At 35.4% G+C, this 72089-nt stretch overlaps 4 protein-coding genes across 4 annotated transcripts; 3 read left to right on the forward strand and 1 right to left on the reverse strand.

Moving 5' to 3' along the window:
- Nucleotides 1-20948: 20948 nt before the first annotated feature.
- On the reverse strand, nt 20949-21887 carry LOC141425457 (olfactory receptor 2B6-like). The gene has a single exon (XM_074081716.1). It carries the CDS (start codon nt 21885-21887, stop codon nt 20949-20951), a length of 939 nt encoding a protein of 312 aa, XP_073937817.1.
- A 13088-nt stretch (nt 21888-34975) lies between these two features.
- Nucleotides 34976-35902, forward strand: LOC141425458 (olfactory receptor 2W1-like). The gene has a single exon (XM_074081717.1). It carries the CDS (start codon nt 34976-34978, stop codon nt 35900-35902), a length of 927 nt encoding a protein of 308 aa, XP_073937818.1.
- Nucleotides 35903-54802: 18900 nt separating this feature from the next.
- LOC141425459 (putative olfactory receptor 2B3) lies at nt 54803-55744 on the forward strand. The gene has a single exon (XM_074081718.1). It carries the CDS (start codon nt 54803-54805, stop codon nt 55742-55744), a length of 942 nt encoding a protein of 313 aa, XP_073937819.1.
- A 10037-nt stretch (nt 55745-65781) lies between these two features.
- Nucleotides 65782-66720, forward strand: LOC141425460 (olfactory receptor 2B6-like). Its single transcript, XM_074081719.1, has one exon. The coding sequence runs from the start codon at nt 65782-65784 to the stop codon at nt 66718-66720; it is 939 nt and encodes a 312-aa protein (XP_073937820.1).
- The last annotated feature ends 5369 nt before the right edge of the window (nt 66721-72089 follow it).

Consider the following 72089-nt stretch of genomic DNA (forward strand, 5'->3'; position numbering starts at 1 on the left):
GAAAGTTTATAGCCATGAGTGCATATATTAAAAAGATTGAAAGATCCCAAATCAATGACCTAATGATACATCTCAAACTCCTAGAAAAACAAGAACAAGCAAATCCCAAAACAAATAGAAGGAGAGAAATAATAAAAATAAGAGCTGAAATCAACAAAATAGAAACCAAAAAAACCATACAAAGAATTAATGAAACAAAAAGTTGGTTCTTTGAAAAAATAAACAAGATTGATAGACCCCTGGCAAACCTGACTAAAATGAGGAGAGAAAAAACCCAAATTAGTAGAATTAGGAATGCAAAAGGGGAGATAACAACAAACACCATGGAAGTCCAGGAAATCATCAGAGACTACTTTGAGAACCTATATTCAAATAAATTTGAAAATTTGAAAGAAATGGACAGATTTCTAGATACATATGATCATCTAAAACTGAACCAAGAGGAAATTAATCACCTGAATAGACCTATAACACAAAATAAAATTGAAGCAGCAATCGAGTCTCCCCAAAAAGAAAAGTCCAGGACCTGATGGATTCTCTGCTGAATTCTATCAGACCTTTAAAGAACTGATACCAACCCTCCTTAAACTGTTCCATGAAATAGAAAGGGAAGGAAAACTGCCAAACACATTTTATGAAGCCAGTATTACATTTATCCCAAAACCAGGCAAAGACACCTCCAAAAAGGAGAATAGGCCAATCTCCTTAATGAACATTGATGCAAAAATACTCAACAAAATAATGGCAAACCAAATTCAGCAACACATCAAAAAGATTATTCACCACGACCAAGTAGGCTTCATCCCAGGGATGCAGGGGTGGTTCAACATATGAAAATCATTAAACACAACAAACCACATTAACAGAAGCAAAGACAAAAACCACTTGATCATCTCAATAGATGCAGAAAAAGCCTTTGATAAGATCCAACATCATTTCATGATAAAAGCTCTAAGAAAACTAGGAATAGAAGGAAAGTTCCTCAACATTATAAAAGCTATATATGACAAACCTACAGCCAGCATTATACTTAACGGAGAAAAACTGAAACCATTCCCTCTAAAATCAGGAACCAGACAAGGATGCCCACTATCTCTGCTCCTATTCAACATAGTACTGGAATTCCTAGCCAGAGCAATTAGGCAAGAAGAAGGAATAAAAGGAATACAAATAGGTAAAGAAACTGTCAAAATATCCCTATTTGCAGATGACATGATCCTATACCTTGAAGACCCCAAAAACTCTACTCAGAAGCTTCTAGACATCATCAATAGCTATAGCAAGGTAACAGGATATAAGATCAACATAGAAAAATCATTAGCATTTCTATACACTATCAATGAGAAAACGGAAAAAGAATGTATGAAAATAATTCCATTTACAATAGCCTCAAAAAAAATCAAATACCTAGGTGTAAACCTAACAAAAGATGTGAAAGACCTCTACAAGGAAAACTATACACTTCTGAGGAAAGAAATTGAGGAATACTATAGAAAGTGGAGAGATCTCCCATGCTCATGGATTGGTAGAATCGCCATAGTAAAAATGTCAATACTTCCAAAAGTAATCTACATGTTTAATGCAATTCCTATCAAAATTTCAATGACATTCATTAAAGAGATTGAAAAATCTACTGTTAAATTTATATGGAAACACAAGAGGCCATGAATAGCCAAGGCAATACTCAGTCAAAAGAACAATGCTGGAGGTATCACGATACCTGACTTCAAACTCTATTACAAAGCAAAAACAATAAAAACAGCATGGTACTGGCACAAAAACAGACATGAAGACCAGTGGAACAGAATAGAGGACCCAGATATGAAGCCACACAACTATAACCAACTTGTCTTTGACAAAGGATCTAAAAATATGAGATGGAGAAGTAGCAGCCTCTTCAACAAAAACTGCTGGGAAAACTGGTTAGCAGTCTGAAAAAAACTGAAACTAGATCCATGTATATCACCCTATACCAAGATTAACTCAAAATGGATCAAGGATCTTAATATCAGACCACAAACTCTTAAGTTGATACAGGAAAGAGTAGGAAATACTCTGGAGTTAGTAGGTATAGGTAAGAACTTTCTCAATGAAACCCCAGCAGCACAGCAACTAAGAGATAGCATAGATAAATGGGACCTCATAAAACTAAAAAGCTTCTGTTCATCAAAAGAAATGGTCTCTAAACTGAAGAGAACACCCACAGAGTGGGAGAAAATATTTGCCAACTGTACATCAGACAAAGGACTGATAACCAGAATATACAGGGAACTTAAAAAACTAAATTCTCCCAAAACTAATGAACCAATAAAGAAATGGGCACGTGAACTAAACAGAACTTTCTCAAAGAAGAAATTCAAATGGCCAAAAAACACATGAAAAAAATGCTCACCATCTCTAGCAATAAAGGAAATGCAAATTAAAACCATGCTAAGATTCCACCTCACCCTTGTTAGAATAGCCATCATCAGCAACACCACCAACAAAAGGTGTTGGCGAGGATGCGGGGAAAAAGGAACCCTCTTACACTATTGGTGGGAATGTAGACTAGTACAACCACTCTGGAAAAAAATTTGGAGGCTACTTATAAAGCTAGACATCGATCTACCATTTGATCCAGCAATACCACTCTTGGGGATATACCCAAAAGACTGTGACACAGGTTACTCCAGAGGCACCTGCACGCCCTTGTTTATTGCGGCACTATTCACAATAACCAAGTTATGGAAACAGCCAAGATGCCCCACCACTGACAAAAGGATTAAGAAAATGTGGTATCTATACACAATGGAATTGTATGCAGCCATGAAGAAGAACGAAATGTTATCATTCGCTGGTAAATGGATGGAATTGGAGAACATCATTCTGAGTGAGGTTAGCCTGGCTCAAAAGACCAAAAATTGTATGTTCTCCCTCATATGTGGACATTAGATCAAGGGCAAACACAACAAGATGATTGGACTATGAGCACATGATAAAAGCAAGAGCGCACAAGGGAGGGGTGAGGATAGGTAAGACACCTAAAAAACTAGCTAGCATTTTTTGCCCTTAACGCAGAGAAGCTAAAGCAGATACCTTAAAAGCAACTGAGGCCAATAGGAAAAGGGGAACAGGTACTAGAGAAAAGGTTAGATCAAAAAGAATTAACCTAGAAGGTAACACCCACGCACAGGAAATCAATGTGAGTCAATGCCCTGTATAGCTATCCTTATCTCAACCAGCAAAAACCCTTGTTCCTTCCTGTTATTGCTTATATTCTCTCTACAACAAAACTAGAAATAAGGGCAAAATAGTTTCTGCTCGGTATTGAGGGTGGGGGGAGAGGGAGGGGGTGGAGTGGGTGGTAAGGGAGGGGGTGGGGGCAGGGGGGAGAAATGAACCAAGCCTTGTATGCACATATGAATAATAAAAGAAAAAGGAAAAAAAAAAGAAAGTACATGAGAAAATTGCTAATATATGCTTTTGTGACTCTTAATTAAAGATTGAAGTGGTTAGACAGAATGATTTATTATTCCTTAATTTGCTGCATTTTTATGTTAGCTTATGTGGGAACAGAAATAACTTTCATGTATTATCTCTGAAGTAGCTTCTATTAAAGCAGCTAAACAATTTTATTTTTTTCTCTACTTATATATTTTTTGGTAAATGTTTCCAAAATTATTATATAAAAGTATCTTGGTAAGTGAAAAAAAAATAAAGAAAGAATGGTTATGATAAAGATGAAAGATACATGTCTTCAAGGGTATGGAGAAAAGAGAACTCGAACAGTGTTAGTAAATGTCTACATTTTTACATCCAGTATGGAAAACTATATGGAGATTCCTTCAAAAACTAAAGCTAGTATTATCATAAGACCCCACTGTCCCATTCCTGGGTATATAGCTAAAGGATATGAAATGATATGTATACTCCATATATTGAAATGATATCTATACTCCAATGTTTATTGCAGCACAAACATTGTTAAGATATAGAATCAACTTAATTGCTCTTCATGGGTGAATGAAGAAAGAAAATATTGTGTAAAAACACAACAGTATACTACTCAGCATTTTAAAAGAGGGAAAGTATGTCATTTGGGGGAAAATGTATGAAACTGGAGATTATTATGCAAAGCAAAATAAACCAGATACATAAAAATAAATACTGTATGATCTCACTTGAATGTTTAACATTCTGAAAGCTAAACTCACAGGAGCAGAGTGTAAATTAGTGATTAATCAGAGATGAAAGTTGAGGAGAGGATGAATGAGGATGGGTAGATATTAGTCAAAGGGTGTAAAGCTTCATCTAGGAAGAATAAGTCCTATTAATTTACACATAGCATTATCACTATAGTTCATAATAATGTGTTCTATATTTCAAAATTGTTCAAAGAGCAGATTTTAAATATTCTCACCACAAAGTATGATTAGTATAAAATGGTAGCTGTATGAATTGGGTTGTTATCACTCTGCAGTGTATACATATATTGATATCATGCCATACCTATTGACATATATGATAATTATCAACTAAAATAGAAAGGTCACACTAAATGATACTCAGAAGAAAAATGGGAAAAGGATATAATATTGTATCATTCATATTTGTACCTAATGCAAACTGCATGTGCTGAATTGCAAAAGTATTAGTCTGTTACACCAATATGACCATTTTAGAGTGGAATCAAGAATAAATCTGCAATTAATAAATGACCATTGACTTCAGCTAGGTCACGGATTTGAAATTTACATTTGGGCAAATATTTTCCAGAAAGCATTATTAGCTTGTTCAGTTTTCAGATCTTTTTACAGATATAACATAAAAACAAACAACAAATTTAGTAGAAGCTTCATGTTAAATACAGAGATAGTTATATCCATTATATTCAAGGGAGTTTGTTAGATGATAGAGCCAGTCTTTAATAATAAATATATAGAAGGGAATACATATCACGTTTTCCTTTCCCATCCACAAAATCTTTAATTGCCTCAAATGAGATTTTTGTGAAAGTACTTTGTGAACCAACAGTTATGTAAAAATTTAATGACCTTTTCTGACACTTCTTACAGAGAAAGAGAGTACACTGTCATTCAATAGGCATTACTACTTTTAAAATATAAACTTATAATAATACATATTATTTATACCAGGAATTGTGCTTGTGCAATTGCCATATATTAGTAAGAAAGTAATTAATGTTAATAACATATTCATTAATTTTTAAATATATTCTAACAGAGCTATTAATGTTTGTGGACAACCTGTGAAAGTTAATTAACAGTCATACTAAACTGTAAGATGGGACCTTTCTCTAAGGACCACTTAGTAAACTCAGATTCAGTCATTAATGTGAACTGTCTCCTTCAAATAGTTTCTAGAGAGTGAAAACTAGATGATTTGCTGCCAGTAAGAATTTGCAATCCGAGATAATGAATCCACTGAGAATAGCAGGAGGTGAACTCCCCTTGGTGTGGTTAACTCACTGCTCGCTCAATGAAGGATACTGACATAAGCAAAAGGATTTTTGGAAGCAAATTTAAAGTCATTTGTCTGACAAAGCATTTCAATACTTCTTAGTCAACCTGAACATTTCCTCCTACTCACGATCCTAATACTGACAACAGGTTACAGATGCACAAATTACATTACACCTGAAACTTACAGGTGTTTTTTATAGGTACTTTCATTTCATTGTGGAGAACTCTCCCAGGGAAGAGGATTATGGACATCATGACTTAGAAGTGTCTGCAGAAACCACCATTGACCAACTTTATATTTTCTGCGTTAATCACTATTAAAGAATACATTGTATAACACACCAAAGCATTGTTTATAACTTTACCCTAAGGTGTTATAACACAGTAAATGAGTGGATATCTTTACTATCTCCAAGACAAATGCTACAAATTATTTTATATAAACTCTTCATAAATCAAATTCTCTTTGATAAAAACCTACTCTCATTTTGCAATTGCAGTCTATTTCTTCTAATATGTAATATCTTCTAGCATGCAATTATATTTCAGTTTTTTCTAGACACCTTTTAATTTGTATAAAAACTTACCTTTTGATTTTTCTTCAACCAAATTAATCTGTAATTATGTTTCTATTATTTGCTCAGAGAATAAAAATGAAAATTAGCATTAAATAAAAGGATATATGTCTAGGAAAATGACTGGCAATATAAAGATTACATGTTTTGTTGATCAATATTTACTTTTTAGAAATTTACAGATACAGTTGCACATATTTATGGTGTACAACATGATGTTTTGAAGTAAATATACATTTTAAACAAATGCACTATCTCACATAATTTCTACAGTGAGAACACTTAACATTCACTTAGCATTTTTCAAGAGTAAATGTACTGTCACTGAGAAGGGCATGGTGGTACGTACCTGTAATTTCAGCACCTCAGGAGGTGGAGATCAGGAGAATCACAGTTTGAGGTCAGCCTGGGAAAAAAGTTGGCAAGACCCAATCTCACAAATGAGCCAGGCATCAAGTGCATCTCTGTAATAGTGGTTACATGGAAAGCCACAGTTAAGAGGATCAAGGTCTGAGGCCACCTTAGGCAGAAAGCACAAAACCCTATCTGAAAAACAAAAAAAAAACTAAACCAAAAATGGGCTGGAGGGTGGTTCAAGTGGTAGAGCCCCTGCCCTATAATACTGAAGCCCTGAGTTCAAACCTGAGCACTTCCACATAAATAAATAAATAAATAAAACAATCACTAACTATAGTCAGAATGCTCTTCCATAAATCTCTTGGACTTGTTCCACCTATTCCACTGAATTCTTTGACAAACACTTCTACAACACCACTGATCCCTAACCATCTCAACCTCTGGTAACACAATTCTACTCTCTGTTTTCTCCTTTGTGTGACTTTTTAAAGTATCCACATATAAGTAAAATCATGTACTATTTGTATTTCTGTGCTTGGCTTGTTTTACATAACATGTCCTCCAGATTCATTAGTGGTGTCACAAATTAGGTTTTGTTTATTTTTAAGGTTGAACAGTATTCCACTGTGTGTATGTGCCTCATTTTCTTTATCACATGGTAAGTTGTGGTAACTTACCATGATTTCCTCTCTTGGCTATATATTTGCATCTTCTTTGATATGCTGATTTCACTTCCTTTGGATAAATGTCTAATAGTGAGATTGTTAGATTGTATGGTAATTATTCTTAGTATTTTGAGGAACCTTCCAAATGTTTCCTGTAACAGCTGTCCTAATTTACATTGCCACCAGCAATGGGCAAGTGTTTCCTTTTCTCCATATTCTTGCCAGCAAGTTGTCATCCTTGTGTTTTGATCATAGGGATTCTAAGAGGAGTGAGGGAATTTCTCATTATGGTTTTGAATAGTATTTTCCTCATTATTAGCAATGTGGAGCAGTTTTGATATGTTGGCTATTTGTATTATGGTTTTTTATGTTTTTTTATTTTTATTTTATTCACATGTGCATACAATGGATGGGTCATTTCTCCCACCTTCCCTCTACCACGTTCCTTAACCCCCACCCCTTCTTCCCACCTTACCCCCCCTTAACCCTTGCTACCCAGCAGAAACTATTCTGCCCTTATCTCTAATTTTGTTGAAGAGAGAGTGTAAGCAATAATAGGAAGGACCAAGGGTTTTTGCTAGTTGAGATAAGGATAGCTATACAGGGAGTTGACTCACATTGATTTCCTGTACGTGTGTGTTACCTTCTAAGTTAATTCTTCTCGAACTAACCTTTTCTCTAGTTCCTGGTCCCCTTCTCCTATTGGCCTCAGTTGCCTTAAAATATCTGCTTTAGTTTCTCTGCATTGAGGGCAACAAATGCTATCTAGTTTTTTGGGAGTCTTTTACCTATCCTCGTAACTTCCCTGTGTGCTCTTGCTTTATCATGTGATCAAAGTCCATTTCTTCAAGATTTTCAAATTTATTTGAATATAGTTTCTTGAAGTAGTCTCTGACGATTTCCTGGACTTCCTTGGTGTTTGTTGTTATCTCCCCTTTTGAATTCCTGATTCTACTGATTTGGGTTTTTTCTCTCCTCATTTTAGTCAGGTTTGCCAGGGGTCTGTTGATCTTGTTTATTTTTTCAAAGAAACAACTTTTTGTTTCATTAATTCTTTGTATGTTTTTTTTTTTTCGTTTCTATTTCACTGATTTCAGCTCTTATTTTTATTATTTCTCTCCTTCTATTTGTTTTGGGATTTGCTTGTTCTTGTTTTTCTAGGAGTCTCAGATGTATCATTAGGTCATTGAGTTGGGATCTTTCAATCTTTTTAATATATGCACTCATGGCTATAAACTTTTCTCTCAGGACTGCCTTTGCTGTGTCCCATAGGTTCCAGTAGGTTGTGTTTTCATTTTTATTGACTTCCAGGAACTTTTTAATTTCCTTTTTTATTTCATCAATGACCCATTGTTCATTAAGCAATGAGTTACTCAGTTTCCAGCTTTTTGCTTGTTTTTTATCTTTATTTTTGTTGTTGAGTTCTAGTTTTATTGCATTGTCATCAGATAGAATGCACAGTATAATTTCTATTTTCTTATATTTGCTGAAGCTCGCTTTGTGCCCTAGGATATGATCTACTTTGGAGAAGGTTCTGTGGGCTGCTGAGAAGAAAGTGTATTGTGCAGAAGTTGGATGAAATGTTCTGTAGTCAACTAGGCCCATTTGACTATGGTATATTTTAGATCTAGGATTTCTTTATTGATTTTTTGTTTGGATAACCTATGTATTGATGATAATGGGGTGTTAAATTCTCCCATGACCACTGTGGTGGAGTTAACATATACTTTTAGTTTCTTCAGGGTATGTTTGATGAAATTGGGTGCATTGACTGGGTGCATATAGGTTGATAATTGTTATTTCCTTTTGGTCTATTTCCCCTTTTATTAGTATGGAATGTCCTTCTTTATCTCATTTGATCAATGTAGGTTTGAAGTTTACTTTGTCTGAGATGAGTATTGCTTACTCCTGCCTGTTTTCGGGGGTCATTGGCTTGGTAAATCTTCTTCCAGCCTTTCATCCTAAGCCTATACTTATTTCTGTCAGTGAGATGGGTCTCCTGTAAGCAACAAATTGTTGGATCTTCCTTTTTAATCCAGTTCATCAAATGGGGCCTTTTGATGGGGGAATTAAGTCCATTAACATTAAGTGTTAGTCCTGATAGGTATGTGGCAATTCCTGTCATTTAGTTGTCTTCGTTGTTTGAAGGTTTGATTGTGTGTACCTAAATCAAGGTTACTCTCTACTTTCTTGCTTTTTCTTTTCCTGTAGTTTAGTGCTGCCTGCCCTTTCATGGTTATGTTGGGTTTCACTTTCTGCGTGCAGAATCTTTTGTAGTTGTGGCTTTGTGGTCACATATGTTTTAGTTTCTGCTTATCATGAAAGACTTTTTTTGCTCCATCTATTTTGAATGATAGTTTTGCTGGGTAGAGTACCCTAGGGTTGAAGTTATTTTCATTCAGGACCCAGAAGATCTCACCCCAAGCTCTTCTTGCTTTTAATGTTTCTGTTGAGAAGTCCACTGTGATTTTGATGGGTTTATCTTTGTATGTTATTTGTTTTTTCTCTCTTACAGCCTTCAATAGTCTTTCTTGAGTCTCTGTATTTGTTGTTTTAATGATAATATGCCATGAGGTAGTTCTATTTTGGTCTGGTCTGTTTGGTGTTTTGGAGTCATCTGTATGGGCATAGATTTCTCTAGATTTGGGAAATTTTCTGTAATTATTTTGTTGAATATATTACTCATTCCCTTTGTTTTCACCTCTTCTTTTTCAAATCTGATTTTCTCTGTTCATTACTGAAGCCTCAGTGCCTTCCCTGTCTTCTACCTTACTGGGCACCTGGCCTCTGGCTCCCACTCAATTTCCCAGAGTTGCTAGGGATGGGTGGGTGGCATTAGTTTGCTATCTTTAAATTTAAATTTAAATTAGTTTGCTATCTTTTAAATTTTATATGATTGACGGTCAAAGATTTTCTGATTCTGTTTCATTTATATCTAAAATTCAAAAGAACATAAACTTCTTAGAACTTTATAATTGAGGCAGGAATAAGGCACTGTAAACTCTCAAGACTGTGTCTTTTATAGGCCATTCTGGTCCTCTGAGATCTCATCCCCTGACTCAGAATGTTTCTGATCTCCTTCACTGCATTTGTGACATTGTCCATTGTATCAGCAGTGACTAGGACATTAAGGAGCTTGTCTTCCCCTAGGAACATCTGTCCACATACGCACCAAATGTTTCCTCCTTTCATAGAACAGATCATGATCTTGGCATTGCACTCCTCTTTACTTCTCAGGATATCCCCTCAGCCCAATTAGCAGAAATGATAAATTGATTTCTAGGCACTCATCTTGGAGGATCTTTACTTCATCACTCACATGTGTTACTGAAGGTTTATAATTTGCTGATGGCTTAAAATTGGGGTTGAGGAACACCATCTCCATGACAAGATTGTGCAGCTCTGCTTTAAGTTTTTTGTGTAGAACTCTCAAGTGTTAAGCTACTTCCCCTTAATGTTGTAGGTGGACTCAGGAGAAGTCCTCAGGTTTAGGGAGGATGTTTAGGTCACCTGTGTACAGTTGACACAAGTCTGCTCTTTTAACTGTAGAGACACTACATAAGCACTTTCTAGTTCCTGAGTCTTGGAATCATTGTCTTATGTTCATTTCACTGAGTCCTGGTTTTAGCACCTCCTCTTCTGCTTCTTACTTGGGAAGTTCAGCTGCCTGGTGTTTACTCTGTGTGCCATTGTGCCTTTGAGGACCCACATCAACACTACTCTTCTGCAGAGATGGCTTCTCTTTCATGAACCTTCTGGGAAGAAGGGATCTGACTATGCTGGTAGAAGAGCATGGGTAGTCCATCCTCTCAAGCTGTATGTGGCCAGCAACAGTGCAAATATTGAAAGTGAAAGGATGGAAAATGACATTCTATGTAAATGGAATCCCAAAGAGATGAACAGAAGCTACACATATATCAGATAAAATGAACATTAGTCCAAAAGTGATGAGACAAATTAATTTTTATTATATAAAGATAAAGGAATCAACTCAGCAAGAGAATATAACAACCATAAATTATGCATCCAATATCAGAACACCTAAATTTATAAGGCAAATATTTAGAAACTTAAAGGGACAGAAAGACTGCAATACAATAGTAAGAGGGGATTTCAACCCCACTTTCAATAACAGATCATCCAAACAAAATATCAATATGAAAATGTTAGGTATACAACTATACTCTATAACAAATGGACCTAGCATTGTGTCTGCATTCTCTTTAGAAGCTTGCCTTTATTTTCTACCAGGAGCCACTGCTAGCCCCAATGAGCTTTGTGGTTTGTGGGATGTCTAGAGACCACCAGGTAGAAAGTGGGGGAAGCAAATGGAACACTGAGATCTGCACAGGATGGGGAGAACTGTGGACACTGGCACTCTGCTGGTCAGTGCTTTCACATAACACTGGTAGTAAACCACCCTCCACAGGGAGTAGGCTGGGGAGATTGAGCTATTCATCAGACTTGGGTCCAGAGTGCTCAGTCTGGCCAGAAGGAGACTACACATGGCAGGGAGGTGGTTCTAGTGGTTGATCAATCTGCTATCCATGCTTTCAGTGTCTGGAGTGATCCTCAGATGGTTATAGAGGATATGGCCACTCAGGACCACCTTGCTCTCCACAGCCCAATCTACCTGCTGTTAAACTTCTCAGCAAATCTGTATCCAGCTCTTCTCCTCTCCCCAGTTGCCTCTCATAGCCGTCTACCACCCATGCACTATGACAGGGTATCCCCATGTTCCCTAACCTGCAGTTGTTTTGTGTTCAAGTCCCCAAAATATCTTAGTATAAAACAAGAGGTACCATTTCATGATGGCACATTGCTATAGCACTCTGGGATATGGGGAGCATCAAAGTGTCTTTCTTCTCCAATGCTGGTCTGAAACACAAGTGGTCACTCTCATACCAAGTTCCCACACTGGATTTAAGCTTGTGAAAACTGTCTTATACTGCAGATAAGACTGTCAGTCTGTTGTCACCAAGGCTACATGGGTTACCTTGTGGTTGTGGCTTTGATTTCCTATCTCCCCTGGGGAGCTAAGATTGAAACTGGAGGCTATTTTCTAGTTATCATTGTATAGCCTGTCTGTTTTTCAATGCCTTTCAGCTGCCCTGTCACCTTCGTAGGGATTCCCAAAGGCCACTGGAGTATAGTTTCTCCTTTGTTAACCTTACTCTTTTCATTCACAGAGTTGTAAGGATGAAGCTTTTACCTGTCACCTTACCACAGAATCTCAGTCTAAAGCAGTTCTACATAGAAAGGAAACAATTCTGAGTGAACAGACAATATATAGAATGGGAAAAAACAACCTATGTATCTGATAAACCCAAAATATGTTAGGAACTCAAACAACTCAACAGTAGAAAAACAACCTGTTTTTTAAAAAACAAAAAAGGGTGGGGAGCAAAGCACCTGAATAGACATTTATCAAAAGAAAACAAAAGGCAGGATTCCAAGATGGTGATGAGAGGGTGGATGCAGAAAGTGTGCTTCCTAAAATAAAATCTTGGAGAGACGCTGGAGATACACCTTACAGGAAAAACCACTGAGAAGAGGCAAAACTCTGATTCCTCCACAACCCCAGCCCGTGCATAGCATCCCCACTCCACGTTAAACAGAGAAACAAGGAGGGCTCCTGTGCCACCAGATGCCAGCTCCCAGACCACTTGGAAAGATGCAGATCATAAGGTGAGCTAAGTGGCACATGGTACTCCAAAAGACAGCCCTGGGCCAGATCAGCATAACTCCTTGGACAGACGACCCCCACCCAGAGAAAAAAAGACAAAAAAAACCAAAACTGAGTAAACAATAACAACAACAAAAAAGACATGTAGCAAAGAGGGCAGGGTGCCCTGAGTGCTGAAGAGGGGAGGGGCAATCCCTCACAGAACTGTAAATAAACAAGCTGGCTGGAGAAGGCAGAAGTGGCGGCAACCGCCCAGCAACCTTGGAGCAGGAAAGCTGGTAAAAGTGGCAGTGGGAGGAAAACTCCACAGGAGAGGAGGGAAGGGTCACTTCCCACGTGAACTGTAAATAAGCACACTGGCTGGAGAAGGCATGAGTAGCGCCACCTCCCCCAGTGCGCTTCAAAAGGCAAAAGCTTGTAACAATGGCAGTTGTGCCCAGGAGAATGCTAAGTAAACAAAGCCTGAGGGGATAGGTGAGTGTTAAGCTCACTCCTGAGATCTGCAATCAATAAAGTCTCCAGCAACAGCTGACTGAGAGTAATGGGCAGGTGAGCTGCAGCCTCAGATAGACATTCACAGAACTGTCTCCAGACCCTTTTTTTTTTCCTCTTCCTTTGATGACAGAACAACCAAACTACACCTGCATGCTGAAAAACTTACTGAAACTGTACTGCATTTGAACATGGGACACTTTGTGGTGTTTTGTTTGTTTGTTTGTTTTCCCCTTTGATGAGACGACGACAGAACTACTTCTGAGACACGATCTCCAGGATTGGAGGCTGAGGGACTAACATCAAAATTATTAAGACTGAACTTTAATGCATTTGAACTTGGAGATTTTTTTTAATCCTCTCTCTGTTGCTCTAATGCCTGTTTAGCTTACTGTTGATTAGTACACTATCTCTCTCTGTTTATATATTTGACACTTTTTTTGTTTGTTTGTTTGTTTTGGTTTTTTACTTGCTTGTTTTTGATTTTTCCTTTTTCTTTATCTTATTTGCTTTCCCTCTCCTATCACCCTTCCATTCTAAATAGCACCACTGTTTGTTATTATTACAAGCTAGAAAATACCTAATTGCACACAGTACAGGGACAATAACAACACCAAGGGCAATGATGGGAAGACAGAAAAAACAGGGACACCAGTTTCCCCACAGCAAAAAATTAGTACAGGAACCAGAGGGAAATGAAAAAAACAGATACTGAGATCCAGACTCCAACAAAACGAAGATAAACTATGCCAAAGAATCCAATGAAGCCCACAAGAATAATGTGAAAGAAGAAATCCTCCAAGTAATCAATGTGATAAAAGCAAGAGCACACAAGGGAGGGGTGAGGATAGGTAAGACACCTAAAAAATTAGCTAGCATTTGTTGCCCTTAACGCAGAGAAACTAAAGCAGATACCTTAAAACCAACTGAGCCCAATAGGAAAAGGAGACCAGAAACTAGAGAAAAGGTGAGATCAAAAGAGAATTAACCTAGAAGGTAACACCCACACACAGGAAATCAATGTGAGTCAACTCCCTGTATAGCTATCCTTATCTCAACCAGCAAAAACCCTTGTTCCTTCCTATTATTGCTTATACTCTCTCTTCAACAAAATTAGAAATAAGGGCAAAATAGTTTCTGCTGGGTATTGAGGGGGTTGGGGGAGAGGGAGGGGGCAGAGTGGGTGGTAAGGGAGGGGGTGTGGGCAGGGGGGAGAAGTGACCCAAGCCTGTGTGCACATATGCATAATAAAATTTAAAAAAAGGAGAGTGGCATCTTTAGTAAGTGGAACTGGAGAGAAGGGCCACTCTAGTGTGGCAGAGAGCACAGTGCAGAAATGCAGAATGTGGGCAGCTGCAGAGTGTGGGACTGAGGTGAAAGAAAGAAAGAACATAAATTTCAGAAAACGCTCACTGAGATTCCAGTTATGAACCAACAGAATCTTATTTTTCTAACAAAAAGAGAGTAGAGAGTTTTGAAGAGTGAAACATACAAAGAGAAAGAAATCTTAAGCAAATGGTCTGAAAATAAGTGGGGCAGCAGAGGTAGGGAGCACAGACAATGCCAAGAAAGAACAGGAGACTCAGAAAGCATGATTAACAATTAGCTCTGGATTCAATGCCAAGCAGATCTGCAGTCTAGCCAGCCAGTGGTCCTGGAGTCCACATAGCTCATAGGGATTGGGAAAGTTCCCTTTTCTTCCTGGTTTTCAGTCACAGCATGCTAGCAAGAAGTCATTGTGTAAAGACTCTAAGTTGACTGACTGCTTTAGAGGCCAGAAGTCTCTAAATTGTTTGGTTCCTTGGAACATACAGCTACAGTGTAAAGTCTGAGTCAGAGTTGCAGAGAGCTCCATGTGGAGGGACACTGGTTGGAGTCACAGAGGGAAGTGGGGAGTCCCTTCCCATCTGTGCAGAACTCAGAGGGAGAGAACTGGAGGAAAGATAGAGCCTGCAGAATGTTCCCTTGCTCAGTGAATCCACACAGGGTTTCCCCACCCCAGGTCAGACACTTGAAGGCTCTAGAGAGTTGGACATGTAGGCAGAAAACTTGCAGTTTGCTCATTCAGTTCTGAAAAGAAATTCTAACCAGCTCTCCCCATAAAACATGCCCTCTTGTCTCTAGGGAACTACACAAGGGAAAACAGAGGAAGCCAAAACAGCACACAAACTGCTCTCAGCTAGTAGCATGCTGTGTTTTGTTCAGAAAAAGAAATCAAGTCAGCATTGGTTGAGAGTTTATGCTGCTGCCCATGACAATGGCATCCTTAAAGATTGGCAACCTATCCTCTTTTCTATTTAGATTTTTTTTTTGCTTTTGTTTTATTCTTTCTTCCTTTTTTTCTTTTACTGCTTCTCCTTGACTTTTCACTTTTCTACAGATACTTTTAAAATAGACTGATAAGTTTAAATATTTGCATATAAATTTTATTATATTTTTCACAATTCCTTTTTGCTACTTTCTTTGGTTTTATACATCTTTATATGATTTTTCCACTCAATATCAAATTTCATTGACCTGTTCTATATTTATTTTTCTTGTTTTACTTTTTTTAAAAAACCTATCTTCAAGTTGGCTCTGCTCATAGAATCCACAGAGGTCTGAATCTCCTGAATGCAAACCCAGCTTTCAGTGTTTACTATTTTCATCTTCTCTTTTTTTTCTTTCTAGTCTCCTTCCCCCTATCTTTATTCTCTTTCTGTCATCAGTTAAATGAGATTTGTCTCTCCTTTTTTTTTTCTTTTTCTATTGCCCTTTCTGCATTTCTTCATTTCATTGTTTTTGACTGGTTCTTTGTTGACTGGGTTTTTTTCTCCCTTTAACTTTAGATAGATCTTCTCTATCCCCCTTTTCATCATTTCCCCTTCTATTAACTTATGCCTCTTTTCCTTCTGTTTTTATTTCTCTTTGTATCATGTACTATTCACTAATATTATTCCTCCTATTTTATTTCTATTCCTAGCCTAATTAATTAATATCATCTTAGTCCATGTGGTTTTATCCTTGCTCCTTTACTCCTTTAATGTTATTTGAGCTGTGGTGTTGATTGTTCTTAATTAATCATTACTGTATTTACATAATGGGTGTATTTATCAATTGTGGTTGCTTCTGCAGTTAGTTTTCTTCTCTCTGAATGGTGCTAGGAGTCTGGCCTACTGTCTTCAGCATGTTGGGAAAATGTTTGGCTACTGAGCTATACCCCCAGTTCAGTGGTGAGAAAGTGCAGTTCACACTGCCATTATACAGTCCTGCCTGAACATTGTTAATACTTCAACTAAAAGAGTGTAGGAGATTAAAACCTTGAACTAATGACTTGGTGGCAGATGCACAAATCTAATCCAGAAACACAAAAAACATGAAAACACAAGGCAACACTACTCCTCCAAAAGTCAACAATTCCACAATCAGAAGTGAAGTAGATGAAAGACCAAGGAATTCAAAAGAATGATTATAAAAATAATCAATTAAATGAAAGACAACAAACTTAAAAACTGAGCAAATTCATAGAACACAAATAAACAGCTGAGTGAAATAATGGAGACAATGCAGGATATAAAGGAGGAATTTAATAAAGAAATAGAAATTCCGAAAAAAAATTAAACTAAAATTTTGGAAATGAAAAGCTCAATAAGTCAAATTTAAAAGCCCAGCCAAAAGCCTCACCAATAGATTGGATCAAGTATAAGAGAGACTCTCAGGGCCAAATGACAAGGTAGATGACTTAGAACATATGGACAATAATAAAGGAGAAAAATAAGAAAGTATGAACAGAATATACATGACCTTTGGGACACCATTGGAAGACCAAACCTATGAACCATGGGCATATAAGAAGAGGTGTTCTACTAAGTATAGAAACATATTAAAAGTATAGAAAACATATTCAATAAAACAATAGTAGAAAATTTCCCAAACCCTGGGAAATAAGTTTTCCTCCAAGTACAACAGAATTTGAGAACACCAAACAGAGAGAAAAGAACATTCCAATGTCATATATAGCCAAAACCTGAAATTTACACAAGAAAAAATATTGAAAGTGACAAGAGAGAAGCACCAAGCCAAACACAAAAAGCAAACCTATCAGAATAACAGCTAATTTCTCAACAGAAATGCTAAAAGGCAGGAGGATGTGGAAAGACACACTTCAAGCTCAGGAAAAAAGCTATCAACCTAGATTACTGTATCCTACAAAACTATCCTTTGTAACTGAAGGAGCAAGAAAAATCTTCCATGATAAACAAAAACTAAAGCAATTGATTTACTAACCTAGGACTGGAAACGATACTTAAAATAATCCTAGGCAAAAGAGAACGATACTTGATGGTATTTAAGTTGAACTCAGGGCCTCATGCTTGCTTCGGCAGGCATTCCACCACTTGATCCATACTCCCATCCCTTTGGAGCTTTAGTCATTTTTCAGATGAGTCTCTTGTTTTCCCCCTGGGTCAGCCTTTTACTATGATCCTTCTATCTACACCTCCCACTGGGGTTACAGATATGCTTCACCATATCCAACTTCTTGGTTGAGATGGAGTATCATTAACTTTTTGCCTAGGCTACCCTCAAACCAGAAATTTCCCAATCTCCATCTCTCACATAATTGAGTTTACAGGCTTATGCTACTATACCCAGCCCTTCATGCAACTCTTTAAATAATGTAACATAGGAATAGGTAGTAACTTAATGGTACCTTTTATTTTTATTATGAAAAATGTCTGACTATTGCATAAAATTACAATAGCATTTACTAGACAAATAACTATTAGAATAATGCAGAAAATAATATTTTTATTGCAAAACAATTGTCTAAGGAAAATAATACATCATATTCTTGGTTCCAGTTAAAAGAATCACTTGAGAGCTACTTGTTATTGGCTTTCTAATTTTAAGAAACATTTGCAAAAAAGTTTCCATTCAACTCACAAGGAATTACCAAACATGTACTATACATACTATCTATTTGATTAAGTGTGAGGGGAAAAAAGATGAATAAAACATGCTTTCTACCACAGAAGTAACTATATTCTTGTTCAATGCAAGCACATGACAGCTAGCCATTATAAAAGATGATGACTGCAAGGAAAAAGGGATGTAAAGTAAAAACAGACAAAAGAAAATTATTATTATAAAATATATCATAGAAAAGATACAATTTCATTATATATGGAATAATTTCATATTAAAAACAAGGTAATTTTAACATATTTTTATGTTATAAAGCATAAATACGGCTAACTATAGAAGTAACTGCATATAATATTATATTATGCTATTTTGATCCAATAACAGTTAATTTTACATTTAAATCAAAAGTAACAGTGAAATACAAAACCCGTTTAGTGAAGGAACTGACATGAATCCACCAACAAGACAAATACAGGAAAGAGAGTCAAGTAGTAGAACTTCTAACCCAAATTACTGATCAGTTCTAATACAACTTTTGTTATCTAAACAACAAAAAAGACAGTTAGCTGGGCATGGTGGTATATATACATAATCCTGGGATACGGGAAGCAAGGCAAGAGGATCACAAGTTCAAGACCAGCATGAGAAACACAGTGAGACAATGCCTCAAAAAAAGAGAGAAAATATCATTTAATGTCTCAGAAAATTTCATTCCACATGTGTTTGTGCTGTGTCCCAAATTCAAAAATATTTTCTAACAGTTTTCTAACAGTTAATCATGAATCATCTGGAAATCAACTAGGTTTTTTGTTTTGCTTTGTTTGGTTTTTGTTGTTTTCTTATTGGCAGTACTGGGGTTTGAACTCAGGGCTTCCCGCTTGCAAGCACTCTATCACTTGAGCCACATAATCAGCCCAGAAACCATCCAGTTTTTAAAGTCATCTAGAATTTTTTATAAACCAAATACACCACAGTCCAGTGATCTTCAGAACTGAATGAGCACTTTTCAAAGAGTAGATTTGGGTTACAATTGATTCTTGTTCTACATAGTGTGATTTTTCTTGCAATGACTTGGTTGGTTGGTTATTTTTTTTTGACATAGTCTCACTATGTAGCACATGCTAGCCTCAAACTAGCAGTGACCATCCTACCTTAGCCGCCCATGTGCTGGTATTATAGATATGCACCACCAAACCCAGCTACTTGTTCATTTTTTTGATAATACTAAAAAATATGCCAGAAAAGTATCCATGGCCTCATGGTTTTCTTTAAGTATTTTTCACTACAAAATATCATGTTGAATTTTCTGCATACAAATTCAACACCAAAGCATGAAAACATCTTTAGTTTTCTCTCATAAATTGATAGATTGTGACTAACTTTATGGCAATATTTTAAATTTGGTGTTTGTAAGAGTCCATTTGTTCTGCTGTAATAAAATTCCTGAGAATGAGCAATTTATAGACAATTGCAATTTATTTCTCACAGCGTTGGATTCAGGGAGTCTAAGATAAGGGCATTGGCAATTTAAGTGTGTGCTAAGGACCCAGTCTCAATTTCTAAGATTGCACCTTTTGGTTGGTTCCATTGGAGGGAAGCACACTGTGTCTTCTGTATGTTGAGAAGCAGAAGGGTGAAAAGGCTAAATTCTGCATCAAGCTTCTTTTATAAAGGTTTTAATTCCATTCACAAGGGAGGAAACCTCATGAATTTATTACCTCTTCTATGTCTCCGCCTTAATACAATCATATTGTAAATTAGGTTTCAACATAAATTTTAGAGGAGACATATTCTAAAAGGGCAGGATGTGAGTCATAGGACTAAGTTTTACCATTTACCTTAGTGTATGGGCAGTCCAGGCTGTTCTTGAACTTGTAATTCTTCTGAATCTGCCTTTACTTTTAACTTTTAATTATATAAACTTTGAACATCATTAGAATCCAAAATTTAAATTAAGAAAAAGTTACTCATATCGTTTGTTGAAGTAATCAAGTTGCTTTTAATTCCAGAAACACAAATTATTTATTTCCCATACTGATGTTTGCACAGTTTCAAAAGGCATTCCTGGCTCTTCTGATTTATCCACAGAAATGTTCCTAGGATGCAGTTCACAATTGACAACACTTCTTTATCTTGCTGATTCTAAAGGCTCATGTTTATGATACTTAAAAGGGGCATTAGCAAAAATTATCCAAACATTTATTGCTTTATTCTATTAATTGTAGTGTTCAATGACAAATCCTTTATTCAAAATTATAAAAACCTACAAACATTTGTTAATAATTAGAATGCATTTAAAAGAAGCAATAGCATTCACATAAATTGAGTTTCATCAACTTAGGAGATTCATGATACTTTAACAGCAAAGAGTACATTGCAAAGTATTGCCCAGTGTAGCCAGGTTCTCCACTGAAAGTTAAACCAACCTTGCAGAGTGGTAAATTCTTTTCCCAGTGTCATTGTGAGGGATGCCACTGATCAATGTTTATCATACTATTTTTACAATAATTAGATTGAGCTAATGTATTCACAATTTATATTGTCAATTTTTAAGCTACTTAACACTGTTACTATTTCAGTATGCGGCAACCACAATTGTGTTTTAATACTTTTTCACAAATGGAGTACAAATAATAAAATGTATTAGCTTAGTATAACACATGTCTACCACGACTACAAAGGATATAAGAAACATATAACTCTTGCAAGAAGAACATTTAATATGAGATTTATGAAACATGAATGAATTATTAGAGAAAACTGTATAAATCTAATTGGTAAATAATGTCATTGATGTCTACAACTGTCATTTGGAACTGAAAATGCTCCTCACCATGTTGTCTAATGCCCCCTTCACATCCTTATTCCTCAGGGTGTAGATGAAGGGGTTGAGTGTAGGAGTCACCACTCCATAGAACAGAGCCATGAACTTGGGCTGATCATTTGTGATGGAAGAGGGGGGCTGAAGGTACATGCTAATAGCTGGACCATAAAATAAGAAAACTACAATGAGATGAGAGGAACATGTCCCAAATGCCTTTTTCCTTCCTTCAGAAGATTTGATCTTAAGTACAGCACGTCCAATACTTGCATAAGAAGCAAGAATTAAGCATAGAGGAACAGCTAACATAAAAATGCATACCACCGAGAGTGTGAGTTCATTAGCCTCCTTTTCACCACAAGCAGTCTTTATCAGAACTGGAATCTCACACAACAAATGATCCAGTTTGTTGATGCCACACAATGGCAATTGTAGTGTAAGAGTAGCTTCTGAGAAAGCATAGGCCATTCCACCCAGCCACACAATGGATGCTAACAGGATGCAGATGCATTGATTCATGATGAGGGTGTAGTGCAGAGGTCTGCAGATGGCCACATAGCGATCAAAAGACATAACAGCCAAGAGTAAACATTCTGAACCCCCCATTATGCTGAAGAAATAAAGCTGTACTACACACCCAGTGTAGCTGATTGTCTTGATAGAGGTTCCCAGGTTAAACAGGATCTGAGGAACAAAGCTTGTGGTGTAACACATGTCCAAAAAGGAGAGGTTGGTGAGGAAGAAATACATGGGGCTTTGGAGACGGGGGTCTAACTTGGACACCAGGATGATGGTGATGTTTCCCATCATAGCCATGGGGTATGTGATCAGAAGAACGATGAATAGAGGGAGCTCGAGCCAAGGATGATTAGCAAAGCCTAGTAGGATGAACTCTTGAGTGTGGCTTTCATTAATTAATGTCATTATCTTCAATTTACTTCACTTAATGAGAAGGCAATAAAAGTAGAAGTATAAGGAATATTAGAACATAATTATTCATTGGCTATGCAATCATAGGAGTTGAGATATAATAAATTTTAGGAGAAATTAAATAGAATATAAAATATAAAAGGTCTTGGTACCAGCTGACTCTATTTATTTTCATAACACCATAAAATAAAGACATTCCTCTTCAACAAGTGACTAACCATTCTGATACTGAATTTCCTCCTCTGTATTATAATGCTGACAATAACCCTTTGGGCTTTGATATGGGTTATATAGAAAACAAAAGTGACTGTGTTTTTGAAACTCCAAATTAATGTTTTTCAAACTTTGTGTTACATAAAAATAAACTAAGGAGGTTATTAAAATGAAGGGTTATTTTATTTTATTTTTTTATTATTGTTTTATTATTCATATGTGCATACAAGGCTTGGGTCATTTCTCCCCCCTGCCCCACCCCCTCCCTTACCACCCACTCTGCCCCCTCCCTCTCCCCCCCACCCCCTCAATACCCAGCAGAAACTATTTTGCCCTTATCTCTAATTTTGTTGAAGAGAGAGTATAAGAAATAATAGGAAGGAACAAGGGTTTTTGCTGGTTGAGATAAGGATAGCTATACAGGGAGTTGACTCACATTAATTTCTCCTGAGTGTGTGTGTTACCTTCTAGGTTAATTCTTTTTGATCTAACCTTTTCTCCAGTTCCTGGTCCCCTTTTCCTGTTGGCCTCAGTTGCTTTTAAGGTATCTGCTTTAGTTTCTCTGCATTAAGGGCATAAAATGCTAGCTAACTTTTTAGGTGTCTTAGAAGGGATTTTACATCTAGGTGTCTCATACATTAGATGTGGCTCGTGGGCAATGTTGCTGCAAGGCATTACAGGATTATTAAGATCAGTTAAAGAACTGAAGTAGCAATAATAGAAAGGGTAGAAAACATGGAGATGTAAGAGTCATTAAGAAAGCCCATCCAGCACCAATTCATCAGTAGATAATAATATCACTTCTATGGAGAATAAGATGCCTTTGGTTTTAAACACTATCATAGCCCTCTGGAAATGAGCAAGATATTTAAATATTTGGTTTTGTGCAGACAGGATCTCACTATACTATTTCCATTATGGAACTCCTGTACTCAGGTGACATTCCCTCCTCAGCCTTCAGACAAGAGGCATGTGCCACCACACCCAGCTTGCTTTTAACTTCAGTTTCCTGAATTGTAAGTTGAAGGAGTTGAGCTATAATGCTATATTTCCTTCCATGCTCAAGTGTTATGGTTTTTATGCATTTTTTTCTTTCTAGCAGAATTACTTAGGTCAAATTTTGACCATTTCATCATTCAATGTTAAATCTTATTTAATTTATCCATCTTGTAAGAATTTCCCTTTACTGAGTGGCCTTATCACCCTATTATATATGAGTTGGGATAGTTATTGCTGTCCCACTCATTAAATACAGCAACAAACACATTTTTCTGAACTCCATATAGCTACTGTGAGGAGAAAAGTCAAATTCCCAATTAAGATCCCAAAATTTATTCAAATCTACAAGTTATTTCACATTTTCACCTTATACATATTCCTTTGTTTCTCAGCTAAAAGGTACGTGGAAAGTAATAAAATCCACTACCTCACTTAAGCAGTGAAAGATGAATTAGGTAATGGGGGGGTTATATTTTTATCTCTTTTTTTAACTGCTGAATTGTGTTTCCACAATACTTTGAAAGGTGGATGATACTCAGATATGAATATACCATCTCAGTAGAGCAGGCATGGTGGTTCATGCCTTTAATCACAGCTATTCTGGAGGCGGAGGCAGGAATACCACAACTTTGAAACCATTTTGGGCAAAAGATAGTGAGACCCTGTCTCAAACTAAGAATTTTAAAAAAGGACTAGAGACATGGCTTCAGTCGTAGCACTTGCTGAATAAGTACAAAGCCTAGGCTCGATTCTCAATACTGCAAAAACAAGGGACTGAAAGAATGAATACATAAGTAAATAAATAAATTCTGAGTTGCTATTATAGTCCATCAGTAGTTAGATACCAGATTACATTCTCATAGTTACAAAGTACAGCTGCAACATATTCTACATCACTAAATCCTCGAAGCCAACCTGTGAGATGTCACAAAAAGCCACTGAGCACTAAGGTGGGAATGTTACCATTGATTATATATTATGCTGGTCAAGAAGTGTACAATTCCAGTAATAATATAATTCCAACTAATCCTTCTTGAGCCCTTTGTGCCAAACACTTCAATAAGTTTATCATAACCATTAAACATTTAGTACCCAACCCCAAATTTTATGGATGAGGAAATTTTAGTGCCCATGTTTTAAGATGTTGTTGATCATTCATTCCTATAGTTTGCTGATAACAGGAGAGTTTCTAAGGATCAAAAAGTAATCTGTGCCTTAAATGAGGCAGTGAGATATTAAGACTATAAACTCAATGTTTCAAGATTCTGTAGAAAGCACCCAGGGATGTTTGCTGAATGACTATTCCCTACACCTTATTTTGCTAACATTTTCAAGATGTTCTATGAGCACAGGGAATTTAGGTAGTTGTCTTGGCCAAAATTCATTATTCATATGGAAATTCTTTATTGTAGATAGGATACTCAGTGAATATTGTATGAACTAATTAGATTTTTGAAATAATATTCTAGACATCACAATGTGCCACATTAATAAATATTTCACTCTAAGACACCTGTTTCTCATTTAACCCTATTATAGTCATGCTGGTATTTTTGACCAGACGCTATCTTTCAATATTTTAGAGTAATTTTATAGTCTCTGAATTCTTCCATAATTAATTACATCTACCTTGAATGAAAATATTCACACAAGTTTTCTTTCAATGGTTTTTATCGAGTTTGTATTATTTGGAATTTTGTTCCTATTACTCACTCCAACAGGTGATATTTTGTGAATTTTGATCACCCTCACAAAAATAAATTATACCCAATTCATAGGTCTAATAACTTTATTTATTCTTGAATCAGGACAACTTCCACTCTACAAAACAGAGTGGAAGCTCCCATCAGAAAACAGCAGAACCATATGTTTTGTAAGGTGGGAAGAAGGGAACAGAACATTAAAAAAGTAACTCACGGGGTAACATCAGGTTCTAAGAGTTGAATTGTTGAACACATTAAAGTCTTAACTTTCTTATTAAACAGAACTAGAGAGATTAGAATCTCCTGTCTCCAGGAAAACCTGGTCTGTTGGGGGATCTGTCTGCTTCCTTAAAGCTTCAGCATGATTAAATTGCATTTAGCATGAAAGACTCCGGTTTGGGTTGATCCAGACACTCAGAGCTAGTGCAAGAACTCAGTCCAACACTCTGTATATTTCCCTGGAGACACCAAGGCAGACATGCCTAATCCATGTGATTTGTTCTGAAGTATATTAAGCTTTTGAATTCTATCTTTATCTCCCATCTCCTCCATGTCATTCTCATTGTATTTCTTTATCTTTAGTTCTTAGGATTCATGACATTGAATCTTCTCTTTCCAGTGTTTTTTCACCACTATCTCACTACACTACACAGTGATCTATTTATCCACGAATGTTTAAGGTCACTTTGATAAGTGTCAAATTATGCCCTTATACATGTTTTTAGAATCACTCACATTTTCATTGTAGTGTATGCTATCTATACTTCATTTTCATAACAGTGTTTTACCTATATCATTAGTCCCTTTTAGCTTTATGCATATAATAAAATTAAATGAGAAGAAGTTTTTGTTTTTATCTGACTCCAAAACATCTGGATGAAACATATGGACAAGTCAATCCTTAAAATTTCATCATACGTTTAAAAAGTGTTTCATGTGATATATTCACTTGATTTATTGAAGGCTTCCTACTGAATTCAGATATTTAACATATTTCAGATACTTTGTTTTTGAAATTTAAATACCTTTAAGGTTGGTCTTTGATCAAACTAAGAGACTGAGAAAGAGATTAATTACAAACATGAGTCTAGTCGCTCCTAGGCCACTGAACTAGGTATATACAAAGTTTAGAAAAAGCTTCCAGAAATGATCTTTGTCTTTCATACATATATTAGATACTATGGTCTGCACACAGTCCTGCCTTCCCCTAGAATGCATAACCTTAAAAACAAGTGTCTTATTGCTTACCTTATTTTGATAAGTATAATCTAATAAAAAGTAATTATGAAGGAATTCATCAAAATTTTTTAAATTTTCAGGGAAGGATGGAGAACCGGTAGTACACAGATGAGTGTTTAAGAATTGTCTTCAGAATTCTTAGTTTTTCAGTTGATAAAGGATGTCACAAAGAAAAAGTGCAGATTAGATAGGCAATAATAGGAAATATCACAAATGCATGGAGGGTACTATTTGTATGTTGTTCCTCAGACCTCTTGGGCATTGGTTTTACACAGGCCACTTATTTATCCTTCTCCCTGATGGTTTAGCAGAGAATGTTCTTTAGGACAGAGTTCCTTATGGAAATTCTTCTAATGTATAACTAGTTAACAAGTTAACATGGCCTGCTGACAAATTCCTTCTGTTTTTAGATTTATTCTAAAATAAACTCATTCAATTTCTGAACACACTGCACGCTAATCTTAAACATTATAGAATGGTACCATGGTACTCATGAGGAATCTTTTGCAGAACTAATGGATAGCAAAATCTATGTACACTCATCTGTTCCATAAAATAAAGCAATATTTTCATATAAACTGTATACATTGCCCTATATACTTCAAATCATCTCTAGATTAATTATGTTACCAGATAATATGTAAATACTATGTAAATAGTTATCATACCATATTGTTTGGGGGAATAATGACTTTAATAAGTCTGCATATGTTTGATACAAGTTACAACCATCATAGGCCTAACTTCATAGTACAAAATCTACTATTGATTGCATTCAAGAGACAGAGATAAGCTACTATACAATCAAATAACTAAGAAGGAAACTACTAGAAGTGAGCTAAATTGAATAAATCATCTACAGAAATTTAAATTGAATCCTCCAATACTTCATTTATTCTTGGAATAATGTTTAAGTCTTTCTAATAATCACAGTACAAGAATGAACTGGAACAAGAAGAAAAATGATGAAGATGATCTTTCCAATGAGGAGGAATCAAGGAATACTTAAAATAACATTTAACATTTCTATAAAAAAAAAAGACTTGCAAGTGTGTCACTCATTCTCTTACCACATATGCACAAACACACAAAGACAATGTATATTATTCAGATGTGTAAATAAACATTAAAAATTTTAAAGTACATGCATAATGTATGAGTGCATTGTTTTAAAAAACAAATAAGCTGATGGAAGTTAAGGGCAAAGGATACAAATAGGCATTTCTCTAAGGAAAATGCAAATGGCCAACAATTCTGTAAGATAATGTTCAACACCAGAGCAGCGGAAATTAAAACCATATGAAATATCACCTCACGCATGTCATTATAGCTATTTTCATTATTATTAAAAAGTCAAAAGAGGCCTGAGCACGGTGGTTCCAGCTACTCTAGAAACTGTGACAGAAGAACAGCAAGTTTGGATCCATCCTGGGTAACACTGGCAACATAGTGAGACCCTGTCTCAAAAAAATAATAAAAGAGAAAACATAAATGTTGATAATGATGTAGAGAAAGAAAACCCTTATACACTTTTGGTGTGACTACAAACTGGAAAGGGCATTTGTATGGAGTTCTTCAATAATGGAAAATAGAAGTACCACATGATCCAGTTCTCCCTCAACTGGATATATGACTCAAGGAAATTAAATGAGTATGTGAAAATGACATCTGCACTTGCATGTTCATTGCAGTATTGAGCCAACCTACATATCTGTCCAGCAGCAAATGAATGGATTAGAGAAAATGTGGTGCATATATACTATAGAACACTATTTAAACACAAGGAAAATTTGTCATTCACAACAATGTGGATGAAATTAGAGATAATTACATTGAGTGAAATAAACCCAGGCAAAGAAAGACAAGTACAGGATCTAGCTCAATATGCAGAATATAAAGATTTGATCACATCATAGTTGAGAGTAGAAATAGTGGCTACCAGAAACTTGGATGAGTAGGAGGGAGAATGGGGGAGGGCTGATCAATAGGAAGAAGGTACAGCTAAATAGGATCAAGAAACTATAGATATAGTCAAGCGACTATAGATGGCAGTAATGTACAATACAGTTCAAAAAACTAGAAGAAAGGATTTTGAAACTTTTCTTTATAAAGAAATGATAAATGTTAGAGATGATACATTTAGCCTAATTCAAACATTACACAAAGGGCTGGCAAAGGGGTGCATAACTGTAATTCCAGTTACTTGGGAAGCTGAGGTAGGAGAATCTGAGTAAAAGTGCAAGATGCTATCTGCAAAAGAAAATAAAGCAAAAAGTGCTAGGAGCATAGCTCAAGTGGTAGAACTTAACAGGTGTGAGATCCTGAGTTCAATTCCCAGGACCACCAAAAAAATTATACTGTGTATAACATGTATCAAACATTACATGGTACCCCATTAATACACACATTTTGTGGTCTTATTTATTATTTAAAATAATATTGCACTGAACAGTAAGTGTCTATTTGATAGAGAATGATGGGAGAAAGGGGATTTTAGTTTAGATTAGACAGTCAAGGAAGATGTCATTGAACAAATGATACAGAAGAACAAGGAACACAACTTGGGAATAGAGTCTTTTAGGCAAAAGAAATCAGGACAGGATCTCTTAAACCCTGAATCCCAGGAATGCCAAAAGAATGAGAATAAGAGTAGGAGGCGGGACAAAAGCACTACCATGATGCTCCTACTAGATCATGGTGAAGAGCTCCAATTTTATCCTAAGTGCCTGGGAAGTCTAGAAAGATACTAGTAGGTAAATGAAAATCATTTGTGGGATTTTTGTTGTTACTACTGTTTTGTTTTGCTGTTATTGTTTTGCCACAAAGTCTCACTATATAGCCCAGGCTGCCCTCAAACTTCATGACCTTCCTACCTCAGCCTCCCTGGTGCTGGGACTACAGGTGTGCACCACCATACCTATCTGGAAAATAAGTTTAGATCACCTTCCTTGAAAATCTAATCTCAGGATTGCTCTTGCTTTTTATCAAAGGTAGAGTACTATTTTACCTTAAAATTTAATATCCACAGTTGGTTGGGCACCAGAGGCTCATGTCTATAATCCTAGCTACTTAGGAGGCTGAGATTGAAAGGATCACAGTTTAAGGCCAGACCAGGCAAATACTTCACAAAACCCTATCTCCAAAATAACCAGAGCAAAATGGACTGGAGGTGTATCTCAATGGTAAAGTGCCTGTTTTGCAACACAAAGCCCAGAGTTCAAACCACAGTTTGGCCAAAATAATATAATAATATGCAGTCTCTTCAACAGAACTTCTCAAAGATCAAATAAACTGTACTTTTTTAAAGAATACATTTGACTGCCCTGTGGAGAAAGGATTGAAAAGAAAGCAAATTAGATTAAGGAAATAAGGGAGGAAAAGAAGAGGGTAGCTCAGTTTATGTTAATAAAATTAGGAAAGGTGGCACATGACCACCCTTCTGCTTCTGCTACTCTATCTAGGCTGTGGCCCTTCTTGCCATAGGGCACTAACAACAAGGAGCTTGCCATGCCCACCTCCTCCTCCTCCCCACCCTCCAACATTCTGGTTCCATCTTTTCCTCTGTTTACAAACTACCTCTGGACAGTTGTGTTGTTTTTTGTTCAATGCTTCATTCTTAGACATCCATCATTGCTGCTGCTACCAGCACCAAACTTCATCATTGTCTCCCCTATTCTGCCCATATTCCCCATCCCCAAGATACTCTTCTTCATGGAGAAGGCAGCTGGAGCACAGCAAGCCGAATTGCGGATTCACCCCAGTCCCAGGGAAGGTGGGTTCTGCCTCTAGGATGCTGCAGCAGAGTGAGAAAGGGAACCCATATTGACCATGAAGGGTATAGAGACCACCTCTTCCCCTTGTTTGGGAGGGGAGGGCCATTTGTTCCAGCCTGGGGCTTCCTCCCCAGTTTTTTCTGTTTGCAGATCCTTGGAAAAAAATTATCTTTTTCTGGAAAAAAATAAAATAAAACAAAAAATAGAACAACCATATGATCCTTCTATAGTACTCATTGGCATATTTCCTACACAATGTAAGTCAGCATACATCCATATACCCGCACACCCATGTTCATAGCAGCACTTTTTTTTACAATAGCTCAAGTATGAAATCAGTCTATATGCCTACCCACTAATGAATGAATACTCACCAACAAGTGAATAAATAAAATGTCTTATACAGACATGATGGAGTATTATTCATCCATGTAGAAAAATTAAGTCATGTCATTTATAGGAAAATGGATGGAGCTAAAAATCATTATGTTAAGCAAAATAAACCAGACTGAGAAAGACAAATATCAAATATTATTTCCATATGTGGAATCTAGTCCTTAAAAATGAGTGACAAGACTGTAAAGCAGGGACTGTTTAGGAGTGGGGGCCCGAGGGTGGGGAGGATGAAAGGAGAGGATGAAGTGAGTATGAATATGGTTGAAGTACTTTACACACACGAATGAAAACAGAATAATGAAACCTGTTTAAATTGTTTTAGAAAGGGTGATGAACACAAAGGGTGAATATAACATCAAAGGATGTTACATGCACCTATGGAGAGATCACAATGAAATCCCTTTGTACAATGAATATATATGCTAATAAAATTGTTTTTGATAAAACACCTGCTTCATGATCGGGTCACAGTTATTTCTATATAATCAATGAGAACATTTTCAGAAACTCATCCAAGAATCTAAATGACTCCTCTCTAGTTTCTCCAGAGCAGAAAATTTTGGGGATACAGCCACAAAATAAGAAGCAAGAGTCTAAGGAACTCACTGTCGGGGAACGTAACTAAAATAACATGTACATGAGACTTTACACACATTTTTGTTTTTAGTTTTTCAATTAAAATTTGCTGATGGTTGAACTTAAATTGTGAAATTCAATTATAACTTTACAGCAGTATCTTAAAGAAAAAGTAGAGTTATATAATATTTGACTAAAACAACAGAGAAGAACATACATGAGTGAACTGAAACCATCTATCAATGTGAAAAGTTTCAGTTGCCAAGATATTTAGAATCTTGTTTAAAAATGTCCATTAATTTATTTTATTTCTTATGATCATTGTCACTATTAACATTTGTAGAAAATGCCTACAAAAATATTATATGTATATGTATATATATAATCATAAAGGAATTGGTTGAAAAGTTGAAAAATATTTCTCAGATATTTTGTCACCTATCAATGTAAACTTCCTCCAAACTGGTAAAAGTGAACATTTTTGCAGCAGAAGCCTCTCTTGCATAAATTGAAATCATAAGAGCTAATACTTGTTTGCATGTTTACTGTGTGACAGTTTGTCATTCTAATAGTTCACATCTATAAACTTAGTGAATCTTTATATTCAAAATGTGTTCTGTTACTGCATCTCTATTACTAATATGAAGTCCAAACACTGGAGGACTAAGTAAATGTCCTGAGTTCACACAGCTAATATCTAGAAACACAAAAATTTCAGCCCAGAATGTCTGGCTCCACAATCTATGTACCTAATCAACATCCTATACTATATGTCAAATATAGAATTTTTTGATCACTATTTGGAGACAAATAGCTAAAATTGTTCTCTTGCTCGACAAGTCACTCACATTTGAACATTGATCATGTGGTGGTCAATTTGTGTCTGCATATTTTATTAAAGTAATTATTGATGACATAATTTGAATCAAAGAAAGCTATAATAACTCATGATGATAAACCATTTCATAAAAATTGTAGAGTACATACTTGCTCCAGGATCTAGTTTATAAACAAGTGACCTCTGAGATCACAGTGACACTGTCATAGGCACTGAAGTATTTGAAGACAACTGATAACAATATAAATACGATGATCCTGAACTTACCAGTCAGGGCTCTGGGGATTGCACATCTTCTCTTACAGAGACAACTATTTTAAACTTATGTATCTGAGATAACTACCGAGAAATACAACAGGGAATTGTAGATTAAGTTGAAAATGAAATACCATATTTAAATGACAACTAGCAAGAACAAGCTTATTTCCAATGTCAATATGTGTGTTATAAATGGTGAGGTTATTTTATAGATAATTTTTGCCATAATCCTAGTATTAGAAATGTATATTATTCAAAACTCAAATTCTATTTTAATGCATTCACCACCTAGAAAACAGATTCTGAAAATGCATTTTTCAGTTCTTTGTCATTTACCTTTCTTTCATACTGAGTTGCTTTCACACCTGCTAAAACTGTATTAGTAAAATATCAGGATGCAGTATAGTTCTCCAAATGTTTGATTAATTGGTCTTTTCTATGGCAACTAACTTTTCAGGCAGTAGTGGGCGTTTTTAATCAATTCTTTTTCTGGATTACCTCGTTGATTTTCATGTTTCCCTACATTCAACATCCATTTGCATGTTCATTTAAACTCAAGACAAACAGTAAGAATTTGTGAATTTCCTTCCCTCTTCTGAAGTCACATGTTCAAGAAGGAGGAGTCCTGCTGAGAATTTCTACTTTAACACTCTAGAGAAAGCATATGTTTAACCAGCATCCTCTTTCTACATGGAATATTTTAGTCTTGAAGATTGTGGCATTCAAAAGGTTTGTTTTATCCATTTATAAATCTTATGATGCGAAATACTGAAATTATTTGAAGATTTGTTTTTAGTGGTGATGAGGTTTGAACTCAGGGCCCCCTGCTTGATAGGATGGTGCTTTACCATTTGAGCCATGCCCATAGCCCAAGTTGCTAATATAAAAGAATGATAGGTAATAACTTTATGTGAATCTTATTATAGTGAAAGTTTTCATTTATTAAAATATTATAGATAAACATATTGCAGATATACTTTAGATGTAATGGAAAGAATGGAAAGCAATAAATATCATGTCTGCTTTCTTAACACTTTTAGGCCAGTGTTGGGGGACGGCATTATATGTTCCCTGTTTATAATTTGTTCTTATAATAATAATTCTGGTAATTAAAAATTATTCAGATTCAGAAAGCCAAAAATCATATGTTCTCCCTCATATGCAGACTTTAAACCTAAAACAATTGCAGTAACATGGGTCACATGCCAAGAGGAGAATGCATGCATACAGGAGGAATAGGGAAAGGGAAAGAAACCTAAAACTTGAAAGTGTTTAATGTGTCCACCTCAAAGGAGCTAATAAAGTAATCTTAAACTGACAGAGGCCACTGTGGGAAGGTGACTGGGAAGTAGTGAAGAGGTCTGGTAGAGATAAACCAATTCAGGTTGTAATACACATGTGCATGGAAGCAATGCTAGGAATTTCTCTGTATGGATAACTTTATCTCAAGCTAGCAAAAATGCTATGTCTTTCTTATTATCACTTATGTCTTCTCTTCAACAAAATTGGAAAAGAGGGCAGAACAGATTCTGCCTGAAAGCAAGGGTGTAAGGGAGAGGGGGAGGTGGGGGAAGCAAGGGGGAGAGATGGCCTAAACAATGTATACACATATGAATAAGTGAATAAACAATAAAAAATTATTCAGTCATGCTATTCCTAGCTTTATTCTAAATCCCTTACATTTGTTACTTATTTAATTTCCTCCCCATTGCTATGCATTTCTATAGTCCCCATTTTTTATGGAAGAAAAAATTGCAACAAGAAAATTGAGCTCAGCAGTACTAACATACCTTATTTGGCATCACACAGCTAAATCACTCTTAGATACGAGATAAGAATCTTCATGTTATACTGGCTCTGTGTATAAATTTCCCATATATTACATTAGATATCAAGCAAAAAGAATTGTGAATTCTGATATCCTTCTTTAATCAAGAAACATAGAGGATGTCTAAAGATAAGTAAATGTTATTCAGAAAAAACTGAGAGAATGCTAGTAGTGAAAATCAGTGAAGTGATTTGTAAGATGAGGGGAGGCTCACACTGGAACAAAGCACACAAGTTCATGAAGCCCATCTTTAAAATTAGGGTATTTCTTTAATGAATTGAAAAGTAGCTGAAAACTCTTAACCACATAGGAGACGTGATTTTATTAAATCTTATTAGTTTAAAGGCATAGGACTGGAAGCAAGGAATGAACACTATTGCTAGAATCTTAGAAAAGAGATCATGGTTTGGATTAGGGTAGTGATCACAGAAATTTCAAAAAGTGAGAGAACTGCTAATGCATTTTTGCATTTGAATTTAGCAGATTTTAGTGCTAAGGAAGGTATTCAGTATTAAAGACATAAAGGGACCTAGGATAATTGCCAGATCTTTTACATAGCAAACAGGGAAATCTAAGGAGCTATAGATTAAAATGTGGTTAAAAAAAAAAAAAGGAACACTCTTTTCCTCATTCTGACATTAACCAAATAGTAAAATTTTATAATTGGGTTCTCTGACAAAGTAAAAGAATGTCTTCACTGTATGAAGCTAAGCAGCTTTATAAAAAAATATAGGGACACATCATTTTTGAACCAAATCAACTCCAACCTTTCAAATTTACACGTGAGAAATTTCAGATCCTGAGTTTAGGATTAAACTCTCCAATGTTGCCTACATAGTAAATCCATCATCCCCAAAAAATCTATAACCAATATCAAATTACCTGACTGCTTTTTTTTTTTTACCTATTAGTTTTAACATAGGTAAACATAGTTTTTAACATAAATTCTCTGTCTTTAGTTCTGTACTGTATCACATTATGGTTCATGCTGACAAATTATTTCTTCTTCTCACTGCTTCTCTTTCTCCTCCTCCTGTCCTGTCCTTCCTTCTTTCATTCCTTCCTTCCTTTTCTTCCTTCCTTCCTCTCTCTTCCATCCATGTCATTATTTACTCTTCACTTTTTTCCTTTTCTTTCTCCTCCTTTTCTTCCTTTCTCTCTCCCTTCTTTCTTCCTGTAACTTTCCTCATTCTCTTTCCCCTCCTCCTTTCTTTCCATCTCCAACTTTTCTCACTCTAAGATTTAGGCATTAAAGGACTATGGATCAAAACAATTACAGTTCTTTACATGGCTTTATTCTACTTGGCTTCTCTGACCATCCCGAACTGGAGATGATCTTGTCAGGAGTTGTCACCATCTTCTACTTTAATACCTTGGTGGGTAACACAGCTATCATTCTTGCTTCTCTCTTGGATTCCCATTTACACACACCAATGTACTTTTTCCTCAGGAATTTGTCTTTCCTAGATCTATGTTTCACAACTAGCATCGTTCCTCAAATGCTAGTTAACTTTTGGGGACCTGAGAAGACCATCAGTTTTATCGGTTGTGTTATTCAACTCTATGTTTACATGTGGTTGGGCTCCATTGAGTCTCTTCTGTTGGTTGTTATGTCCTATGATCGATTTACAGCTATTTGTAAACCCTTGCATTATCTGGTAATCATGAATCCACATTTATGTCTCAAAATGATTATTATGGTCTGGAGTATTAGTTTTGCCAATTCTGTAGTATTGTGTACACTCACTGTGAATTTGCCTAGATGTGGAAACAACCTTCTGGATCATTTCTTGTGTGAGTTGCCAGCTATGGTGAAGATAGCTTGTGTAGACACTACAGCAGTTGAACTGTCTGTTTTTACTTTAGGCATTGCCTTTGTCCTTACACCCCTCATTCTTATTTTTACATCCTATGGCTACATTGCCAAAGCTGTGCTGAGAATGAAGTCAAAGGCGGGACAACGAAAAGCAATGAACACCTGTGGATCTCATCTCACTGTGGTGTCAATATTCTATGGAGCTATTATCTACTTGTACCTGCAACCAGGTAACAGTGCTTCCAGGGACCAGGGCAAGTTCCTCACCCTCTTCTACACCATCATCACCCCAAGTCTCAACCCCCTCATTTACACCTTAAGGAATAAGGACATGAAGGATGCACTGAAGAAGCTGATAAGAATTCACTAGTATTCTGCAAAAATAAAGAGAAATTTGAAGTGATAGAAAATTTGGGAGTAAATAAAGCCATGAAATGTGTTTCCTATTTATTTTTAGTTTTAACTGAGACAAGTCCTTTTTATATCATAGAGGTAATCTAACAAAATGCATTTTAATGCAAACATTTTGTGAATACAGGCAGCATTATAAACATCATACTTAGTTATATGCATCTAATCAATGGCATGTGGGGGGAAATAGGTCATTAATAATATTTATTTTTTACTTGACGCATAACACAGTGAATACAAACATGGACTTAAATGCATTTAGCTTGTCTGAAATCTCCAAAGAAATTGTTTTCGTTATCTAGTTTTATATTTTAAGTACAATGCTTTATCATCAGAAATGTAGACCTGAGTGATTGGTTTCATCTATTAAATAATAACATGCAAATAATAATTTTTATGCTAAATCTTCTGCGACAACATCAAAACAGTTCCATGTGTTTGGTTCAGACAATTCAATCCATGGGACAGTGATCATCATAAACACCACATGATTTCAATTATTCCTCGTTCAATGAATCTCAGTATCAATTGGTAAAGTGTCTTTATTAACAGCCTATTACTTCTTTGTCATGATACAGGGAACTGAGAAGCTATCAACAAAAAGTTATTTTAAATGACAATATATACATTCATTTCTTATATTTAATGAAACATTTATTCCATGAATATTTCAACTTTATTAGAAAGAGAATTTAGCTAGTTTGATACCAGTTAGACTTTTGACTTGATCTGTGGAATCAGGAATTTATGTGAATATTGAGAAAAGGTACTGTCTGTACTAGAATTCCACTATTTATAGTGGAATTTAATTAAATGAATCTTTCTATTTCCATTTCTCAGCATATAATATTTAGCTTTAAAGGGAAAAGGTGGCTACTTTTTAATTGGACCTTGATATGGTTTATAATCTAATACTTTTCCATAAGAGTCTAGTATTTAACAATTATATTCAATCTCAATAGAGTTACTAGGACACATTGTTGGAACTTAAAAGTGACATAATATTTTCTCCTCTATTTCTTCATAATTCTTGAAATGTGATGAGGGAGAAGTCAGTGGTAATTATAAGTAATAATTTCTTGCTCAATCAAAACAACATAGTAATGATTCACATAACACGTTTAATATGATATAGGTTTTTACTGATGTCCTTATCTTCTATATAATATGTTTTTTAGAGTTGTCTTCAGAAATATTCCACCTGCCTATAAAAATGGTCTATAGAGAGAATCTAAATTTTCTAATACTGCTGTGTGTTATCTAGAATCCCACCTATTACTTGATATTACATGTTATAAATCTTACCAAGACATATTAAATCATTTACTAATTTTAATTATCCAAGTATACCAAAAATATAATAGTTATGGACCTTTAGGAGAACATTTTATACATGTGATTATTTTCCTGTATACGTATACCTTTGTTTTCTCTTCTGGATCTGGGTGTTACATTATACCTTTATTTCAATTTTTTAATCACTCTTTTATTTCACCTGAATAAATGTATATTTTCAGAGCATTACATTAAATTACAACAAATAGGCTGGTCTGAGAGCAGTGATGTTTACAAATCCTTTAAATATACTGAGGTTCTATTAGCTAGCTTGTAGTTCTATAAGCTAAGAAACCTGGATTAACATTGTGGAATAGCATGTGTAATCAAAATAATATGCAATAACCACAACACTTAAATATTCTCTCTACTGAAGAGTCACTTTTCTCATGGACTCAGACCAGCATTCATAATATTTTGCCATATGTGCTTTGCTCACGTAATGTAAGGGAAAGGAGAAAATATAAAACAAATAATGGAATACAAATCAGAAACCAGAATTTGAATCTCATATTTACCTTGATTTAAAATTTCATATTTGGAGTGTTTATTTTCTTAAATTTAAAAAGATTGTTTAAATGACATCTTTTGTTCTGTCACCTCTTTCACTAATTTGCTAAGTTTGGCTTTACCACCTTTATTTAGCCTTTCACCCGGACTGAACCCACTCAGAGACCTTTTGTGTGTGAGGAGCTGGGAAGACTGTCCAAGATGGGACATTGTTGTGGTGCCAGACTCACACTTGAACCCAGAGGTGCTTCCTAAGGTTAGCAAATAACAATTCTGACAGATTAAATTAATTTTGTGTTCTGTTTCCTTTAATTTATAAAATTTTAAATAGAGGACTATATGAATAAGCAAAGGTGCCAAATTTATATAGACAACTTTATAAAGGCAATATTACATAATATAATTAGACGATATCTTCTAAACTACCTAAGTTCTAAAATTGTCATTAATTATAAGTATAAGGCTCTTCAGAAAGTAACATGTAAGTCTGATTTAGAGAAAATGGAAGCATACTCGTGAGACACATGGCTCTTGAGGTTAACTCTAAACATTCTCTAAGATCTGAATATGGCCGAGAAGATCCAGGTGACAAGAGTGTGGCAAAGCCAGGGAGGTAAACAATATGTATATAACTAGAACAAAGAGAAAAAGTAAATAGCTTCATGGAATAAAACTGGGTTGATAAATGAAGAGGAGGTTAAGCCAATTAATAAACAACTATGAATGAAATGCTGTTGTGTGGGAGACACCATGAAGAGAAGCCACCACCTGTGATTGAATGGTTGACATTGGGGAACTAATAACCTGAAGAAGGAATATATTATTCAATCCTCTTTGCATTAGAAAGGATTGTAGTTATTCCAGTAGCTAAGGTTGAAAAAATATCCAAAAATTAAATTAATTAACTCTTTATATAATTTAGCTTTATATAAAAAACAAACTAGTGGACTGGCACAAATTTTCAAATATATCTACCTGTTGTGTGTTTTTCAAAGACTGAAGTATATCTGGCTAGTGGATCTATAGTGTAGAAACAACACATATTCTGATCAGCATCAGAACAATCAAATTTCAATTAAATTACTTTGACTTCCAATAATTGTCAGTCAACAATGTGATACACTGGAAATATAAAGATAAGTTTAAAGAAAAAAATCCCTTAAGGCTGTTTCCTAGTTGGTAAAAGAATTAAACATATGTATAAATCATGCAACCTTTTTTAAAAATTTATTTTTGATGTATGACTCAGAATATGTAATGGTAAAGTATGCTTAATAAATAAATCCTTAAAATGCTGCATAGTGTATTAGGCATTCAGTAAAAACAGATTATGAGTGATCCATAAAGTAGCACTTTCTTGCAAAGTCTGCTTCCTGACTCTCACAGTATCTACGGTAGATCCCTCAGTGGTTCACCTACTGAACTCTTTGTTGTGGAAGCCATCCAGCATGAAAGACATAAAGATATGTCAAATATATTCAGTTATCAAATTCTGAGAAAGCAAGGCAACTCTCCTAATCTCTTCTGGCACATGCTAACAAATAGGGACCTTAAGACAGCTTGGCTAAATTTATAAAAATAAAAAAGTACTGTCTTCTCATGCTGATGGTCAGAATCTTTTTTTTTTTCTTTATTCATATGTGCATACAATGTTTGGGTCATTTCTCCCCCCTTCCCCCACCCTCTCCCTTACACTCCCCCCCATTCTCCTCCCCACCCCCTCGCTACCCAGCAGAAACTATTTTGCCCTTATCTCTAATTTTGTTGAAGAGAGAGTATAAGCATTAATAGGAAGGACCAAAGGTTTTTGCTAGTTGAGATAAGGATAGCTATACAGGGAGTTGACTCACATTGATTTCCTGTGCATGTGTGTTACCTTTTAGGTTAATTCTTCTTGATCTAACCTTTCCTCCAGTTCCTGGTCCCCTTCTCCTATTGGCCTCAGTTGCTTTAAAGTATCTGCTTTAGTTTCTCTGCGTTGAGGGCAACAAATGTGATCTAGTTTTTTAGGTGTCTTACCTATCCTCATACCTCCCTTGTGTGCTCTCGCTTTTATCATGTGCTCAAAGTCCAATCCCCTTGTTGTGTTTGCCCTTGATCTAATGTCCACATATGAGGGAGAACATACGATTTTTGGTCTTTTGGGCCAGGCTAACCTCATTCAGAATGATGTTCTCCAATTCCATCCATTTTCCAGTGAATGATAACATTTTGTTCTTCTTCATGGCTGCATAAAATTCCCTTGTGTATAAATACCACATTTTCTTAATACATTCATCAGTAGTGGGGCATCTTGGCTGTTTCCATAACTTGGCTATTGTGAATAGTGCTGCAATAAATATGGGTGTGCAGGTACCTATGGAGTATATCTTTTGGGTATATCCCTAGGAGTGGGTCAATCCACTTATTCTTTAAATCAAGCTAATATCACATCTACAGCCTCCAATATTTTCTTTTTGTGGTGAGAACATTTGAAATTTGCTCAAAGAATTTTGAAACCTGTAAGAGAGAATCAATTCATCATATACAAAAGAATCTCTATAAGACTTTCAGCAGATTTCTCAACAAACACATTGCAGGTCGGAAGGCAGTGGGATAATATGTTCAAAGTTCTGAATGAATAAAATTGGACAATCAATAATGCTGTACTCAACAAACAGGTTGTCAGAAATAAAAAAGGAAATAAATTCTCTCTCTCTCTCTCTCTCTCTCTCTCTCTCTCTCTCTCTCTCTCTCTCTCTCGACACACACACACACACACACACACACACAGAAGCTTATGACCACTAGACGTATCTTACAAGAAAGTAGCAGGTAATGCTTCAGATTGAAAGAAGAGGATGCTAATTAGTAACATGAAACTTCAGAAAACATACAACTCATTGATAAAACTGGGTGCACACAAATTTGGAATACTCAAATCATGCATGTGCATAAAGTGCTTCTATATTTTGCATGAAGGTTAAAAGACAAAATTATTTTAAAATCATAGCTACAGCCAGGCACTGGTGGCTCATGTCTACAATCCTAGCTACTCCAGACACAGAGTTCAGGAGCATCGCAGTTTAAGGCCAGTCTGGGCAAATAGTTCACAAGACCCTATCTCGAAAAAATCCATCACAAAAAAAGAGCTGGTAGAGTGGCACAAGGTGTAGGTCCTGAGTTCAAACCCTAGTAATACAAAAAATAATAATAATAGCTATAATAATTTGTTAAGAGATATGCAAAATGAAAAAGATAAATTGTAGCAACAAAACTTGAGGTGTAGACTTCTTGCCTTCAAAGTAGTTATCAATTTCAAATGACCACTTATATAAGATTTTTTTGTAAGCTTCATGATAACCAGAAAGCAATAACCTGTGGTAGACACATATATACATGAAAGGTAAGGAATCAAAACCTACTACTACAGAAAATTACTTGCCAAAAAGGAATTCAGAGCAAGGAGAAAAACAAGAATCTACCAAAAAAAAAGCTATAAAACAGTTAATAATGGTAGTTGTAAAGTAAGTCCTTTCTTCAATAAATGGAGTTCTGGCATGGATACTAAGTGAGGTAAGCCTGGCCCAAAAGACCAAAAATCGTATGTTCTCCCTCATATGTGGACATTAGATCAAGGGCAAGCACAACAAGGGGATTGGACTTTGATCACAAGATAAAAGCAAGAGCACACAAGGGAGATATGAGGATAGGTCAGACAACTAAAAAACTAGATAGCGTTTATTTCCTCAATGCAGAGAAACTAAAGCAGATACCTTAAAAGCAACCGAGGCCAATAGGAGAAGGGGACCAGGAACTAGAGAAAAGATTAGATCAAGAAGAATTAACCTAGAAGGTAACACACATGCACAGGAAATCAATGTGAGTCAACTCCCTGTATAGCTATCCTTACCTCAACTAGCAAAAACCCTATTATTGCTTATACTCTCTCTTCAACAAAATTAGAGATAAGGGCAAAATAGCTTTGCTGGGTAGTGGGGGGAGAGGGGGAGGGGGCAGGGTGGGTGGTAAGGGAGGAGGTGGGGGGAGGGGAGAGAAATGACCCAAACATTGTATGCACATATGAATTAAAAAAAAAGAAATCAAACTCTAACTATATGCTACCTACCCAAGACTCATTTAACATGTAAAGAAGCATATAAATTGATAATAAAGGGATAAGAAAATATTCTTTCCAAATGAAAACCAAAAGAAAGCATGCGTAGCTAAATTTATACCTGATAAAACAAACTTTAAGAAAAAATTCTGAAAAGAGACAAAGGTTATTATATAATGATAAAGGGGTTAATTTAACAGGAAAATATGACAGTTAAAAGTATTTCACAGCAACAAGCCAACACCTAAATACATAAAGAAAATATTGACAGACTTTAAGGTAGAAATTGACGCACAATAATAGGATGAATTTTAAGAACCCACTTACAATAACAGATAGAGCATGCAGAAATAAAATCAATGAAGACTCACTAGATGTATTTCCAAAGATATTTTTTTCAATCTACTGATTTGAGATCAGGACTTTTCTTACTTTTCTCATCTTATTTTTCTAAGACTGTGGGGTGCAGAAGTAGATTTTTTGAGACTTCTTATTTATTTGATTTTTAATAAAAATACTAATCATTATAAACTGTCCTCTTAGGCTGCATCCCAAATCTTCTGGTGTCTTTTTGTTTTCATTTGATCGTAGGGGGTATTTAATTTTCCATCCTGATTTCTTCAATTACCCACTGATCATTCAAATGTGCATTGCTTAATCTCCGTGTGTTTGTATAGTTTCTGCAGCTTCTCTTGTTACTAATTTTTAAAATTATTACATTGTGATCTATAAAGTATGGGGGATTATTTGTTGATCACTTTGTATTCATTAAGACTTGCTTTACTGCTGTCAATGTGGTCTATTTTGGAGAAAGTTTCATCAGGTGCTGAACAGAATGTGCAATGGTGAAATTTAACTCTGAGGTTTCTTTGTTGATTTTTTTTGTCTGTATTATCTATCTGGTGATGAGAATGAGATGTTAAAGTCATCTGCTATTATTGTATCTGAGTCTATTTGTCCTTTTATGTCCAGTAGCACTTTTTTTAATGAAATTGAATGTGCTAATGTTTGATGCATATATATTTACAATTACTAGAGGAGAAAGGAACTGGGATACTTATAAGATAGTCTTGGAGTTTACATTTTTTAAGATGGGAGTATTAATAATTAAGCATTTTAAAAGAAGGGGAATGGGAAAAGCAAAAGAGAAGAAGCAAGATAGGAAAGAAGCAAAAACAAATGTGATCAAAGTATTAAATATAATACATTAAAATATGTACAGAAAGAGACAAAACAGAGAATATCAGAAACACAATAACAATAGCAATTGATGTTTTGTTTGAGATTTGTGGAGATGTAGTAGTACTGGCTGCTTCCATTGTACCATCTTATCTTTAACTATGTGTAAAAACATTTTAATGTTTCCTTTAAACATCATAAGCATGAATATTTTGAATTAATGAGAAAACAAAGTGTTATTAATAATGGATCCCAACATAGATACAACTCTGTGCATTAATTGGAACCACCAGAAATTCTTTATGAACCTGGGCTAACATCAATATGAAAAAGGAAAAATTTGTATTGGTTGGATGGAAGCCACTAGGTTAAATCAATAAAGATCATGAGCATCTTTATTAATACAAATTTTAGATACAAATTGTGTTCAAAATCTATATCATAACAAACTGGAAAATCTATAACCTAGCAGTATAATTCACACCCATAAAATTATTTATAATTTATAAGGGCAAATTCACTTAATATTGAATGTACATTTATGAAAATTCAATATGATGCTGCATATCAAAAAAATGCAAGCTTGTATAAAACCAAGTCATTTCATCTCTTCCAAAATACTTCTGATATAATCAACATCTTGGAAAAATCTGGTATTATTCTAAACAGGAATCAACTGCAACCAGATCCACACCTTGAAGAATGCTAGATCATCTGTTGCTGGTCTAGTTCTGAAGAACTTTTGGACTTAGTAATTCAGTAAATATTTTAAGTAATTTAAAAATTGTCTGATTCTCTGAATGATTGCTAGTGATTGTCACAAAATGTCTTCAATTTCAAATGCTTCAGATTTCAGCGTTTTTTTGGATGTTAGCATATTTGAGTATTCATAAATGAATCTATTTTTTGCAGTACTGGAGTTTGAACTCGGGGCCTTCTACTTGTTAGGCAGGCACTATATCACTTGAGTCCCCCAGTCTTTTTTGCCTTAGTTATTTTTGGAATAGGGTATCACTTTTTGCTTAGGCCATCCTGGACCACCATTCTCCACAATGCTTCCTCATGGTGACAAGTGTGGTGATTGGCACATGTCACCATGCATGAGATGGGGTCTCTCAAACTTTTTGTCCAGGCTGGGCTGAATCTGTGATTCTCCTGATCTCTACCTCCTGAGTAGATAGGATTAAAGGTATAAGCCACTGCACCTGATCATAAATAATATATCTTAAGAATGGGACCCATTTCCAAATAGTCACTTGTTTCACATACATTCTATGCACAGATGTGAAGGCAATTTTCAACAATATTTTAAATGTTTTTGTGGGTTTTGACTACAATCCATCACATGAGGTGAAGTACGGAATTCTCCACTTATGGCATTATGTTAACACTCAAAACCTCTCAAATTTTGGAGCCTTTTGGATTAAGTATGTACAAACTGCACAGAAATGTTTATCTTTCAGGCAAAACCCAACAATTTTATGTTGAAAGCATAGCTATTGAAACTTATGATAGTTGCTCTTAGAGACTTCTTATGTTATGCTGTGTTCTACAGCCAGCTGATGTATGTGATACTTTCTTGTCCTGTAAAGGTTGCTCATTTCATAGTGATTATAGTTAATTATGATAAATTGTGTTCTTCAAAAATGCCAAGAGTGGATATTAAACATTCTCACTACAAAAACAAATAGTTATACCAGGCAATGAATATGTTAATTAGCTAGATTTAACCATTACACAATGTCTATATACTTCTGAATATCATGTTGCTATATAAGTCAGTTTTCAGTTTGCTATGACAAATACCTGAGAAAAACCAACTTAAAGGAGGAAATTTTGGGGGGCTCATTGTTTCAGAAACTTCAGTTCAAGGTCAGCTGGCTCCATTGCCTTGGGCTTGGGGTAAAACAAAATATTATGGTAATAGGAGTGTGGTGAAGGAGGCTGCTTACCTCATGGCATCCAGGAAGCAAAGAAAGAGACAAATGGACTTGAACAGTATATTCCTTTCATAGTCACATCCCCTGTGACCTATTTCCTCCAACTAGATCCCACATCCTAACAGCCCATTCTACTGTGAACTCACTAATTGGTCAATGAATTGACAAGGTGGGCTCCACCATTATCCAATCATCTCTAAATAGTGCAGCACCAGGTGGGGACCAAGCCTTCAACACATGAGATTTTGGAGACATTTTACATCTAAGCCATAACAGTGGCACACAATAAACATAATTTTACCCATCAATTTAAAAGAAAACAGATAGATTTGGAAATAAAATAAACCATAAAAGTGTTCTAGTTTAAATGTTCTATTATAGAAAATGAAAGATTCAGAAAATATATTTAATGTTCAAGAATGACTTCTAAGTCTTTATATAAATGTCTATAAAATACATGCATAAATAGTTTCTAAAAGTTTCAGAAAATGATGTGATTCAGACAAAGATGGTGACTGGGACACAGCCACAGATCATGTGAGCTCCATGATCCAAGGACTTTGCTGAGAGACTGGAGACACACTTGCTGAGGTACAGCACCAGGGAGAGCTGAAACATCAGCACTCTGAACCCCTAGCTCATGGAAAGCTTCTCCACACCATCATATACTAAAAGAACAGCTAGCACTGCACCCCAAGCCCCACCCTATAGGCCCGCAGAGCCACTGCCCTGCATGACGTGGGACCTCCTATACTCAGCCCTGTTCCTCAGCCTGCCAGAGCCATACTACCCTAAACTCCCACCCCTCAGACCCACATGATCTCCACCTGACTGAGCCCTTATAGCCTACCAAGCTGGCGATCCACAGACATTCAGGATCTCCACCAGGCTGCACCCTCAGGCCTGCAGGATCTCCACTCTGCCAGGCCATGCCCCTCAAGCCTGCCAAGCCAGCAATCCACACATGCACAGTCTCCATTCCCTGGGCCGCGCCTCCCAGGCCTGCACTGGCCTGCACGACCTCAGCTCTGCCGTGCCACACCCCCAAGGCCTGCCAAGCTGGGGATCCACACAGGCATGATCTCCACTCCGTAGGCTTGCACAATCTCTGCTCTGCTGCCCACAACCCTCAGGCCTGCACAAGCCTGCACAATCTCTGCTCTGCCCGACTGCACCCCACATGCCTTCACAGGCCTGCAAGATCTCCACCAGGACCATGTCCCTAAAGCTTGCCAAGCTGGCAATCCACAGACACGCACAATCTCCACTCCACTGGCCCACACCCTTCAGGCATGCCAAGCCCACACTCCAAAGGCCCCCTAGTTCACCTCAAGGAAAGACCTCCACCTCTAGGCCCCTGGGACCCCACCCACCTGCCACCCACCAAGGAGGGCTCCAAAACTACCTAAGAGACACACACAGACAGGTCTGGATGCTAAAGGAGTAACATCAAAACAATGAAGACTGCAATTCTACTGTTCCAGACCCCGTGATTTTTTTTTCTTTTTTTTTCCCCTTCTTTAAGGGATTTGCTGCATGATGTGCTGTTTGATCACCCACCATCTCTCCCAGTTTTTTGTTTTTCTTTTTTTTCTTTTCCTCTCTTCTCTCTTCCTTTTATCTTTCCATGTCTTACTCTTTTTTATCCTTCTCTCTTGGTTTTGTTAGTATTAATATATAACCCAGCTAATACTAAATTACATGTAGTCCAGGGATAGAAATGGTACTTAGTGCAAATATGGGAAGAAGAAAAAGGAAAGGAAATCATTCTCTGCCCCAAAATAAGGTAGTACAGGATTTAGAGCGAAATGAAGAAAATGGATACCCAGATCCAGATTCCAACAAAACAAAGATAAACTATACCAAGGAACCCAATGAAGCTCACAAGAATGCTTTGAAAGAAGAAATCCTACAAATAATTAATGAGAATTTCATACAGATGTTATTAGACATGGTCAACCAAAACGTACAGGAGGCACTCAAGAAATTCCAAGATAACAAAATTAAAGAATATGAGAAAACACAGAAACAAATAGATGAAATCATAGGAACCCTAAATAAATACCAAAGTGGAACAGAGATCACCATAAACAGAGAGATAAACGAATTAAGGGCAAAAATTGACACTATTATAGAGGAAGTAACCCACAATATGGAAAACCTCAGAAAAAAGAATGAAACAGAAATACAAAACAAATGGAAGGACATTCCAGCAGAATAGAACAAACAGAAGACAGAATCTCAGAACCTGAAGATGAAATGGCAATTAAAGGAAAAACTGAAGAACTATTAGTTAAATAATTCAAGACCTGTGAAAAGAAAATGTAAGAACTCACTGACTCCATCAAAAGACCAAACCTGAGAATCATGGGCATTGAAGAAGGAGAAGAGGTGCAAGGAAAAGGAATGCATAATATATTCAATAAAATAATAACAGAAAACTTCCTAAATCTAGAGAAAACTATGCCCATTCAGGTACAGGAGGCCTCCAAAACACTGAACAGACCTAAACAAAATGGAACTACCCCACAACATATTACCATTAAAACAACAAGTACAGAGACTAGAGAAAGAATATTGAAGGCTGTAAGAGAGAAAAATCAAATAACATACAAAGGTAAAGCCATCAAAATCACAGCAGACTTCTCAACAGAAACATTAAAAGCAAGAAGATCATGGAGTGAGGTCTTCCAGGCACTGAATGAAAATAACTTCAACCCTAGGATACGTTACCCAGCAAAACTATCATTCAAAATAGATGGGGCAATCAAAGTCTTCCATGATAAGCAGAAACTAAAACAATATATGACCATCAAGCCATCACTACAAAAGATTCTTCAAGGAATTCTGCCCACAGAAAGTGAAAGCAAACAAAACCATGAAAGGGAATGCAATACCAAACCACAGGAGAAGAAAGTGAAGAGTAACACTGATTTAGCTACACACAATCCAACCCTTAATCCACAAAGACAACTACATAACAGGGATCACCACGTACTTATCAATACTAACACTGAATGTTAATGGACTTAATTCCCCCATCAAAAGACACCGAATGGCAAACTGGATTAAAAAAGAAGATCCAACAATCTGCTGTCCACAGGAGACCCACCTCACCAATAGAAATAGGCACAGGCTAAGAGTGAAAGGCTGGAAGAAGACTTACCAAGCCATTGGTCCCCAAAAACAGGCAGGAATAGCAATACTTATCTCAGACAAAGTAGACTTCAAACTCACATTGATCAAACAACATAAAGAAGGACACTCCATACTAATAAAAGGGGAAATAGACCAAAAGGAAATAACAACCATCGATTAATATGCACCCAACATCAATGCACCAAATTTCATCAATCATACTCTGAACTCCAACAAAATGGTAAATTTTAATATATAAAATTATATATTAATATATATATATATAAATATAAATAAATTTTAATATATAAACTCCAACAAAATGGTAGTGGGAGACTTTAATATCCCATCACCAATAGATAGGTCATCCAAACAAAAAATCATAAAGAAATCCTAGATCTAAATCATACCATAGAGCAAATGGGCCTAGCCAATGTCTACAGAACATTTCATCCAACTTCTGCACAATATACATTCTTCTCAGCAGCCCATGAAACCTTCTCCAAAATTGATCATATTTTAGGGCACAAAGCAAGCCTCAGCAAATATAAGAAAATAGAAATAATTCCATGCATTCTATCTGACCGCAATGTACTGAAACTAGAAATCAACAACAAAAACAGCAGTAAAAAACATGCAAATAATTGGAAGCTGAACAACACATTGCTCAATGACCAACGGGTGATCGATGAAATAAAAGAGGAAATTAAAAATCATGAAAACATGACCTACCAGAACCTATGGGACACAGCAAAGGCAGTCCTAAGAGGAAATTTTACAGCCATGAGTTCATATATGGAGCCAATATTACTCTCATCCCAAAACCAGACAAAGATACCTTGAAAAAGGAGAACTACAGGCCAATTTCTTTAATGAATATCGATGCAAAAATCCTTAATAATGGCAAACCGAATCCAACAACACATCAGAAAGATCATCCACCATGACCAAGTCAGCTTCATCCCAGGGATGCAGGGTGGTTCAACATATGCAAATCAATAAATGTAATAAAGCACATCAATAGAAGCAAAGACAAAAACCACTTGATCATTTCAATAGATGCAGAAAAAACCTTCGACAAGATCCAACACAACTTCATGATAAAAGCTCTAGGAAAACTAGGAATAGAAGGAATGTACTTCAACATTGTAAAGGCTATATATGACAAACCTACAGCCAACATCATACTTAACAGTGAAAAACTGAAACCATTCCTCCTAAAATCAGGAACAAACAAGGGTGCCCACTATCCCCACTCTTATTCAACATAGTACTGGAATTTCTTGCCAGAGCAATTAGGCAAGAAGAAGAAATAAAAGAATACAAACAGGTAAAGAAACAGTCAAAATATCCTTATTTGCAGATGATATGATCTTGTACCTTAAAGACCAAAAAACTCTACCCAAAACCTCTTAGACACCATAAACAGCTATACTAAGGTGGCAGAATACAAAATCAACTTACAAAAATCATTAGCTTTTCTATACACCAACAACAAACAAACTGAGAAGGAATATATGGAAACAATTCCATCCACAATAGCCTCAAAAAAAAACCCATCAAATACCTAGGAGTAAATTTAACAAAGGATGTGAATGACCTCTACAAGGAGAATTACAAACTCCTGAAGAAAGAGATCAAGGATGACTACAGAAGATGGAAAGATCTCCCATGCTCATGGATTGGTAGAATCAACATCGTAAAAATGGCTATACTACCAAAAGCAATTTACATGTTTAATGCTATTCCCATCAAAATCCCAATGACTTTCATCAAAGAGATTGAAAAATCTACCCTAAAATTCATTTGGAAACACAAGAGACTGCAAATAGCCAAAGCAATACTCAGCAAAAAGAGCAATGCTGCAGGTATCACAATACCTGACTTCAAGCTATATTACAAAATAATAGCAATAAAAACAACATGGTACTGGCACAAAAACAGACATGAAGACCAGTGGAGTAGAATAGAGGACCCAGATATGAATCCACACAACTATACTCACCACATTTTTGACAAAGGTGCCAAAATATGCAATGGAGAAGAGACAGCCTCTTCAACAAATGTTGCTGGGAAAACGGGCTACCCGTCTGCAAGAAACTGAAACTAGATCCATGTCTATCACCCTGTACTAGTATCAACTCAAAATGGATCAAAGACCTAAATATTAGACCTGAAACTCTGAAATTACTACACAAAGGAGCATGAAATACTCTGGAACAAGTAGGTATAGGTATAGACTTCCTCAAGAACCCCAGCAGCCCAGCAACTAAGAGAAAGGATGAATAAATGGGGCTTCATAAAATTAAAAAGCTTCTGCACAACAAAAGAAATGGTCTCTAAACTGAAAAGACCACCCACACAGTGGGAGAAAATATTTGCCAGCTACACATCAGACAAGGGACTGATAACCAGAATATACAGGGAACTTAAGAAACTAAACTCTCCTAAAATCAGTGAGCCAATTAAGAAATGGGCAACTGAACTAAACAGAACTTTTTCAAAAGAAGAAATTCAAATGGCCAAAAAACACATGAAAAAATGCTCACCATCTCTGGCCATAAAGGAAATGCAAATCAAAACCTCACTAAGATTCCACCTTACCCCTGTTAGAATAGCCATCATCAAAAACACCAACAACAACATGTGTTGGCGAAAATGTGGAGAAAAAGGAACCCTAATCCACTGCTGGTGGGAATGCAAGCTGGTGCAACCACTCTGGAAAAAAATTTGGAGACTACTTAAAACTCTAAACATAGACCTGCCATATGACCCAGCAATCCACCTCCTGGGGATATACCCAAAGGAACGCAACACAGGTTACTCCAGAGGCATCTGCACACCCATGTTTATTGCAGCGCTATTCACAATAGCCAAGTTATGGAAACAACCGAGATGTCCCACTACTGATGAATCCATTGTACACAATGAATTTTACTCAACCATGAAGAAGAATGAAATCTTATCATTTGCAAATAAATGGATGGAAATGGAGAACATCATTCTGAGAGAGGTCAACCAGGCTCAGAAGACCAAAAAATCATATGTTCTCCCTCATATGTGGACTTTAGATCTGGGGTAAAAATGCAGCCATGTGGTTGGACTTGGATCACCTGACAAGGGGAGAGCACATAGGGGAGATACAGGAGTAGGTAGAAAACCCAAAACATGAAAGTTCCCCACTCCAGAGGAACTAATGCAGAAACCTTAAAGCGACAGAGGTTATCATGAGAAGGGGATCAGGAACCAGTGTAAACATCAGTTAGAGTTGAATCAACATGGGTCATAACACATGGGTACACGAAAGCAATGTTAGGAATCTCTCTGTATAGCTATCCTTAACTCAACTAGCAAAAATGCTTTGTCTTCCTTATTATGCTATGTCTTTTTTCAACAAAATTAATGACAAGGGCAGAACAGGTTCTGCCTGGAACTGAGCAGGGAAGCAGGGGAAAAGTTGAGGGCAGGGGTAGGGGAAGAAATGACCCTAACAATGTATGCATATGAGAACAAATGAATTTTTAAAAAGGCAGAGGATAAAATAGGATGCACATTTTATGAATACACAAGCAAATGCACATTCTTACCTCCCTCTTTTCTTTTTTTATACAAACTGATAGAAGTGACTGATTCCAAAACAGGGACCTGAGTAGCAAGAGGCCAGGGTTGGAGGGAGAGTATATACTTCTCTGTAACTTTTGCATTTTAACCATGTGAATACTTTGCTTCTCATATTAAAATAAAATAAAATTTTCACCAAAAAATTCTATGCACAGGACTTAATAATTTATAAGAATACATAAAAAGAAAAATAAGGGAAAATAAATAAATTAAAATGCTACTTAATTTTTTTGTGAGTATATCTAGGCTAATGTTTAATCCAATTATAAGTTTACTTGCTTTATTAAATCTACAATCACATATTGAGTTATAATTTGTACAAATCAATTTATTTTCAATGGCTAATCTTGTCACAATCCCAAATCATTTGTACTTGCTCATCCCCATGAATGCTGTTGATAATCATAAACTTTATTGTGTTAGTTTATACGTTAAGTGACTGTGTATGATATGATTTCTTACCTTTTACATCTGTGGTAAGTTTACTCCAAAAATATTCATTACAAAAAATCAATGAAGGATAACAATATTATTTTTACATAAAAATAATCAGAAGACTTATAACCTGAAACCATTTAAGAGGAATTTTAGGTCTATGAGCTCATTTACAGTTGTGTTTTCCTAATTAAACAACTAAAAATTTATTTTTATTTTCCACAGTTTATGGGGGGGGGTTGGCAATAGTGGTGTTTGAATTCAGGGCCTCATGCTTATTAGGATGCTCAAACCACTTAAGCTACTCTACCATTTGAGCCATTCTGCCAGTCCTACAGGTTAGGTTTTATGGTTCTAATTTTCACCCTACTTGTAGAAATTGTGAAGCAACATTTGTGCCAATATTGTGCTACAAAAACAGTTGTAATAGTCACTTATCTCTCTGGACACAGTGACCAATTAAACTTGAGGGACTATGGAATTCCTAGGGGTACAGGACATCATTGTGTGAATATTAGGCTCTTAGTAAATATTGATTGATTCATTAAAAGATGCAACCTTTTCTCACTGAGTTACTAATGTATATAAACCCAGCTTCTCATTATAGAAACCCATTAAAATTTTAGTGAGCAGAGTTCATGTCAGTGAAAAGTAACTCAGTACTTGAAGACATTATTTAAAATTCACTTTCATCTGATCATAATAATTTCTGTTTTATATGTTCTTGATGCAGCCCAGGTTACATCTTAATTTCATTCTCAATTGATGGGCAAAACATAATTGACTAAGAATGTCACAATAGATGAAAATTCACAAAGTCATTGTGCTTATCAAACTGTCTTTGGACCAGACCTCTTTCCAAATGTGGCACAAAGAAAGGTGTAGATATCTCTCTGACAGTTAAAAAAAAAAAAAGGTGAGTGGTATCTACTACAGAAAATTGTTACTAAAGGTGGGAAAAGTCTTTCAAGGTCTTCTCACCCACATTTTGCAACACCTTAATTCAGAGTATACCATTTAGTTACTGGTAACCAATTCATTTTTGTCTTTTTACTCTTTTGAATGAATATTTATTCATTGTATCTTCATGCATAGAGTCAGTAGGATGTCTTTAAATTTATGTGACCATTCAAAAAGGTTTATTCTACTATCCTCTTCTATTTTACACCTGAAGTTGCATTCCTGATATTTACCAAGGAATAATGTATATCTGTAACTAAAAAGCCAAAATTAAAGCTGAAAATTTAAGAGTAATTAAAATTTGGAGCTGCCAGTCTTAGAGACATTCCTGTTCATGCTCATGTAGACATTCATTGTCTAAGTATATTTCATGTATCAGTTTTCTCACACTGGAAAAAGTATCTCATTCTGTGGTAAGGTATATCAATCCTTCTTTATCTTCTTTTTAAGTCTGTATAGAAATAGTCTTTATTTATATTGCATTTAAATATACAATGTAGAATGAAGAAATTTAGGTGTGCTTAAGCCACGTAACTAAATAACTGATAAATTCTGCAAAATGAAGAAAATCAACTGAATATATGATTTTTTGCTGCTGTTATTACGTTAATTTATAATTTTTGTGCTGTATGTAGTCATTCTTGTTATGCTATCTGTATATTTGAGATGAAATATTAAAGTAGGAAGTGTCTTTCAATCTTAGGTTTGAGTCTTGCATCACTATTACTAAGGGGGTAAAACATTCCCACTGAATAACAGTAGCAATAAAATGTAAGTCATATCTACTTTGGGTAAGAATTAGAAAAGGTGTGTTTTAGGTGCTGATCAGTTTCTGACATGTGTTAGAAAATCAATGATCATGTCATCTGCTTTACTATGCTTGTCAGGGTGCTTATAGATGGAGAGAAGACACCTGTGGTCATTACTGTACATCACAAGTAAGCCAGAATTTTTTTTGCAATGAATAAAAGTTTCTAATGCCCATGATTGCTCTTTACAGGAATGGACATGTATGTATACTATTTAAGAGAAAAGTACAACTCAAAGTTATCACATGAAGATATTGCTAAAGATCAGAATTTCTTTAGCTCAATTGCAGATTCAAATGCAATTCTTATAACCTCTCTATTACTCATCATTTCTAACCTGAATTTTAAAAACTGCATCAAAAGTAGTAGTTATTTATAAAGTGTCTATTAAGGTAGGTAAAGAGGTCAGAAGAGAGAAATGAGCTGAAATATATTGAGGACCTAACATTTTCCATGTCTTATGCACATCATTTTACATATTTTATGCCACTTAAACTTAATGATTTTTTCAAAAAGTAAGTCAGAGACTTAGAGTGTAGCTAAATAATACAACATTTCCTTGTCATGACTGAAAACCTGGTTTCAATTACCAGCATCAAAGTGGGAAAAAAGTAATTCTAACACAACTAGTAAAAACAGAGAAGATAGCTACTTTTTGACCATGAGATAACCGTACTGTATTTCATGAAGGCTCAGTTAGTTATAAACTGTATTTGGTGTTTAGCTGCTCATTATAGTTAATCTAAATTTAATTCCATTCCAATAAGAGCATTCAACAAGTATTTATTAATTGCTCTGCTCTTATATTTTTAGGAATGAAAAATAAATGAGTCATCATGCATTGGGTAAATGACAGCTCCCCAAAGGGCTTTATACTACTTGGCTTCTCAGAGAGACCCTGGCTACAAGTTCCCCTTGTAGTGGTCTTATTAGTATCATATACACTTACCATTTTTGGCAACGTGTCCATCATGATGGTGTGCGTTCTAGATCCAAAACTTCATACACCCATGTATTTCTTTCTTACTAATCTCTCCATCTTAGATCTCTGTTATACCACAACCACAGTCCCTCATATGCTAGTAAATTTTTGTCGCAACAAAAAGAGCATCAGCTATGGTGGATGTGTTGCCCAACTCATCATCTTCCTGGCCTTAGGTGCTACTGAATGTCTCCTCCTGGCTGTTATGTCCTTTGACAGATTTGTGGCAATTTGCCGACCCCTCCGCTATGTAGTCATCATGAATCGTTGGTTCTGCGTGAGGATGGCAGCCTTCTCATGGTTCTCTGGCTTCAGTAACTCAGTGCTGCAGTCTTCCTTGACACTTAATATGCCACGCTGTGGTCATCGGGAAGTGGACCACTTTTTCTGTGAGGTTCCTGCCCTTCTCAAGTTGTCATGTGATAATACAAAGCCTATTGAGGCTGAGCTCTTTTTCTTCAGTGTATTAATTCTGCTAATTCCAGTGACATTGATTCTCATCTCCTACGGCTTCATAGCTCAAGCAGTATTGAAAATCAGGTCAGCAGAAGGAAGGCGGAAAGCTTTTGGAACATGTGGGTCCCACATGGTTGTGGTATCTCTCTTTTTTGGAACAGCCATATATATGTACCTACAACCACCTTCATCCACTTCTAAGGATTGGGGAAAGATGGTTTCTCTCTTCTATGGGATCATCACCCCCATGTTGAACCCACTCATCTACAGCCTTAGAAATAAAGATATGAAAGAGGCCTTCAAAAGGGTGATGTCAAGAATCTTTTTATTTAAGAAATAAGAAATGATCCATTGTGATGAGCTCTCATGATTTCATTGATTTCTACCAACAGGTAAAATATTCTTCCTCTGTTCAAGATAAATATGGAATTCATAAGATATCATTGGTAAATTAAAAACTTCTTTGCCTTCCAGAAGTCCCATCAATGCACCTATTCCTTTAGACCAAGTCAAAATAATTTCTGTCCATCAATGTCAGAGTAATCAGAGGACTTGGATATTTTACCATTCTATTTGTATACTATTTGCTCTAGAAAATCTCTGTTCCTTAGTTAGGAATTTACATACGTGTTTATGATGAAAAAACAAAACAAGATTTTTTCCATTCAGGACCCACATCCTTAAAGACTTCATACCTTAATACCCTTGATAAAATCCATCATATGCAATCTTCCTTTTCTGAACATGTAGTTTGACTCAAATCTAGCTGCTCTTAAGCTAAATGTGTAAATTTTGCTCTAGAAAACCTATAATTTCAGTTGCAGTTCATTTCAAACCTATTTCAATCTGATCCTTTATTCCCTATGGATAGAACTTCTCATTTTTCCCCTTTTGTCAGATTCCTAATTTGTCCCAAGTTCTACCACAAGCATATGGAATCTCCCTTTTAAATTCTAAAGCTAATATATGTGTATAAATGGCAGTCATAGTCAGATACCAATCTGAAGTAATTCATTATCTAATTCAAGGAGTCATTCAATAAACATTTATTGTTCATGAAGTAGAAGCAGATCAGAGGGGAAGCCATCCCAATTCCTCTACTGAAGAAACCCTCTAGCTGCTGAGGGAAGTGATTTTAAAACTTAGAAACTTGAACTATTATTCATAGTAATATAAGGACATAAATGAGGCAACATTTTGACAGCAAAGAAAAGGTTTATAAAACCACAAGTTTCAGAAATTACAGGTAATTTTATATGGTTAAGCAGTACAGTACAAAAAGCACATGACACAGCTAGAGATATTAGCCAGAAAAATGAACTTTATCCAGGACAAAAGGATAAAAATTGAAACATATCAGTGGAAAGCCACTGAAAATGTAAGAACAGAACAGGATTTATGCATGATACTTGAATACATAAAAGGTAATATTTCAAAAAAAAGATAAAGGAGAGACATTAAATATATAATTCTTTAAAAGTTAGTTTTCTTTATCATCTTAAGTGAAGTTATCCAGGTTCAGAAAGCCAATGGTTGAATGTTTTCTCTCATATGTAGAATATAGGCTCAATACAAATACAAACAATATTATGAAAAATAGTTCACACTAAGGAGAAGTCACTAACAGGAGAGGGTGGGTAAAAGAAGGAAGTTAAGACGGTGCATATGGTTGATGTACTTTCTTTTTTTAGAAGTTTTTATTAATTGATTAATTTACTTATTATTTATTTCATTATTGTGTTAGGTGATGGTACATTGTGGCATTTACAAAAGTTCTTACATTATATCATATACATAATATTTGAATTCACTCCTCCAACCTTTTCCTTTATCCCTTGATGTACTTTCTATACAAGAATACTTATATCAAATAAAGTGGACTTTCAACCTAAATTAGTCAGAAGAGACAAAGGACATTTCATACTTATAAAAGGAACAATACATCCACAGGAAATAATAATTATCAACTTATATGTACCCAACGTCAGTGTACCCAACTTCATTAAACTTATACTAGTAGACTAAAATCACAGGTAGAGCCCAACATAGTGGTAGTGGGAGACTTTAATACTCCTCTATCACCAATAGATAGGTCATAGACAAAAAATCAACAAAGAAATTCTATAATTGAATGACACCATAGATCTAATGAACCTGACAGATTTCAACAGTACTATATATATTCTTCTCAGCAGCCCATGGAACTTTCTCCAAAATAGACCGTATAGTTAGGGCACAAAGCAAGTCTCAACTAATATAAAACTAAAATAAACCCCTGCATACTGTCTGACCACAACACAATAAAACTAGAACTCAACAATAAAAGAAGCAGCAGAAAAACTCAAACATTTGGAGGATGAACAACACTTTACCCAATTATCAGTGGGTCATAGAAGAAATGAGAGAAAAAATTTTTAAATTCCTGGAATTTAATGAAAATGAATACACAACTTATCAGAACCTATGGGACATAGTAAAGGCAGTCCTTAAGAGGAAAGTTTATAGCCATGAGTGCCTATATTAAAAACACAAAAAGATTTCAAATAAATGACCTAATGCCTTATCCCAAACTCCTAGAAAAACAAGAACAAGCTAAACCCAAAACAAGAAGGAGAGAACTCATTAAAATAAGGGCTGGAACCAATGAAACAGAGACTAAAAAAAAAAAAAAAAGAACAATACAAAGAATCAACAAAACAAAAGCTTATTCTTTGAAAAAATAAACAAGATTGACAAACCCCTGGCAAGTCTGACTAAAATAAGGAGGGAAAAGGTCAAAATTAATAAAATCAGAAACAAAAAAGGGGAGAAAACAACAAACACCAAGGAAAATCAGGGAATCATCAGGGACAATGTTCAAATATAAACTGGAAAATCAAGAAGAAATGGGCAAATTTCTAGATACATATAACCATCCAAAATTGAACCAAGAGGATATTAACCACCTAAACAGATCTATAACACACAATGAAATTGAAGCAGCAATAAAAAGTCTCCCAAAAAAGAAAAGTCCAGGACATGATGGTTTCTCCATTGATTTCTACCATACCTTTAAAGTGGAACTAATACCAACACTCCTTAAACTTTTCACAAAATAGGAAGGAAAGGAACACTGTCAAACTCATTCTATGAAGCCAGTATTACACTCATCCCAAAACCAGACAAGGACAAAACAAAAAAATTGAATTACAGGCCAATCTCTTTAGTGCACATAAATGCAAAAATCCTCAATAAAATAATGGCAAACTGAATTCAACAGCATATCAAAGAGATCATTCACCATGACCAAGTCAGCTTCAACCCAGGAATGCAGGGATGGTTCAACATACGCAAATCATTAAATGTAATACAGCACATTAACAGAAGCTAAGACAAAAACCACTTGATCATCTCAATAGATGCAGAAAAAGCCTTCAATAAAATTCAACATCCTTTCCTGGTAAAAACTCTGATGCATCTAGGAATAGAAGGAATGCACCTCAACATAGTAAAGGGTATATATAACATACCTATAGCCAACATCACACTTAACAGAGAAAGCTGAAACCATTTTCCCTAAAGTCAGGGAGTGCCAACTCTCCCCACTCTTATTCAACACTGTCTTAGAATTCCTAGCCAGAGCAATAAAGCAGGAAGAAGAAATAAAATAAGTAAGGAAGAAGTCAAACTATAACTTTTTACAGATGACATGATGTTATACCTAAAAGACCCAAAAAACTTCACCAAAAATTCCTAGATACCATAAACAGATTCAGCAAATTCAACTTACAAAAATCAGAAGCCTTTATGCACACCAACAATGAACAGATTGAAAAAGAATATAGGAAAACTATTCCATTTACAATAGCCTAAAAAAGTCAAATACCTAGGAATAAATTTAACAAATGATGTGAATGACCTCTACAAGGAAAACTACAAACCACTGAAGAAAAAAAATCAAAGAAGTCTACAGAAGATGGAAAGATCTCCCATGCTCATGGATTGGTAGAGTCAACATAGTACAAAAATGACTATACTACCAAAAGCAATCTATATGTTCAATATAATTCCCATCAAAATCCCAATGACATTCATCACAGAAATTGAAAAATTAACCCTAAAGTTCATCTGGAAACACAAAAGATCACGAATAGCCAAGGTAATAATGAGCAAAAAGAGCAACACAGGAGTTATCACAATACCTGACTTCAAACTACAATACAGAGCCAATGCAATTTAAAAAAAATTTTTAAAAACATGGTACTGTCACAAAAAACAGACATGAAGACCAATGGAACAGAATAGAAGACCCAGATATAAATCCATGCACCTATGCCAAAGGCACCAAAAACATATGATGAAGAAAAGACAGGCTTTTCAACAAATGTTGCTAGGAAAACTAGATATCTACCCACAGAAAACTGAAACTAGACTCATGTTTATCACTCTATACAAGTATCAACTCAAAATGGATTAAAGACCTATTATAAGACCTGAAATCTTGAAGCTAGTACAGGAAACAGCAGAGAACACACTGAAGACAATACGCATAGGCAATGACTTCCTCAGTAGAACTCAGCAACTAACAGAAAGGATCAACATCAAGTTAAAAAGCTTCTGCACAAAAAAAGAAATGTTCTCCAAATTGAAGAGGCCATCTACAGAATGGGAAAAAATCTTTGCTAGCCACACATCATACAAGGGACCGATAACCAGAATATACAGGGAGCTCAAAACACTAACTCTGAAAAAATCAACAACCCAATGAAGAAATGGGCAAATGAATTGAACAGTCTTTTCAAAGGAAGAATCCCAAATGACTAAAAAACACATGAAAAAATGTTCACCATCCCTGGCCATAAAGGAAATGCAAATCAAAACCACACTAAAATTCCACCTTACTCCTGTTAGAATTGCTACCATCAAGAACACAAACAACAAATGTTGGCATGGATATGGGGAAAAAATAACCCTCATACACTGCTGGTGGAAATGTAAGTTAGTACAACCACTATGGAAAACAGTATGGAGGCTTCTTAAAAAACTAAGAATAGACCTGCCATACAATCTAGCAATACCACCCCTAGGGATATACCTGAAGTATTGTGAGTCAGCTTACAACAAAGCATCTGCACACCCATGTTTATTGCAGCACTATTCACAATAGCTAAACTATGGAAACAATAAAGATGCCCCACTACTAACAAATGGAATGGATTAAGAAATTGTGGTATTTATAGTCAATGGAATTTTACTTAGCCACAAAGAAGAATGAAATTTTTTCATTCACATGTAAATGGATGGAGCTAGAAAACATAATGTTAAGTAAAGTGTTCCAGGCTCAGAAGGCCAAAAGCAGTATGTTCTCCCTCATATGTACAATATAGACCTAATATAAATGCAGCAATATTATGAAACACTGCTCACACTAAGGGGAGGTCATGCATGAGAGGAGTAGGGTAAAAGAAGGAAATCACACAATGGAATTTTATGCAGCCATGAAGAAGAACGAAATGTTATCATTCACTGGTAAATGGATGGAATTGGAGAACATCATTCTGAGTGAGGTTAGCCTGGCCCAAAAGACCAAAAATTGTATGTTCTCCCTCATATGTGGACATTAGATCAAGGGCAAACACAACAATGGGATTGGACTTTGAGCACATGATAAAAGCGAGAGCACACAAGGGAGGGGTGAGGATAGGTAAGACATCTAAAAAATTAGCTAGCATTTGTTGCCCTTAATGCAGAGAAACTAAAGCAGATACCTTAAAAGCAACTGAGGCCAATAGGAAAAGGGGACCAGGAACTAGAGAAAAGGTGAGATCAAAAAGAATTAACCTAGAAGGTAACACCCACGCACAGGAAATTAATGTGAGTCAACTCCCTGTATAGCTATCCTTATCTCAACCAGCAAAAACCCTTGTTCCTTCCTATTATAGCTTATACTCTCTCTACAACAAAATTAGAAATAAGGGCAAAATAGTTCCTGGTGGGTATTGAGGGGGTGGGGGGGGAGGGAGGGGGCAGAGTGGGTGGTAAGGGAGGGGTGGGGGCAGGGGGGAGAAATGACCTAAGCCTTGTATGCACATATGAATAATAAAATAAAATAAAAGAAGGAAATCTGAATTTCAATATGGTTGATGTACTCTGTATACAAGAATGAATATATAAATCTTAAGCTGGCTGAAACCATCCAAAGAAAAGAACTAAGGTAGAATGAAGAAAAGAAATAAACCTATTGGGATTATAATACATATATACAAAGAAACCCCTATATAGCTACCTTTATCTCAAACAAGCAAAAATGTAGTGTTTTTCTTTTTATCTTTCATCTTTTTTTTTCCTACAAAGTCTGAGAACAGGAGGGAGGAATAGGTCCTGCCTAGTGGGGTGGGGTTGTGGTGCCTGTGGAAGGGGGGGGGTGGTAGAGAAAGGTGGTAGGAAGGTGAATATGGTGCAAAAAATGTGTATATATGTATGTAAATGCAAAAATGATAACTGTTGAAACTATTTCAGAATCAGAGGACAGGGGAATAAAGGAGAGTGGTGGAGGGGGTAAATTCAAGTGTAATATATTTGATACATTGTAAGAACTTTTGTAAATGCCACAATGTATCCCCACCCAACACAACAATAAAGGAAGAAAATCATTGTTATATAGGAAAGGTTGTGTTGGAATTCTGTTATATAGAAGGTGATTATAGGTAAAAAGACTGCATCATGTGATGCCAAATAGATACAAGAGATTTTGAATATACTCATCATATATAAATGACAAATGAGATAATGGATAACCTAAGTATACTCAACTGATATCAAAACATCACACTATACTACAAACTACATAAAATTATTCATCAAAAACAAAATAAATACATACATAGGTTCTTATATAAGTATGTAAATAAATTATAACAAGTGTTTAGTGACTTAGGAAATTGAATGAGTTTAGTTTTAAACACATCTAACAATAGAAGAGACTTGCTTCCAATATCACTCACTAGGTAATTAATTGTACATAAGAAGCATTTCCATAAAGAACTCTATCCCAAGGAACACTCTCTGCTAATTCAACTGGGATAAAGATGAATGACTGGTCTTTTTGAAACCATGCCCAGGAGGTTTCAGGAACAGCATACAAATAGCACATGCACAAAGTATTCCATATATTTTCTACTATTGTCTTCCTAACCTGTGTTTTCCTATTTGGTGCACCTTATCAACAGAAAAACTCAGAGTTTTGAAGTTGATTCTTAAATACTGTAGTATTTTTATGTGCTGTATCTATGTACTATAGTTTCCTAATTCTCTGAAAGTACAAAAATTCTAATAAGTTCTTTCATAATTTCTTTTTATTAAAGAACAGTTATCAAAATAAGGTAAGTGAATGGACTTGCTTTTATGCATATACATTCTCAGGAAAACTTAGAATGTGTACAGAACACAGTACTTAGTGTACATACAAAAGAGCATTTCATTTCAGGGAGTTTTTTTTATTGTTGTGCTGGGTGGGGGTACATTGTGGCATTTACAAAAGTTCTTACAATATATCAAATATATTATACTTAAATTCACCCTCAGGGAGTCTTTTTTAAACTTTTGAAATTCCTAGTTCAGTGGCTCTGGGAACAACTACATTTCTCTTTGTAACTGATATCTCTTTTTCAATCTCTCACTTAAAACAACATTAAAAGCATTCAAATTTTAATAAATAGCATATGGTATTTATGTTTAATATTAAGTAGCTGAATGATGAATGAAGCCTTCATTCAATCACAGGAATTTATCACATATATTCATTTCTAATGTGTTACCACACGTATTTCATGGATTGACTTGCCTACATGTTTCATCCAGGTGTTTTGGTATCAGATAAAATAATTTTTTTTCTTCTTATGATCTTATAAAGCTAAAAATTATGGTAAATCTAAAATACTTCATGTAATGAAGATGAAGTACAAGTAAGATACAATGAAATGTGAATGAGGATACTAAAGAAATATCAAATGATTAGTTTGAAACTTCATTAAAGTGACTTTAAAGATTTAAGGAATAGGTTCCTTGTAGTCAAATAGTAATGAAGAAAAATCACTGAACGTAGAAGATCCAAAAGTCATAGAAACAAACCACTAAAAGTAGTGAAATACTATGAAAAGGACAAGGAAAAGATGAGAGCTCTAAAGATGAATTTTAGGTCTTAAGTATACTTTAGAGTAAAACAAGCAAATTAAGGACACTTGTGGTATCTCTTGGAAAGTCCAGTTTTGGAGTGAGCTCCTGCACTAAGCTTCAAACAAACAAACTGAGTTAGAGTCACTCATACTAAATGCCACATCATCAAACTGAAACTGTGAAAGGAAACAAACCCCCAAACAGATCAAATTTTCTTGGAACAGGAGATTCCTGTCACCTGACTTGGCACAATAAGGAAGTCATCTCTGATTTAATCATTGCAAATAATAATAGTAATAACATTAAGTAAAGTGATGTTAACCAATCAGCTATTTTTTATCATTCACCTTACAAAACTCATGGTTCTAGCAGTGCCCAATGGGAGCTTTCATATTATTTTTGTGAATGGATGCTTCCCTGATACATGGATTACAAATAAAGTTACTAACATTCATATGCAAACATGCACACACATGCACACATAAATATGTCTTATAATTTTGTGTTTTTATATGAGTGATGACCTTCACAACCAAGCTAGACTTAATATAATAAATAATAGTAACAAAGTTAAAAATGATATAAATTTAATAAAATTGCAGAAAGAATACTTGAATGTATATTGTCATTAGAAGTAGGTGCATATATTTATAACTACAGAATCTAGAATTACTCTTTAAAATTTTGAAAGCTGATTCATGGTAGAAAAACACAAAATATAAATAAAACATTGTTAAATGAATAGAAAATAGGTATCTTATAGTTCAATTATAAAATAATGTGAGTATATCAGAACATTTAAATATTTATTGTTAGAATTCTACTAGCTCATCACTATTTGTTTTTTAGAAATTTCTCAGTTACTGCAGACTGTAGGAATGAGTGGCTCACAACAGTAAAATATACATAGCAAAATTTCTTTTCTCACGGGGTTTGGATTGGGTACTAATTTATTCAATGAATATCAAAAGCTTATTGGAATGTTTGGCAAATAGGGATTAGATGGAATGATTATTATTATTGTAAACTTCTGGTCTAGGATAGTTTATAATCAAAGAGTAAGATTCACATCATAGCTCTGAGTAGCTTTCTATGACATGACACAGGATGATTTTGAGAATTTAATGAACATCATACTATATAAACAGAAGAATATAATTGACTTATAGAGTAACTCAAAAATTTGTCACTGGGATGCTATTTTATCTCTCCATCTGAATATTGATCATCCACCTTACAGAATATGTAGACTTCATGAAACACATTTCATCAGTAAAAGATCCAAAGTTATAAACAAAAACCTTTATTACCTTGTTTAATTTCTCAAAGTGCTGCCTTACTCAGCTATTGTATTTTGTTGTTTCAAATGTGCTTTTATCTGCTAAACAAAGCAATATGTGAGTCCTAAAAGTGTAAATTACCTTGTGGGTCTGACTCTCTGGACCTGAATGAAATATTGGCTTTTCTCTGGTGGCAGTTCCTGTGGTTAAAAATGTATTCGTAACAGTGCATAATCCATAGATCATTAGTAACTAGTAGGTGAATAATAACTCAAATAAAAAAAGGATGATAAATCCATTAAGTATAGGAAAATTACCAAAATATGGACAAATTAACTCAAATTCAATATAAATCAAATACCTAAAGTTTAAACTAAGTAGTTATGCAAGAAAAAATTACATGAAATTCAAATCCTAGATTGTTAAAAAAAATCTATTATCATAGCTCAACTGCCTTAATTTATGATGGAGGAAAATGATGTTTAAAGTATTTAAATTTCTTCCTCACTTCCAAATAATCCAGATGGATCATTTAGTAGCAAGAATTCTTACTGCTCCTGGAGATGATGCAATTATTGCACTGAATAATTGGGGTTAGAGAAGGCTTTCTTGAGGATTCTTATAGCTCCAGGGTTTCTCCGAGGTTTTCAAAGCACAGTAACTTCTGCTTTTCATTAATCCTAGTCAGATTTCATGTATATACCCTTATTATACAGCAGAAGCAATTCAGTTTCAGAATGATAGTGTTACTTGTTGAACTGTTTTGAATTTATATTGCCATGAAAGGAAATTGGGTCACCTGGTGCAAGACCACTTATTTCTCAAATAGTTACTGAGTCCCATCTTCTATCGATGTATAACCAATGCATAATAGTGTATTATCCTTCCTCATATCTCTTTCCTTTTGCCACTTTCCTACTATAGGTAAAACAAAGCAAAGAGGATGGTACTCACTAATGAAAGCTACCCGAAAGAGTTCATCCTACTAGGCTTTGCTGACCAACCTTGGCTCGAGCTTCCTCTATTCATTACTCTTTTGATCACATACCCCGTGGCCATGATGGGAAACATCACCATCATCCTGGTATCCAAGTTAGACCCCCGTCTCCACAGCCCCATGTATTTCTTCCTTACTAACCTCTCCTTTTTGGATATGTGTTACACCACAAGCATTGTCCCTCAGATGCTGTTCAACCTGGGAAGCTCTAGGAAGACAATCAGCTATCTGGGGTGTGTACTTCAGCTTTATTTATTTAGCACAATGGGGGCCACAGAATGTCTTCTCTTAGCCATTATGTCTTTTGACCGCTATGTGGCCATCTGCAGACCTCTGCACTACACCTGCATCATGAATCAGCGCATCTGCATCCTATTAGTATCCATTACGTGGTTGTGTGGAATTATCTATGCTGTGTCAGAAGCCACTCTTACATTACAGTTGTCACTGTGTGGCATCAATAAACTGGATCACTTGTTGTGTGAGATTCCAGTCATGATAAAGACGGCCTGTGGTGAAAGGGAAGCTAATGAGCTCGCACTTTCCGTGGCATGCATTTTCATAATAGCTGTTCCTCTATGCTTAATTCTTGCTTCCTATGCTACCATTGGACATGCTGTACTTAAGATTAAATCTTCTGAAGGAAGGAAAAAGGCCTTTGGTACATGTTCCACTCATCTCATTATAGTTTCCCTGTTTTATGGCCCAGCCATTAGCATGTACCTTCAGCCCCCTTCCTCCATTTTAAGAGACCAGCCCAAGTTCATGGCCCTCTTCTATGGAGTGGTGATTCCTACACTCAACCCCTTCATCTACACCCTGAGGAATAAAGATGTGAAAGGGGCATTAGGAAACCTGGTGAGGAGTATTTTCACTTCCAAGTGACACTTGGTAAACATCAAATTAAATTGTTTAATAATTAATGCAGGTAATCCAGATTTTCTTAATAACTCATTCTTGTCTCATTCCAATATGATAGTACATGCTCTTTGTGCAAATTATGTAATACTTCTTATGTTCTTTATAATCCTGTTAAATAAGGATCATAATCAGACAATAAGCAGCAGTATGGGAACACATTTTACAGCAATATATTAATATTCTTTTCTGGTTTCTCCATGCTAAAGTACTAATCATATTAGTTTAAATTTTTACAATAAAATTGTAACATAAATAGATTCATTCAAGCTAGTCACCTTAATGACAATATGGTAACCAGTCATTAACAAGCTTCCTATCAACATCACCTGAGAAATTTCTTCATTCTCTGCATCTTTGGCTACCTCTGCATGCCTAAGAGGATGCACAGTATGTTCCGTATCAAAAACTCAGTGGATTCACTGATCAATTTTAATGTATATAAATACTAGTATTTTTTAATTTATCATAATTCCTGATTGGTGAACAATTAGGCAGTTTTTATATGCTTAAATAATTTATATTTAAATACTAAAATGAATAGAATAAAGAGATTAAGCTTCCTAACATCCTTTTAGAATATCATAAGGCTGAGTCCTTGGAATCAGAGAACTGACATTTATAATGTCATTATAATAGCTGACATTTATAATTATAATTTATTATTACTGACATTTATAATGATAAGCAATCTGGCAACATTTCTGTGCATAAATTGTAGCAGTGAATAATGCCCTTAAGGATTTGAAAGGTTCAGTACTGGAAAGAAATAATTTGCATTTCTGGAATGAAAAGTAACTTGATTATTTTGATTAAAGAATGTGAGTATCTTTTTTATTTAATTTGGGGAGCAAATGTTGCTCAAAATGTTTATCATCTAAAGTTAAAAATGCTACAGTTTAGTGCTAGAACTCACACTTTGCTTTTTAAAAAACAAAATGTCCTTCCAAAATTTGTATGTTTAATCTTATTGTTCAATGTGATTTTATTAAGAGAGAATCGCACAAGAGGTGATTAGTTCATGGAGACCTCTCCCCTTTGAATGCGACCAGAGCCCTATTTCAGGCTTCATACAGAGTTTTTGGCCTTTTGTGTTCTGCCATCCCTCTTGTCAAAACACAGTTTATTCTTCTCCAAAAGACACAACAACATGGTGCCATCTTAGAAACTGAGACTGCGTCCTTACCAGATACTAACTGCCAACTTTCATAACTGTAAGAAATAAATTGCTATACCTTAAACAATGTCTGTTGTTTTGTTAAAGTAGAACAAATGTACTAACAAGTTTCTAAAACTTAAATATTGTCACAAAATAAAAATCAGATCTTCTTCTGAGTAAGACCAGCTTGTCCCACCTACATTCTTTCAAAAGTAACAGGTCACCTAGAGCTGGTCCAGCATCAACAGCACTGACCTTTAGTAGACTTAGTTTGGAAAAAGTTTTAAGTAACTTTAAAACTTAGACTGATTTCTGGCTGGCTGCTGGCTAATCATCAGAAAATGTTTTTAAACTTTGTGCGCAAACATATGTACTTATGAGAAAATAGTTTGTGATGTTAAACAATATCTTTGAACATTTTCTAGTTAAGGCATATTTCTCTAACTGAGTAACCCACTTAGAAATATAGTTGTTTTAGATTGGAGGAGAGGGTTGTAATCCAGAAATTTATTTTTCAAAAGCTCAGCTACAGAGACTGGCTGCAGTTGTTCTGACTTCTTTTTTAAATGTCATCTTCTGTCTCAGACCAATGGGCATGCTATTTTCTAGGCCTATAGAAATTACTCATTACAGAAATATAAATGTCATTCCCACTTTGTGATTGATCAGCACTTTCTAAGAATTACATTTTAAAGACTCAGGATAAAAGATACTAAGAAACCAAGTGCTGTGGATCACATCTGTGATCTACGTACTTGGAGGATTGCTGTTCCAGCCAGTGTGGGCAAAAATGTTAGCAAGACCCCCATCTCAAACAATTAAAAGCTAGACTTCTTGAGGCATACCTATCATCCCAGCGATGTGGGAACGTAAATAGGAGAACCATAGTCCAGGCTGGCTAGCACATGAACAAAAGACCCTGTTCGAAAAACACCTAAACAAAAAAGGACCACGAGAGTGGCTCAAGTGGTGGAGCACCTACCTACCAAACCTAAGGACCCTGCGTTCTAACGCCGGTACTGCCACAAAAAAAAAAAAAGATACTAAAAGTGGTGGTGAAGAAAATGTACAAAGATGTTTTATTTGTATTAGACTGCTTCACATTTCCAAGATAAATTCAGTATATCCCAGCATGAGGGATAAGCTTCTGTTGAAAGAAAGGAACATGTTACATCTGAAGGTGAAACGGTGCTCTCAACCTTTGATGCAAAGCATGAACAATCCTGAGGTTGCTTTTTCTAGAAAGATGATTGAAAACTTTTCTTATTTTCCCAAGCAAGCAAGACTTTCCTGAAAGACAAATGAAAGACAGGAAAGCATGTTAACAGCTAAAAAATTAAAAATAAAGCCAAGAATGGTGGCACATGCTTGTAACAGTAGATACTCAGGAGGCAGTGGCTAAAGGATCATGAGTTCAACAACACCCAAACAAATTTAATGAGACAGTTGCTGGGATTACAGGTGTGACCCACCAGCACCCAGCTATATTTTGAGAAAATGCTCAAGTTTTTATCTGAGCAAAAATAAGTATATAATACATATAAACACAAACCAAAACTTCAATGTATAGTAAATGTCCAATGAATCATTTAAAAATTTATTTCACAAACTAGTCTAGAATCCTTTGTTTTCATCATAAGATTAGTATAATAAAAAATTTAAACTTAAGATATGTTAATTTTTAATCACCAATCTTGAAAATCCAATGTCCTGATGTATATTTAGACTTAACTATTTTACATAATAGGAAACTGATGCAAATAAGTACTTGTGATTCACATTATTTTTCACTTTACCATTAACCTTCATTTCAATTACCACATTGTACAGCTTCCTTAAGACCATAATCAAATCTCATGTCATCTTCAACATGTTAATATTTTCATTCCCTTAACTCTTCTGCATTTTCATTTTTATTTTCAATAATATCCCTTCCAGTTTTCTACCTTTCTAAATTTTTCCTTAATGAACTACAGTATAGAAGCAAGAAGTGCTAAAATGCACCTTAAGAATGTTTCTGGAACAGAGGAAGAAAGATTAACTATGTAACTGTCAAAATGGATTATTAAACTTATTTTCCAGGGAAAATGGCAAAAATTATAATATATAGTAGGAATATACATGAATATATCAGTAGCTGAGAGAACATTGTATTAAGTGAAATGTGTAAGAAAAGCTGTTCACAAATATTAAAAAAACGACATGAGTTAGTGAATGTTTTAGACACTTTGTATTTGAAAGCTTATATAGCCTTTCAAGAACACTTCAAGATATGTATTAGCCAGTGTTGATAAATAATAAAGTTGTGCTTCATTGGTGATTATTTCTCTCCTTTTTCATATTAACACATATAAATGATACAAACTAATGACTTCACTATGATATTTCTATATATGCATAGAGAATACATTGATCTTATCCAATAACCCATCTTCCACACTTGCCCACACCCTAGCACACTTTCCATCCCTATTAATATTCAATATTCTTGTGTCAATTTTTTTGGTTTCCACATATAAGAAAACATATGATAGTTGTCTTTCTGTGTCTGGCTGATTTTGCTTAATATGATACCCTACAGTTCCATCCATTTTGCTGTAAATGACAGGATTTTATTTTCCTTTATGGATGACTAATACTGCATTTTCTACATAGACATATTTGCCATTCTTATACTGATGCGCATGTAGGCTAATTCCATATTTTGGCTAGTGTAAATAGTGCCACAATATACAGGAATGGAAGTATCTCTTTTGTATGCTGACTTTGTATCCTTTCAGATGCATACCCAGCAGTGGGATACCTGGATCATATGGTAGTTCTATTTTTAGTTTTTTGAGGAACTTACATAATACTTTCCCTCCTGGCAGCACTAATTCATATTCCCCCAAGTGTATAGGAATTCATTTTTCTCCACATCTTTACTAGCATTTGTTATTTTTTTTAATAATAGTCATTCTAACTAAGATGGAATCTCATAGTTTTAATTTACATTTCCCTGATGGCTAATGATATCCTGTATTTCTTCTTTGGAAGAGTGTCTGTTCATATCATTTTCCCATTAATTGGATTACTTATTCTTCTGCAATTAAATGTCTTGAGTTGTTTACATATTGTGGATATTAACACCCCATATCAGATGAACAGCTGGTAAATATTCTTTCTCATTCTCTAATTGTCTCTTAATTCTGTCAATCATTTCCTTTGCTATGTATGAAAAGCTTTTAAGTTTGATATATTTCCATTTGTCAAATTGTCTTTTGTTTCCTGTGCATTAAAATAAGGAACAAAACAGATGAGTCCACTCTCACAACTCTTATTGAATATAGTACTGGAAATTTTAGGCACAGCAACTATGCAAGAGCAATTAAATAAAAAGCAAACAAAGGGGAAATGAGAAAGTTAAATTACACCTTTTTGTAGATGATATAATTATACTGACAGAAATTTAACAAATCCACAAAAAGTCTATTAGAACTGATAAAAATTAATTAATGGAGCAGGATGCAAAATCAAAATATAAAAATCAGATATATAGAAAAATACAAATACAGATTTGCTACAAAAAAATCTTGACAGCAATTCTTCATGACACTTGAGTCTGCACAGATATTTAGAAGAAAAATTTGAAAGCCTTTCTTTTTTTGTTAATTGTTTTGGGGTTTTCATGGCTTTTATTTTTTATTTTTAAGTTTATTTTTGATTATTGTAAAACACATATTACCTGGCAATTACTATCTCATATTTTTATTAGCATATATTAATTATACAAAATTGATCAGGAGTAATGAAAGAGGAGTAGAAAATGTCCAGCACATGCATAATGTGGATAAATATACACTCATAAATTACTAGTGACTACATTTAGATAAAGGGCAGAACTATGAGTCAAAGGAGAAAGCTGAAAAGGGGAAATCCCTCTGTTTGTACCTACTACTTGATATATTTGAGTTCGTTTTTCTAAATAATGTACTCATGGGTTCTGTTTGTTATTTTTCACAACTTAATATTATCTACACATCTGACTAATGTACAGTATACATCAGAAGAGACACACAAAGAGAGAGACAGAGTGACAGATTTCGATAAGACTAGGATTTTAACTCAGGTCTTCTCACAAAGCAGGTACTCTATCACTTGTTCCAGTCCATTTTCCCTCCGGTTATTTTGGACATGG

The sequence above is a fragment of the Castor canadensis genome, chromosome 8, assembly GCF_047511655.1.
Source record: "Castor canadensis chromosome 8, mCasCan1.hap1v2, whole genome shotgun sequence".
Lineage (NCBI taxonomy): Eukaryota > Metazoa > Chordata > Mammalia > Rodentia > Castoridae > Castor > Castor canadensis.

Bases quoted from the DNA above. Each gene is read 5' to 3' on its own strand.
- LOC141425457 (XM_074081716.1), bottom strand. From the start codon at position 21,887: ATGACATTAATTAATGAAAGCCACACTCAAGAGTTCATCCTACTAGGC.
- LOC141425458 (XM_074081717.1), top strand. From the start codon at position 34,976: ATGGATCAAAACAATTACAGTTCTTTACATGGCTTTATTCTACTTGGC.
- LOC141425459 (XM_074081718.1), top strand. From the start codon at position 54,803: ATGCATTGGGTAAATGACAGCTCCCCAAAGGGCTTTATACTACTTGGC.
- LOC141425460 (XM_074081719.1), top strand. From the start codon at position 65,782: ATGGTACTCACTAATGAAAGCTACCCGAAAGAGTTCATCCTACTAGGC.